At 49.2% G+C, this 60,948-nt stretch overlaps 2 protein-coding genes across 5 annotated transcripts in view; both read right to left on the bottom strand.

Moving 5' to 3' along the window:
* The window catches only part of LOC115915793 (receptor-type tyrosine-protein phosphatase kappa-like), a 29,946-nt gene extending 28,339 nt beyond the window's left edge, over positions 1-1,607 (bottom strand). Inside the window, 1 exon segment of the mRNA XM_030969471.1 lies at positions 1,498-1,607. Within this exon segment, the coding sequence (XP_030825331.1) occupies positions 1,498-1,558 (61 nt within the window). The 5' untranslated portion in view covers positions 1,559-1,607.
* Positions 1,608-7,777: 6,170 nt separating this feature from the next.
* RUSC2 (RUN and SH3 domain containing 2) lies at positions 7,778-44,174 on the bottom strand. Of its 4 annotated transcripts, none has more exons than XM_030969050.1 (12): positions 43,912-44,174; positions 22,766-24,736; positions 19,592-20,380; positions 18,899-19,099; positions 17,573-17,716; positions 16,590-16,666; positions 14,356-14,530; positions 13,570-13,675; positions 12,490-12,536; positions 10,471-11,446; positions 9,693-9,866; positions 7,778-9,376 (listed from the first exon to the last, which is right to left on the bottom strand). In XM_030969050.1, exons 2-12 carry the CDS (start codon positions 24,627-24,629, stop codon positions 9,196-9,198), a joined length of 4,734 nt encoding a protein of 1,577 aa, XP_030824910.1. In that variant the 5' UTR covers positions 24,630-24,736; positions 43,912-44,174; the 3' UTR covers positions 7,778-9,195. The 4 variants fall into 4 exon arrangements, with proteins under 4 accessions (XP_030824910.1, XP_030824908.1, XP_030824909.1 ...); XM_030969048.1 differs by having other exon boundaries at positions 22,664-24,736; XM_030969049.1 differs by lacking the exon at positions 43,912-44,174 and adding an exon at positions 40,523-40,567 and having other exon boundaries at positions 22,664-24,736.
* Positions 44,175-60,948: the final 16,774 nt, after the last annotated feature.

A 60,948-nucleotide genomic window follows, 5' to 3' on the forward strand; every position in this document is an offset into this window, starting at 1 on the left:
ACTGCCTCTGTCAGCCCACTCCACCCTAGCAGACCCTCCTGCCTCACTGGGGCCATCTTCCTTGCCCTGTCCCTCTGCAAGGGAAGGACTCTGATCCATTGGTTGGAGCTCAGCAGAGGTGCCAGGATGGGATGAGCCCACATGCTGAGGATGCAGGCAGGGCTGCTCACACTGCTGGGTGTGGCCAGCACATGTTTCTGTCTTGGTTCCTCTTCTCACAAGCACCAAGGTGCAAACTCAGCAATATCATCTGTGTCACAGGCAGCACCAGACTCCTCTGGGGAAGGCTGGGTGACGGAGATCTGCAGAGTGTGACAAGGGTCCACAGGCCTATGGGACTGTGTTACATCCCACTGTACATGACACAGATGGATCCTGGTCTTAGTGTGCACCTTGAAAACAAACGGGAAAGCCATGGTTGCACATGCTGGCCTGGGAGAACAGCTTCAGCAGGGATCTGGGCATTGGGAGGACACTCTGGACAGGAGAATATCCTCTGTTGCAGTTCTAGCCCTTGTTTATTGCGTGACAGTGTGCTGTGCTTACACTCTCTGCAACCAGACACATTTTCCCTGGAAACAGGCTCCCGTGACATGTCTCACATAGTACAGCCCCTGATGTCACTTCACATCAGCAATTAAAGTTTCTGATCCCATTCCCTGTACTCATCACAGCCACTAGATCAGCTGTTTTCTCTAGCCTGCATCCACCCACATACAACACCACAGCTGACCAGGATGACAGGATTAGATGCTAGTTTAATGATTTTTATCACCTAGCTCCAAGTTTAATGATTTTTATCACCTAGTTCCAAGAAAATTAGTTTAGACAAATACTCCAAGACAGATACAGGACAATGCAAGGTTACAGTTGCTGTACCCACTGCTCAATTGTCAGACAGTGCAGCCTCCTGGGAGCACAGACAACCTGTGAGCCTGCAAATTCCCACTGACTCTGCTGGCATCAAAGTGTGCAGCCAGAGAAGGAAGAGCCCAGCAGAAGCCTGGGGTGCCCTGATCCTTCCAGCACCAAGGAAGTGCATTAGAAAGCAATCCCAGAATGTGATAAGTCCTGTCCCCAGACACTGCTGGATGCCCAGGGGCTCAGCTCATGGCTCCCTAGGTCCTTGTCAGGCAGCAGCACCCATCTCCTCTGTGGTGAGGATATGGCACCCTGACACCGTGCCAGGACAGATGGACACCTTGTGTTTCCAGCTCCATGGAGGAACACACAGACACTGCAGAGGCTTTCCCAGCAGCCCAAGTTTGCTGCCCTCCATCCCCAAACAGAGCTCTGCCTGACCACAACCCAGGTGGTGGACTTGGGCCCCAGTGCGGACATCAGACTTCCCTGATACAGCTGCTGTATCCTGCATGCCATAAGGCTGCACATGGGCTCTGCAAAAGGAGCACAGTAAAGCCCTCTCTTGGGGGCAGAGGAGGGAGCACTGCTTACCTCTTCCCTGGGGTTTTCCATAATTGTTGGGATAGGGCTTACCATGATTTTGTGCTGCCAGCAGAGGTGTGAGGAGCAGGAGAAGCATCCATTGCAGGGCCATGTTTGCCTGTGCTCCAGGGCAGGACTGAGGTCTCAGCTACCCTGGCTGCCTCACTGCACACCCATCTGATTGTGAGTGGTGTGAGCACGGAAAGGAAACAGGAACGCAGAGAAATCACATATGGTGCATGAAGCTTCCTCACTGGATAGGGAAACTCTACCAGTATCAGCACTGGCTTCTTTCTCCTTCAGCTCCATGGCCCTTTTGCAATCTTGCTGTTTCTAATTTCTTGTCTAAAACCACAGGTCTTCTGTCTTCTGTCAGGACCAGCTATTAATGACCGCTGGGTTGCTTCCTCTCCCAGCACAGATCTCAGAATGACTTGTGAGGTGCTCTGGTTTGTGGCTGGGCTTTAGCAGGAAGATGTGCCTTCCATACTCACCCAGATATTCAAGCAGTGACTACACCAGGAGAATCCTCACCTTTTTACTGCTGTGATAAGGATTATGATAAAAGGGACTTCGAAGGGCACAGATGATCTTAGTTACCTGGCAGTGTATGCCATGGATGGAAAGCCAAGGTTTTGGCAGGAGTGGTTTCTGCTCAGGTTTGGACTGAGAGCAGATGTTTGGGCAGAAGTGGACATGAGACCTGGAGGCCTCAAGCTCAACTGCTGTGGCACATTGAGTTGTCAAAACTTGGTGGGAGCAGGAATGACCATGAAGGGTGGGAGGCCAGCCCAGGCAGCGGGACAGAAAAGGGACTGCTGATGAGGCTGTCTGTGCAGCTGGAGGCTGATGACACTGGACACAGCAGCAGACCCAACCATCAGAGGAGGTCCAGGGCAGGAGCTGATGTATTTGAGTTTCCCCAGCCACCTTGCTGGATGTGCCTGGCCTGCATCTCAACTGAAACACTGAACTATGAGAAAATCAAGCCCTCAATCTTCTCTGAGGTTTCACAGCCAGGCTGCATTGCCCTGTGATGGTTCTTCTCTGTTGTGATCCTCAGCAAGGACTGGTTCTCGCACACTTGGGGTCAGCCTCTGCTTTCTGCTGATTTGCACACCCTGCAACACCTTTATTCAGCAGCACTGAGCAGGCCAGTGCAGGGTGGCCCTCTCCAAATATATTCCCCCTCCGGGCATACCCAAAAATTTACCTTGAGCAAATAATGGTAGAATTCTTGTTTTCTTCTTTTTCTGCCAACATACGAGCTGCCTGGGGGCAGATACTCCTGCAGTCTTTTACATCTCAGGAATAGAGCAGGAGACTGCCCATCCACATTCTCTCCAAGGCTCAGAAAACCAGTCTCCTTTGTCTATGTTTCACCTTTTCTGCAAACAGAGGTGGCAGGGCCAGGAGTCCCCACCTCCATAAGCCTGCCTTTTTATTTCCTTTGCTCAAATATGGAGCTCACCCATAAGGAGTTCACTGTACTCAAACATATCTGCCCTGGAAAAGGTGTCCTGGGGCTGCAAGTGCACAGACAGGACCCTGGCGTGGCAGCAGGGCACAGCCTGGGAGGTACCTGGGAGGTAGGTGTGATCTGTCTCAGGTATCTGGGAGGTTTGGGAAGTGGCAGGAAGCAACTGCTGCTCTGCCTTAGCCACAGCAGCAACTCAGATGTTACCTCTCCCTGCCCCTTTGTGTGTCTGGGCCTTTCAAGAAAAAAATTAAAGAGCTGCAAAAGCAAACAGTAGGAATAGGTTCTTCATCTTAGAAGATCTTTGCAAAAGGAATAGGATAATTCCATAAATTAAAGAAGTCCTAGTCCCACTCTGCAACATTCCCAGTAGAACAATGGCTCTCAGCTCCTATGTTACCAGTATCTGGCATCTCTGAAAATCCTTCATGGCCCCACATGAAACCTCAAAAGCCATGGACAAAGCAAGTTGTCAGGAAACTTTCTAATTCTTCACACTCCCCCTTGCTCCACATCACAAAAATTCAGTCTTGAGTGTAAGCCAGGCTCTGGCAGGGAGGATGGACGGGTGCTGCAAATCAGTTCTGCTTTCTCTGAGGGGTCCAACATCTTCTGGTCACACCAGGCAAACTGAAAGCCACACAGACAGCTGCATCCAGCAGGTCTGGCTCAGCTGGAAGGATGGGCAGGCTGGATTTCAGCAGGTGTAGGCAAGGAGCTGTGTCCTGCTGCAATGCCAGGGTTCAGGCATGCTGCCAAGAGTGTGCCCTGTTTCACTACAAACTTTGCAGGGCTCTGGCACTGGAGCCATTTTTGCAGCAATTGTGTCACCCCAGGGTCGTCACTCTGCTGCGAAGACACGCTCTCCTGTCTGCCCTACAGACACTGTAGCAGATCTGGAGTTCTTGAAGTGTTTGCAAAAAGGGCTGCTGGCTGCTTCTACAGGCTGTTCTTTGCTCACTTTTTTGTTTGTCTTATCGAGAAGTTACTCTTATCTCTCTGGTACTATTTTTGTCTTCTAGATATGACTTCTTCTCTTTGAAGGAGCCTGTCTGTTTTGAATAACCTCTGGCCCTGGTCGTTATTCCTGCTGCTTCATCTCTACCTTTTGATCCCAGGAGCTCTGAAATCTCTGCCTTAACTCTTTGCAGGATTGCTGGACACTCCTGACTGTGACTGCGCTGCTTTATCTGTTTCCTCATTTCCACATAATTCCCCTTTTTGATGCTGATTAAGATATGCCTGAGCTTTTCAGTTTTTGGTAATTATGCAATATCATGGGAACAAAGCATGTTGTGGCTGTCACCAGCAGGCAGCCCTTTCCTGGGAACGTTTGGCCCATATTTCCTGCACAGAGCTCAGTTCCCCATCTTCATCTCAGTCTTGTGGTGCATGTGGAAAGCCACACACTAACACCTTCCTTCCCCCTGCCTGGTGTTGCAAACCAGTCATAAGAGGGCTTGAAGACCACCAGCAGTAGCACTACACCCTGCTCCTTTCTTTCATTTGGAATTTCTGTTCCCAAAGGTGTATCCATGGTGCAAAGAGGTCTGCATCTCTGCTCTGAAGCAGGGGCCCCATCACTGGGGCCATGCCTTGGAGAATCACAGAATCACAAAATCACAGAATGAGCTGAGCTGGAAAGGACCCACATGGATTATAGGGTCCAAATTTTTGCTGTGCACAGACTTCTGCAAGAGTCACACCACGTGCCTGAGAGCACTGTCCAAACTTCTTGAAAAGTCTGGGGAGACTGTTCCAGTGCCCAGCCACCCTCTGGGTGAAGAACCTTTTCCTAATACCCAACCTAAATCTCCCCTGACACAACAGCAGGCCGTTCCCTCAGGTCCTGTCACTGGTCACTACAGAGAAGAAACAGTGTCTGAAAGGTCTCGGCCTGCAGCTGGAAGTCAGTGCTTGCACCCATACATGATCCTCCCCTGCATGACGCTCTCCAGGAGTGGCATCTGGCTTGCCAGCGCTCCCCTGACATGGAACACACAGAGCTGCTGGTGCCAGACTGGCCCTCACCCCATGTGCATCCCAGCCAGGGAAAAGGGCGCTGGGCCGTGAAGGCCGCTCATGGGCAATGGCACTGCTGCGGTTCACTCAGAGGAGGCCTTGTGGCTTCCAGTGTACAGCTGGAGGCACTGAGGCAGAGAGGGAGTCACAGAAGGGCTCAGGGGAGGAAGTTGGTATGGCAGGAGCCAATTTCAGTGCCGAGCCCCGGGATGGGGCCGCAAAAGCAGCACTGTCCTTCCTCCGGCTGGACAAGGCCTCAGCCCTCCTAGCCTGCTGCCGCAAGTCTGGTCACACCGACCAGGGAGCTGGGAAGTGGCTCCTGGGATTTTGGGCTGGGACAGAGGCAGTGCAGGGAGCTGGCCTGTCCCCAGGCTAGGCTGCAGCTGGGCTGACCCAAAAGCTGGATGTTCAGCTGTTTTCAGCTCACACACAGCTCTCAGGGGTTAATATGAGCTTGTACTTAGTATTATGACCCCAAACTAGTGGCCACAAATATGACAGTCATCTGCATGCTCATCCCCAACCTGGCAGACCCTGCCCATCATGGTGCAGCTGCTGAATGGAGACTTGTGGGATTTCAAATGTTCAAGGATGGGGCTGGACTGGATGGGCCTTAGAGCAGCTTGGTCTGGTGAGTGGCATTCTTGTCTACAGTAGCAGGGGTGGAACTAGATGATCTTTAATGTCCCTTCAAACCCAAACCATAAATCCAAACCATTGTCTGATTCTATTAATTTTGTGTGTGTTTGTGTGTGTGTGTGTCACTGCCCTCTGCATACTTACCGTCTGAGCATGGGATCTGGCTGCCAGGAAGGACATAGGAAGGAAAGGCATTCCCTTCTCTCTTCAATATTTATCAGGCCTTTCCATTGCACACATGCATTCCAGAGTTCCTTCAGCACTGACACCCAGGGTCCATGGTCAGTGCCTTTGACCTGAGGATGAGCCAGGTCCTGATGACCTGGGCAGAGAAGGTCCAAGGGGACCTGTCAGGAACCCCTAGCACTTGACACCAGCAGGTCCCCCCCTCTCAGCTGGCACAAGCCCCAGATTGTCATGCACACCTGGGCTCCCATCTGGACTCCCTAAATCTGCCCCAGCCCTGCTGTTACCCCACGACTTTACTCCTGCCAGCACTGGATCCCACAGTCATGGAGGTCATCACCCCCAGCTTCCGTGCCATGCACAGTAGATTCCTGTACCATGAAACTGTACTCCTTTTTGTTTCCCACATGATGAATCTCTGCTCCCAGGGTTCACCCACAGAGCCCAGCACTTTGCTGAGACCTGCTTTGATATCTGAAAGGAAGCCAGGAGCAACTTTGCTGAGCAGCAGCTCAGTGCTACCTGCAAGGAGGAGGAGGACACTGCTGCTGCTCAGGTGCCATGAGACTGGCAGGACTGACTGCATCTTGGTGCTGGTCCAGAGCTGCCCTGGCCTGGCTCTACACCTCAAGACATATGAGGGCCTGGACCAGCAGTGTCCCCAGAGAGCAGGAGCCCCCATGATGAGTATCTATGGACACCCAGTGTCTCTTCTTCCTGCTTAGCATGACCCTGACAGAGCTCATAGGCCCATGTCCCCATCAGGATCCTACAGGTGACCCTCCAGGACCAAGCTACCAGCAGAGCCACCCAGACACAGCTCCAGTGCTGTCCCACACTGTCCCAATGTCCCACACACATTGCTGTGTACTTTCAGCAGGACTCATGGGCTTTGTGCCCTGCGGCCAGTTCCTCGTTGCCATAGGCTGATAGCCACCAACCTGGATCTGCTTGCCTTCAGCCAGGTGTACCCCAAAGAAGACCTCCAAGTTCCATAGCAGCCATCCCAAATCCAGCCTCTGACACTGTAACCACCCCTCTGTGCCTCCCCTGCATCCAAGGCTACCCCAGCAGCAAAAACCCAGGGAGCTGCTCAGCGTCAGTGCCCACAATGCAGGCAGCTGGAAATCCCCTTTCCTGCTGCAGGGCTGACTCAGCCCCCTGGGGGGGTATTTGCCAGCACATCGTCCCCTTCCTCCTTTGGGACAGCCAGTGCATGCAGGGAGAGCAGCCTGGCTCCATGGAACTTGTAAACAGCCCTGACCATTGTCCCCTCTGAGAGCTTAGTTAAAGCAGCTCATGTGCCGGCCCTGCCTGCTCTGTGCTGCTCCCAGCCAGAATAGGGGTTTATGCTGCTTCAGTTGTGGATTTTTTTTCAGCAGTTTTGATGCACTGCACATGTGCCCATCATTTGTCCACATGGATGTAACAAACTCCAGAATGGTGTTCTTCCAGCGAAGCCTGGAGACACAAGCAGAGTTCCTCCCTTTTTCTTTTGAGCTGCTGAGGGGTAAAGAGAAGTGGCTCTTGGGGTTCATAGTGGACTTGGAGGCCCAGTGTTTGTTTTGAGTCTTAAGTTTTTTAGAATCTCTGGAGTCCTTCCTGGTGAGTGACCCACAGCCATTGAAACTCATGGCCAGGTTGTCCCAGACTATGGGTCCTAGCCCACAACCTCTCCTTTACCTTCCCGTTCCCATGACCCAGGAGAAGCAGATTCCAGGCTGAGATGGTGTGATCTCCTGCCTGAAACCTGCTTGGATGGCTGCAAGCAATGCAAAAGGAACCCCAAACAGTGCTGCTTCCCCAAGACATCATCTGTAGTGCCCACTCCCCCACCCCTCAGGCCTGAACTGACAGGTCTGACTGCTGAGGGCAACCTATGTCCTCCTGAAGGTATGGTGTAGGCTGTGGTGATGCAGGAGGAAGCCTGCAGTGCAGTGTCCCAGCACAGGTAACCCACAGACCCTTCACAGGGATGTGCTGAAATGATAAGTCTGGGTAGCAGGGAGCTCAATCAGCACCTTTTTTATTAATATGCATCATAAATAAAGAAATAAATAAAGGCGAGACACCTCATTCTAACAGGGAGATACAAATTAAATATGGTGCAACATCCGCTAAGCGATGTACAAGCAGGAGGTAACCTAGCAAGACCAGGGCCCCTTGCCATGGTGAAGCCAGCCCAGGCACGATGCTGTGAACAGCGTCAAGCCGGCCATGGCACCAAATACTGGCATGGCCTTTCATTAACACTGTTCCCCACCTGACAGGCAGGTGAAGATCCCCACTACAGCAGGCGGCATGAACATGGCAAGGAAGGGGTTGACTGGCATTGCCTCTACCAAGGACCCCAGGACCTCCAGTATCCCCTTGTGTTTGTGCACAACACTTATCCCCCCCACCCCACGGCACTGCTCAGCAAGACCAGAAACCCTGTGCCAAAGGGAGCACCACCCCTCCCTCCCCAGGCTCCCCAGCTCCCTCTAGGAGCACCCCTAATCTACTTGCTGAGAGCACTGCCCCCAAATCCCTAGCCCAGACAGGGACCCTGCCCTCATTCCCTCCCCTCCAGTGCCCTCCGCTGAGCATCCCAGGGCTTCCCAGGCACCGGTTCCCTGCTCAGTGTGGAGGGCACACGGCCTTCCCCCAAAGCACCCATCTCTGCACAGGGTGGCACTACCCATCCTGGACCTACGTAACACTGAACAACCCTGTGCCTTCCTCACAGCCCCTCACACCCCTTTGCTCCACACTCACAGACATACCCCGTCCCCCTCCCCTGGCTGCAGCCACGCACAGCCCCAGCCCTGCAGTGTGGCACTGCCAGGACACTTGTGCCGGTACAACCCACCAGGAACCACTACAGCACACTAGGACAGGGATGCTCCAGTGTGAGGGAGCCTACCTTGCAGTGCCCCAATAAACACAACTCATCAACCCAGCCTCGCAGGGACCCTGCCAATGCAGGGTGCTCCCACCCCTTCAGCTGAGGATGTCGGGGATGATGGATGCTGCAGACTGCACTGCCACCCCCAGGCAGGGGACGGCCAGCATCCTGCACCTCCAGCACCCAACAGCGGGGCAGCGCAGCCCTGGCAGGGACTGCCTGGGTTCCTGTAATGTACAAGTCCATGGCCTGTGGGTGCTGCAGACAGTGAGGGGCGGAGGGGGGGGTCAGGCGGTCCCTGGTGTGGCTGCATGCATGGCGATGCCTGGCAATACGAGGTGCAGCTCGCAGAAGACCCCGGGGGGCTAAGTTGGCCTTTGGCAGCTGCACAAGGAGGAGCAAGAAGGAACCACCTACGGTTACTGTATTCTGTAATGGCAGGAAAGGTAAGAAACTAGCAAGAAGCTGTGTTTGTTCCTCTGGCAGGGTAGGCTACCCCAGAGGAGCCCAGGGAACTGTGCTTGGCCTCCTAAACGTGTCAATAGTCCTCGTCCTCAGGGTGGGTGACGTACATGATGGGCACCAGTCCCTTCTCAGAGCCAAGGCTGCACTGCAGCCAGTCACCATCCACCTTGGAGATGACCTGCAGAATATCCCCTTTGTTGAAGCTCAGTTGTCCTGCCTCAGTGGCAATGTGATGGCAAAGAGCTTTCACCTCACTGCAGGCAGAAGGAAAGTAGGGTTAGCTCACCTCAGGACACCCACCCCACCCAGGGACCACTACAGCCCAGGGGGAGAGGAAAATACCCCCTGCTTCCTCCCCATCCAGCTCCCAGCTGCCCCCACAGCTCCCCATCGCCTGCAGATTGCAGAGTTGTGGTGGATCCATGCACAAGCTGCATCACTGCCCCAAACCATTCTCTGGTCCATGACTGTAAAGGGGGCCATGCAAATTGCAACAGGCAGAGCTGTGCCACCCTCAACCTAACACATTCCAGCGCCTGGAGGATTGCCCACTTGGTGTCAATCACTCACCAGGTAGGCTGAGGAGACATCCCCTGGACTGGTCGTGCCACAGCAGGTGCCTCAGGTGGTTCTGGATGGGGAGGTTCTGGCTCCGGGGCTGCTTCACGCCACATGCTAGCCCCAACTGTCTGGGCCACCAGCTGGAAGACAGACTTGTCCAAGCTCAGCCAGCCAGAGGGCAACCTGGAAGGAGGAGACAGAAGCAGTCAGTGGCAGGAAAGTGCATTCAGGGAAACAGAGCAGGTGCTCTTGTGGCAAGGTCATGCCTTAGAGGTTTGGCTTCACGCACTAAGTGCACTGCTAGGCAGCGTCCCAGGTCTCCAGGCAGGGAGGGCTCAGATGTAACACCACAGCCTGGACTGGGAAGGACATTTCCAGTGGTCATTTTCAGGAGCAGTAAGGGTGTGTAGAGGGAGAGGCAGTGCACAGGGGTCTCAGCTACTGGAGGCAACTTCGCCCTTCCCCCACACCTGTTGTAAGCAACATGGTTCTATGTTCTGTTCTCAACAAGTGGTTTTGGGAGGGATGGGGTGATAATGGGGCCATGTAGCAGGGTTTAGATGCTAAGGCAGTGACAGAGCTCAGGCAGAAGAGGAAAGCCTATGAGACAGACTGAGCAAGGATATGAGAGGAATTAAGGCAGGCTGGCAGGACTGAGCAGGGTTACAGACCCTTGATGTACCACCATGGTGTAGCCCAGCGGTCAGCTCATGGCCTGACTTCCACCTGTACTGCCATACTCCAGGCTAACCAGCCCTTCTCAGCCCCAAACCACCCCTGCCCTTACCTGTTTGGTTGTCTGGGCTCTTTTTGTACCTTCCTGGACCCAAACAAGTGTCCCCACTTGATGGGCTGGCTGCCCTCTGATGCACTGGTGCTGCTGTCCTCTTGGGGGGTTGCTGCTGCTGCTCCCACTCTTTGCTGAGCCTCCTTCTCCTTGCTGTGCTTTAGCTCTGTAAGCACAGAGTCTGGGGGGCTGCCCATCCAGAAGGGCCAGCTCCGTTCCTTCACCTCTTCACCGACTACTACCTGCTGGGGCTTTTCCAAGGGCTCTTCCACGGCTTCAGGACTTGGCTTGCTGGCTGCCTTGGGCCTCTCCTCCAAGGTGCCCTCAGCAATGGGACAAGCCTCTGCACCCTCCACCACTCCTTCGCGGGGAGGTGGTGCCTTCTGGGTCTCCACTGACCGGGGTGCAGGATTCAAAGCCGCTTTCTTCTTCTCAGAGCGGATGAACTTTGAGCCTTCGGCCGAACTCTCAATGTAAATCTGAGAAGTCTGCATGAGCTGGTACCACCAGCCTGCCTGCTTGTCCTTCTTCCCCTCCCACGTGCTCTCTCGCATCTTGCTCTGCTCTTCCTCCCTGTCACCTTCTCCGCAGGAGGCCCCCACTCCCTTGACCCTCTTCTCACTCACAGCTTGCTGTGGGCTGTGCCCTGGTGAGATGTCACCATCTCTGGCACTCCCTTGGCATGTTTCAGGGGCGGTGCTGCAGCCATCAGGATCCTCACTGCTGCCCCGGGTCCGCATCAGCTGCAGCGTGGAGTGCACGGAAAGCAGCAGGTCCTGCTTCACACGCAGCAGCTCCTTCTGCTGCTGCTGCTCTTTGCCCATCTGCATCAGGTGGTGCTCGAAGAGGAGGTCTAGGTTGAAGGGCAGCAGGGAGAGAGGCTGGAGTAAGAGCAGGAGCTCCTCAAAAAGAGGTTGGCACACACTGTGAGACAGGCACAAGAAGCCCACTGGTTGATAGTGTGCCAGGATGATGTCTGTAGGAAAAGACATTAATTAGAGGAGATGCTCTTGCCACCATTGCCAAGCCACCATGAAGCTGCTGAAGCTATGAGGAAAGGAGATGCACACCAGTTTTTGGTCACAGTGTGAGGCTCAGGCCTGGGTCAGGGAGCACCAGATGCTCTGTGACCTCTCAGCAAAATGGCCCACACAGAGCTTTCCAGTTGTACCTACAGCTAGGACTTGCCTGGCAGACTATCAGCCCAGATGACCTCTGCCACCAAATGGAAGAAAGAGGGGAATAACCGGACAGCCCCAGCTTTTGCTTACACTTCCAGGTCTTAATTATGGTGTAATAGATGGCTGTCTTCTGCTTCAGAAAGCCAGGATAAGCACAGACCATATTCTATTCTATTCTATTCTATTCTATTCTATTCTATTCTATTCTATTCTATTCTATTCTATTCTATTCTATTCTATTCTATTCTATTCTATTCTATTCTATTCTATTCTATTCTATTCTATTCTGTTCTGTTCTGTTCTGTTCTGTTCTGTTCTGTTCCGTTCCGTTCCGTTCCGTTCCGTTCCGTTCCGTTCCGTTCCATTCCATTCCATTCCATTCCATTCCATTCTACTATAAAACAGATACATCCAGTAAAATCTGCTTTTTGTATGTCGGGTTTTCCTTTCCATTTCTTCCTATTTTCCATGCCTGAAAAGTTTCAGGTAAGTGTGCACATCTCCAGGCATACTAAACTCTCAGGCACTGGGCAGGGAACATAGAAATTTGGGGAGGCACAGATGTGATCACCTGCAGACAGACTGAGGGATCTGCACCAAAAGCCTTGGGTACTAGCTGTGGGTAGGAAGGAGAATGGAAGTCCAGGTTCAGGTGGAAGGAGCTGCATGATGCTTGGACTTCCACCTGGGATTTCCCTGCTACATTGGGTCCTTCACCTCAGGGCAGAGAAGAGCAGCCCAAGCTGAGAGAGCAACAAGAGAAACACATTTCCATCCCATGCTCTATTTGTGTGCAGAGTTTGGCTCCCACTGCAGCCCACAGCCTTCAGGCTCTTACCTTCATGGTTGTAAAGGTGGTTGAACCAGAACTCCAAGGACCGGATACTGCAGGAATGGAAAATTAGCAGGGTAAGAAAGAAACAGAAAATCTATTAAACCCATTCATCCTCACTGTTCTGCCACAAGAAGTGTGGCTGGAAAAGGGCATTTACAAAGCATGAGTTTGTGAACCTCAGGGAAAGGACAGTGGCTTGCTCCCATAAGCATGCCTTGATCAGAGACACTCAGCCTGTCACTGAACATCTACATGGCTTTACATGTGCAACTGTAACCACGAATAACTGTGTTTGCAGCAAGATTCCTCACTGTTCTACTCCTATGTCCTTGATAGAGCTTTGTTTTGCTGAGAAGAGGCTGCTGTGGAAGAGGCAAATGATCTACAAAACGAAGACCAGTGCTGATGGCTCCGCTCAAAATATGCCAGTGGAGGAGAATGGGGTCACCCTGTGTGGGCAGAGCAGGGCAGAGTTTGTTCCTGCCTGAGGGAATTCTACAACATCTGGAGATCTTGGGAACTCTGTTGCCACTGCCAGAGCTCTTGCTGACCACCAGAGAGGAGCAGGGACACATCATCCTAGCAGTGCTTATCCCTTCACCCACAAAAACATATTACAGCCTTCCTCTCTTAAACACAGCAGAGTGCGCACATTCCTTATGCAAACTAGAAGGGCCAGTCTGGAGTCCTGGACCAGGAAAATTTCTCCTTCAGAACCTCATGCCTTGGGATCCACTGCAGCTCCAGGAAACAGTGGTTTAAAGAGGAATTTCCAAGAGTAACTCATACATATATTATGTCTAACCTCGTATGAAGTTTGACAGAGTTTTCTCACCTGATGTTTTGGGGCTAAAACAGACTGACCCAGTTCTTCACTTGGCTACAGCCACTCATTCTCACTCCTGACCTGGAAAGAGTTCTCTGAGGCTTACAGCTTCTTCTTTCCCTAGCCTGCTTCTGGGAAGTGGCTTCCCAGATTCTTAAGTTTGTTTCATGGTCACCTATGCCTGCCTGCAGTCAAGGACCAACAGCTGCTGCCAGCCCTGGATAGGGACATGCAGTCACCCCAGGGGTCCTGCTTACTTGAGAAGGCCAAAGATGAATGCATTGAACCGCATGGTGTGGTTGGTGAGCTCTGTGTACTGGCTGATCTTGCTGTAGAGGCTGTGCAGCAACTTTGTGGAGGGCCCTGTGGAGAGAAGAAAATTGTTGAGATTAGCTGTGGTGAGCAAAGCCAAAACTGCACCACAGGATGGAGCATCAAGGCAAGACAGACACTGTCTGGGTGTCTGTGTCTGTGTGTGCACTGCCTCTCCACCATGCCAGTGTGAGCTCACTCCATACCAACACTTAGACTACATGTAGGAGATGGGCTGTGATCCATCCCAGACCGCCACTCCAAAACTCTGGGAGAGTTTCATTACCACAAGGACCTGCCTCCCACACTTCAGTGACAATCACAGCCACTGGCTCAAAATCAGTGTGTAAAGAGAATATTGCGGTGTGTGCTTATAATTTGGGGGGTCTGCAGTCATAGAGATAACTGCAGAGCTCAAGATTTGCCAGAGTCAGGCTATGAGGCTTCCCAGTATGATGCAGAAACCAATGTGAAATTAATTTTGTTGGGGTTTTTTCCTTCCTTTTTTAATTGGTTAAGCCTGTTATGGGAGAATTTGCAAATTTCAGGGGAAATGACAATAACTACTTGGGAAGAACAAGGAAGTGCCCCTCCCTTCTTGCAAGAGATGGTACATGTGCACCCTGTTCCAAGCAGGAAACTGGGTGTTTTGCACCCCTATCCTTAGAGCAAACCTTCCCCAGCACCTTCCAACCACAACTACCACAGGCACTGCCTCTCAGCATCCATACCTAGCTGGGTGGATGCCTCCACCACGCTCCAGGGGATGTTCCTCCTCTGGCCAATGATCATATCCAGGACGTAAGCCTTGAGCCCATCACTCAGAATGTCCCGGACAGCTGGGCACAGGTATTTCAGGATGAGATGCCCCACATTGGGGCTCACAGAGCTGTTCCCAAGTTTGGCCTAATGGAAAACAGGCAACAGGGAGAGTGTTGGTAACTGTTTTCAAGGTACAGATGCATGGAAACAGTTCAGCCCCACTACAGACACCCAGCAAGCAACATCCAGGCAGCTCCTTGAACATGCAGGGTCTTTGCTTTCACTCCTGATGCTTCATACACCAGTTCTGGATTGCTCTCTGCAAGCTCTTCCCCAGGCTGGGAAGAAGCAGTAGCTTGAAAAAATAATATCCCAGACTGGGAAGAGGATATCCCAATTAGAAAGAATGCCTCGTTCTCCAAAGAGGGATAACAAGGCTCTCCTGCTGGAGGAAGAAAAGAGCTGGGGATATTCCTGCTGCTGTAGATTTTCTTGTAGCTAGTTTTGGATTAGGAAGCACCAACCCACATAGAACCACTAGCACTGAGGGGTTACAGAACACTTAACTCAGTGACATGTCAAGCTCTAACTCCTAGAGATTACTATAAATAAACAGATAAGGGCAAAATGGATGGCCAGAGCTCAGACTGAGGTGAAGAGGAGGTATGTAAGAGCCCATGTAAGAGCCCAGCACCAGCAGAGCAGGGACACATTCTGCTGCTTACAGCCTTTGAGCTGCCAAGGGGTCTATCCAAATGGGTCAGGCAATGGTGCACAGGGCACAGATTTTACCAGCTGAGCTGGAATTATACTGACCAGTTGGCACAGGTTCACAAAAGCCCTGAACTGAAACTGAACTTGGCTCAGGAATAATCCTGTCAGATCCACTGAGCACGGCAGCAGCAGGGATGGATGCTGCCTTTTGACAGGTGAATGCTCAGCCCCTGGCACACTGATGTATAAAGAAACCGAGGTTAAAACCACAAAACCACAGCACTGTCTGATAAGAAAAGTAATGGGGGAATGTTGCAATTATTCCCCAAACCTACACTGCAAGTATTGGAAATTCACAGTGAAGCCCTAAAAAGCCATGGGAATCTCAACAGCTCCAGTTATGTTGCACAGCAATCTCTGCATCGGCAACAGCCGTAATTAGGACAAAATTACACTGGGTTCTGAGATAAGATTGAATGGTTTTGGAATTTGTCCCAGTCAGGTTTCTCGTGGGGATGGCATGCCAGAGGAATTGTCATGTCCAAATAGTGTCACATTGCTGCCCAGAGTCGCCTGACTGAAGCCAGGCATTCAGCACTGAGAGGAGGCAACACAAACGTGCTGGGTGTCACAGGACTGCAAACAATGCCTGGTACAAACACAAGCAAAATTGCTCTGCTTCTGTGTTATTCTAGAAACGGGGGATGAGGGAGCACAGGCCAAATACAGCCAGCTCCAGGGCAACCTAGATGCACTTCTGTGTTATTCCAGAAATTGGAAATGAGGGGAGCAAGGGCCTAACACAGCCTGCCCCTTAGATGTACTCTAAATACTCTAATGTATTCATGGTAAGGGCTACCATGGGTGTGACCAGCTGCCCCAGGTGAGCGAAGTCTGACGCACTTTTTTATCATCATTAAAATGATTCAATATCTCCTATTAAAATGTGAGATGCTGAGGGATGGGGAACACTGCACTGTACCCGGGCACCAGTGCCAGACCAGAGTCATGGGACATGTGAAGAAGGGAAACACATCTCTCCACTGTGTGAGAAAAAAGAGCTGGTGTGCTGCATCAGACCAGAAGGGCAGCGGTCCGGTGTGTCTTCTTATAAAGAGCCATAGTAAGTACATAAAGAAAGAGTTAAATCAGAACAAACGTACATAATACTTGCCCTTTATACTTTCACAGCCTACAACTATTTCCAACTCAGAGTCTAAGCTGGACATTATTCCTATGTGTTTAATAAACATAATTTCCCTATGTTTTTCTGATCTTCCTTTAAATACATCTATATACTCCATCATGCAGCAGGAATTGTCATAGATTTACTATCTGCTGCATGGTGTGACATCCCGTTTGTTTGATTTGTTCTTGGTACTCCTGCCTTCGTTAGATAACCTGTAGTTTTTGACTGGAAGAGAATGGAGAGGCAATCTTGCTCTGTACTCTCTGTGCCACCCAGAATGGAGTTGGATGCAAGACATACCTTCACCCCTGGATCCCTGCTCGTTCCAAAGTGAGCCACAATCAGGTCAACAGCAGTGTTGATAGCCTTCACAAGACCTAGTGGAAAACAACAGGTCAAAGAGCTGCCTGAGGGGCTGCTGGGATGGACTCTGACAAAACACTCCTGGAAGTAATCAGACAGGGGCACTGCAAGCCTACATCTACACACAAGCCCTCTCTGCCAAAAAACACGCAGAGACTCTCCTAAATCCTCACCAAAACTCTTCCGGCTGGCTCCAGCACTCACCTATCAGACTGCCAGTAGGACAACCTGTCAATATTCCCAAGGGTCACCTCCATGCCCCATGCCCTGAGGCAGCAGAGATGGGATCTGAGGCAATGTGTCTTTTGCTGCCTTGGTGCCACAGGCTGGAAGGGCAGAAGCCTTGCATTTGGCAGGTTCTGTCGTGACTTTCAGTAACAAGCCAGTGGTGTATAATCTGTCACCTGCACCAGGATAATGTGAGAACAGAACTGAAACAGAAGGGAAAGCTGCCACCTGGTAATCATGAGCACATAGCTGGCAAAGGCATGGGAACCTTTCTGCACATCCCTTGCCTCTGAAATGATAACAATTAGCTGTCAAGTCCTGCCAGCCCTGCCCCTAGCATGGATCCCACCACAGCAATATCTTGTCCTGCTCTGGAATCTTTTCTCCCACCTTTTTATATAATTGATACAATTTTATACTACTTATGTAGGACTGAACAGACTTTTAACCTAAATTACAAAATCTGAGCTTAGCACATTGCAACATCATACAGATACACACAGGTTTACCTTTGTACACAGAGCCTGGGGTGGCAGCATGCCCTGCCTTAGGGTCACACTCCTGTGCCTGTCTGCTCTCTCTGCCCATTCCTGTGCACCTAAGATCCTTTCTAATCACATTTCCTGGGAGAAGCAGCTCAAGCACACTCCATGGCACATTATACATGGTCCACCAGAGATGTATGCACTCACCCTTCTTCTGCAGCAAGTCGATGGAGATGGACTCTGTGTTGCCATCTGGGGAGAGGCAGAACTCAGCAGGAGGTTTCTCCGCTAGCGAGAAGTAGTCAGGGAAAAAGTCATTGTAGGTAAGCTGGAGTTGCCTCATAGACTGCCCTGCAGGGATAAGACAGAGGGGACAAGAATCAGCCCCAGTCCCACGCACCGAAGCAGCAGTTTTCATGCCACCTGTCCTCTGCTGGGACAGCAAGGCTACAGGCTTGTGGCCACCCCAGCAGTGGTTTGCAATGTGTGCCTGCACAACTGATACCCAAGGCCTACCCGAAATCACCTCCAGCTTGACTGGGGGCCCACAGGTTCTGGAAGATGCTGTGGGACGTTCACTCTCATGGGCTAGGGCTAAGGGAAATCTTGCTGCACCAGACTTCCCATGCTGCTGCAAGCAGGGTCAGAAGTCAGCACAGAGAAAATCATTACTTGTTGCACACAGGCATCCACAGACAACAACCTGCACGTTTGCTGCATGCTCTCTGGGATGGCCTCTGTTTTCAAAGGGTGACATACATGGGAGTTCTCCTGTGTGCTTGACTTCCATCTGTTTTACTCTGTGCTATGCATTTTCCCTTGAAGAAAGATGGAGAAACTGTCTGAGTTGGCAGAGTGAGGTATAAGGCTTTGAGGAATTCCCTCCATGGCTTGAGGCTAGCCCTGTAGAATGCTCTTCCTCCCACAAACAGACCACACTGTTCTCCCCACAGGAGTGTCAGAGGTTCAGTCAAAAGCAGCCTGCCCCTGGGTCAGCCCTTCCTGCACAGGTTTTGGAGGACAGGGAAGACCTTAAGGGCAAAGCCTGCAGAAGACAGAGTCCTGTGAATGTCTTTAGTGTTATCAGCTGCCTCAGGAAATCTACAGCTCAGCACCCAGCACATTGTCAGGGCTGGGGCACAGGATGGTCAGGCACCATGGGGCACAGATCTGAGATGTCCAAGGGCCCAAACTTCTGTGTGAGAAGAACTACAAGCTAACCACAGTCCAGGAACACTTATTGAGGTCTAAGCAGGCTCTTGGGCCATTCACTTTGCCCTTCAACCCAGCTCAGGGCTGGATCTGACTGCTCTCACCGCATGAAGAAGGAAGGCTCCACAAAGATTTGAACCAGTGAAGCGATTTTCACCTTCCTCTTGAACCTTTCAGCCTCACTGCAAAGAGATATATCATCCCTCCTGCTCTGAGCAGGCAGACCAGTGATGGATCCAAGCTTAACCTGAGCCTCAAGGAAACTGAGCCTGAGTCCCAAGGTCACCTCCCAAGACCCCCCGGGAGAAAGGTGGTGCGCACCGTTCAGCTTGCAGTGGAAATGGCTGGTGCTGAGAGCGCCAGGGAGCTCAAAGATGGGGTTGCCCCGGTTCAGCCGAGGCTCTTGCTGCCTCCTGTCCAGGCTGCCCGCTAAGCTGGGCAGCCCTGAAACGCGGTCCAGACCCAGGGGGTTCCTCCGCCTGTACTCCCGCCACTTCAGCGCTTGGGGGGAGAGGTGGTTCGCTGGGATGCCGCGGGCAGTGAGCACCAGACAGGATGACGAGAGCACACGGGAGGATGCGGAAGGGAAACGGGAAGGGAGAGTAAGAGAAAGATGGAGGACAGAGAAAGAGAGACAGCACATTACTCAGAGGTCCAGAAGCATTTCAGGACATTAGCACACGCACATGGAGACAGGCGGATGCCACTGCCTGGCAAAGCAAGGCAGGAGCTTGGGTGCCCTTGTGGATGCAGGCACAGAGGCAGCAGGTTTGGGGTGCAAGCACCTGGCATGGGGTGCTGTCAGACCAGCAGTCCACACTGCCCTCTCTGGAGACACAGCGTAGGAGTTGGGACTGGAGGGACATGCCCTTAGTGCAGGTCTTCCTGCAGCATCCAGATGCAATTTTATCCTGGTCTGTGGCTACAGGAAATGGTGGCACTATAGGGAGCAGACATAGCTACAGGGAGCTGTAGATGCTCCAGACTAGCAGGTCCTGGAGGATGGGTACCTACCATTGACAGGCCGTATTCCCATGCTGCTCAGGGGACCAGAGCTGCTGGTCTCACTGCCACTTCTCCAGTGTGAATCTGCATGGCCTCCTACTCTGCTCATGGACATACCACCCACCGAGAGGGGCGGGAGGGACCCACTGTGGAGTCGGTATTCAGAGAGTGGTGGGCTTGGCTCAAGCGGGGCCTCCTTCTTGGGAATCAGCTTGGGGTTCTCCTTTTGCCTCAGGGTGTCAGCTTTGGTGGCTTTGGAGGGCTGCATGGCACTGACAGCAGGAGATGACCTCGTGGGAAGCAGGTTAGCAGAGATGGGGCAGGACCTGCTTCTGGGGGGCTGGCTGTCTTCAGCTCTCTCAGAGGCGGGCGAGGAAGAGGAGTCCATGCTTTGGAAGAAAGGCACGTTGCATCGCACGGGGGAGTAGCTGCCCAGCGGGGACGGACGGGTTGTTTCGGGGCCAGGCTTCTTGATGCCCCCATCGCCACGCGAGGCAGCCCCGTCTGCTGAGCGCTGCTGGGTCACGAGCGTGCCATGGGCCTGGCTCCCTGCCACCGCCGCCTGCTCTGCCGAGGTGGCCAAGGCTGAGGACTGGGAAGTGGAGATCTGCTGGCTGGCAGGCCGGCTGCTGGACAAGCTGTACAGCTGGGAAAGGCTGGAGGCAAAATGGCTATGCAGGGCACGTGCCTTGGGTGGCTTGCTGAAGTGGTGCTGAAAAACAAAGGGCTGGATGGGCAGAGTCGTGGGACGCTGGTCCTTGCTGTAGCGTACCACAGGCTTGCTGTCTGTGCCACCACCTTCAGGGAGAGAAAGTGGAAGAAAGGGTGAGGAATGGGCAGAGCAACAATCATCCTCAGCCAAGCAGAATACAGGCAAAAGGGAATGTGCTCTCTGTTGCAGGAGGTAGAGGATGAGCTAGAGGCCAGTTACAGAGTGGTTTAAGTCTGAACTGGTTACACACATCAAGAGCTGGCAAGATAAAAGATAGGTGGCCCCAAGTGCAGAGTTCCAGATGTTTGGAAGAGCACAGCACTGCACCAGGACCTTGTCTGTCCTGGTAGGGTCACCAGCTTCACATCCTTTCCCAATCTCTTACCCCTAGACAGCACAAAGCCATGGGATCAGGTGCCTGCCCTTGAGCTGCCTCTGCCCAAGCAGTACCACAAAGACAAGGCCCAACACTTTGTAGTAGAGTCAGATTTCTCATCCCAAAGGACTGTCCCCTCCTACATGCACTGTGGACTTGCACAGCCCAGCACAAGCATTACATGCAATAGCATTGCAGCTCTGCATCCTGCATCACAATATACTGGTGCTGTTGCAAAGGCTGCCTGCTTCCCTTTCTCCCTCCCTATTCTTTTCACTGTAACTGCCCCCACTTTGGAACACAGAGCTTCCTTCATCCTTCATGCCTCCACCACACCTAAACAGGACATTCCTAACATTCCACCTCCAACCCTGGAAAGTGCCAGTCTGCTCCAGCAAATATTGTGCTAGGAGGTCCTGAGAGAGTGTGGTGGGCTGATCTATGTGCCTCCAGCTCCTGATGGAGCCACAAATATCCTGAGGGACACATCTGAAGTGAGACACACTGCACATTCAGTGCAAAACACACACAGCACTGGGTTCAAAATGCATAGTACTGGGCCTGACTGAGATCCCTGATCAGCCCTGGTGTACCCGCTGCCTGTGGGGTATTCCAGACTTTTCTCCCTGGAGCCAGCTTTTAGTAGGGCTTGCTTTCCCTCTAGCCCCTCTCAGAGCCTCTAGGCTTGCACGCTGCTCTGGGCTGGAGCACAGCAGATACGGCTCCATCTCCAGCTGCAGACAGGAGCTTCCTGCACAGCCCTGATGCCTGCCTTGCTGTCACTGTACAGAAGGAGGGACCCCATTGGTGTGGTGGGCAGCAACTGCTGGGACATGTTATCCTGAAAGCTCTTGTCTGCCCCCTCTTCCCTGAGCAGCGCCTGCTCCTTCCAAGCCTCCCTCTGAAGCTGAGGGCTGTTGCCATGCTGCCCTCCCCCAGCAGAGACCTGCCTTCACTGCCATCCCACACCAAGCACACATTCAAGGCTCATAAACACACAGGACAATAACTAAAAACCTTTTACTCCAAAGGCCAAAATCTCTACTGCCTCTGCCATGGCAATAAACCACATGTTCTCACCTCCTGCTAGGTATTTTCAGAACATTAAGTGGAGACAATCTGTTAAGGCACAACAATTTTTTGACATAATAGGGGCTATTTACTGCAGTGGTCTGGTTAGAGGCATTTTAGAAGGGTTTTTACCTGTGAAGCAGGTATAATATCTGCCTAGAGCAGAGACAGAAGTCTCCCACAGTGCTGGAGAAATGGCCATACTTCCAAAGGGAATGTCACACAGCTTCCTCAGGAGAACAAGTGACAGCAATATCAAGGTGGAATACAACTCACATTACAGGCTTCCCCACAGAGGTAACTGTGACAGTGGCTCCCCCTGGGAACCTTTGCTGCAATCCACAGCACTGTGGGGGACATGACCAGGATATTCCAGCCGAGACATGCAGACTAGACTCTGCAGGACTCACACTGTTAAGTCCTAGAAGAAACTGTGTGAGCTTCCAGGACCTGCATGGAAAGAGAATGCTGGCTGCGCCTCTTCCCCTTCCACCTCTGCCCTACATAACAGCAAAAAAGAAAGGCTGTGACTATGACACTGCTGAGCATTTTAACATCTCTGTCTCAGGAGCTAAGGGCAGGTGATTCTCATGGACAAGCACCCTGGAAGGAATACAACCCTTCAAGCTGCACAGACTCCCTCAGTATTAATGCCATGTCCTTGCTAACACAACGTGAGAGGTATGAACAAACCCTAAGGAGGCTTTGCAAATACAAGGACAAGACACTTGCCCTGACATGAGACTGAAAGGCTTCTGTGACAAAGCACAGCAAGGCTTTGTCCCAGGGACTGGCAGACCAGGAACCAAACTGCCCCGACACTGGTCTCTTATCACCATGCAGGTTTCCCTGCTGCTCCCCTCATATCCCAATGAGTTGCCTTCCTTTTTACTTCTCCCTTCTGCCTTGTTTGGCTCCTTACCGTCTGCTCGGGCTCTAACATCTTTTTGTCCGTGGCCACTGGCAGAGCCACCTGAGAAGCTGGCATCTGCCTCCGTCAGCAGGGAGAGAGAGGCTTGCTCACCTGCCCCATGCCCACTGGGGACCTTCTCACTGGAGACGGAGTCTTTGGTGGAACACAAAGCCTGGCTGTCCCCAAAAGCATGATTCAAACAGAAGCCCTCGCAGCTCCGGTTCAGGCCACGGATGAAGGGCATGGGTGGAAGACTCTGGCTGCGCCGAGCTCTTTCTTCAAGGAAGGTTGGGCAATCCCGCTGAGTCTCAGGGATAGGAGAGAACTCCAGGGAAGAGTCACCACTGGAGCGGTGCGGTGGGGAGGTGCCGTTCTTTTTCCGCCCTTTAGCCAGTTCAGCAAACGATGTCACCCTCTTGGGGGGAGAGCTCTGAATGGGTATGGCTGGACTTTCACTCAGCTTGACTGGGCAGCTCACCATGCGCTCCAGGGAGCCCAGCCTGCTGCCAGGACTCCTGTCCAGGTTCTGATCGTAGCTCCTGGAGCGCTGCCGGCTTGTGTTGAGGTTCGGTGGTGACACATTGACATAGACCTGACCCTCAATCATGTTCTGGCTGGATTCTCCCTTTGGCTCCTCTTCACTGCACTCTACATTGCCTTCCTGTCTCAGGTCGGGCCTTCTGAACAGATAGTATTCTGTGGGCTGGGCTGGGCTACCCTTGGTCTGGTCTTCTGAGCAGCTAGTTATGGAAGATCCCGCAGGGCTGGGGGATGACTGGGAAGACAAGTCACACGTGACTAACTTATAGTAATTCTGAGTAGCCACAACAAGTCGTGCTTGGCTCTGGAAGCAGGCAGTGAGGTCTGAGCTCTCCGATGTGCAAGGCTCACAGTGGAGGTGGTAGGAATTGCAGTTAGCATCAAGGACAGGTGAGGAGGAGTGTTGACACCCGCACACCTTCCCTGAACTTTCTGGGTTATGTGACTCGCAGGACATCTTGGATTCAGTGGGTGATGAGTGCAAATCCAGGTAAAAAGCTCCTGTGTCTGAGTGGCTGCAGAAGGAAGAGTCACAGGACAGGTTAGCTGAATTCAGGTTGGATTGAGGCTGACCATTCATTTTGTTGTAGAGAGCACTGAAGTTCACCAGGACCCCATCAGAACTGTTGCAAGAAGAGTCACTGATGTAGCCCATTTGCTGGTCAATCACTTCAGACTGACTTGATGAACTGTAGCAGCGACAGTGCTGGATCTCTGAGCTGGAACAACTGCATGTCCTGTGCAGGGCATCCTGATTCCTCAGTGGCTCACCCATGTTCTGGTTCCACTCCTGGTCACCACTGTCAAAGGAGAAGTTGGAGGAGCTGCCACGATGGCAGCTGCATTCATCCAGCTCCATGCGTTCCGAGGCCTGATGGCACCTGTTTGCATTGTTCCTCTTCTGGATGTCGTCACTGCCGAGTTTGTCCTCCTGCCCGTCCACCACACCAGACCGGCTGGCCATGTTCCAGGATTTCACAATGTGGTTGGAGTCGTGGAGGTGGAAAGGGGGCAAGGCCAGATCCTGCAGATTGAAGGGAGGCTTGCCATCAACGAGTGAGTTGTGAAGGTGGAAAGATTTTTGACCCAAGTCATCCCCAAAAATACTGAGGTCTTCACCCTCACTCAGCAGGAAAGGGTTGTGTCGCTTACTGACGCTAGGGACAATCAGATCCCTTGCTTTTCTTTCTTTGGGATCTGAGGCCTCTGCTGAGGTTTCAGAGGTCTGGAGAAAGCTGCTGTACACCAAGGAGTCAGTCTGCGAGAGGTCTCTGTCTGGAAGGGCAGAGGTCCGTGTAATGCTGAGCTCTGGCTGGCAGAAGGGGTTGGTCCTTTTGCTCACGGAGCAGCACTGTCTATCGGGGACCTGGCAATGCACCAGGGGGATGTGATGGACAATCAGCGTCTCACCAGTCAGTTTGGGTGGACTATCCATGGTGAGGAATACTCTTCAGGGCATCAGTGAAGCTGGTACCACCCATGAACAGGTAGGGCTGCACATGAGAGGCAGGGAGGACACTTCTCATGAGGGAATTCAGATACCTACAGAGAGACAAAATCACAAAGGAAGTCACCTCTCAGGAAAGGCAGTGGCTATTTAAAGCATCCTTGGTTTGACTGAAGATTTCATGTGTCGACAAGGATCAAACAGACTGGCTCCTTGTCAGCACAAGTCCCTGAGCACGAGGTTCTTCTTCTGGGAAACAAACCATCACAAAGTAAAACAAACATGTCACCCTCCATGCAGGCTCCTGGGACAACACCCGTGACTTCACCTGACCCCTCTCAAAGATATCTGAAGAGAGAAACTGATTTCAGTCAAGAGGCCAAAGGGCTGCACAGGATTTGGGCCAAACAAAGACCTCACTGCAGATGGCACTGTGTACTCACAGGAAAACTGTACAGGGTCTGAAGGGAAGCACTACACTGGTGAGAGCAGTCTATCTTCTTACACTGGATTGAACATCTTTGCTTCCTTTTAGGTACATTGAACTTTCCTTCAAGAACCAAACATGGCAAAGTCTTGCAACAGACACACACAAATGTCCAGGAAGAGACTGGAAAGAGGAGCAGACTGGAACACAAAAGTAGCAACAGTCATTCCTTTCCAAAATCCAGGAGACTCCATGAAGTCCTGAGCCCTTTTAATGGCGCCAGGGGGACATGCCAAAATATGCAACTGCTTAGGTACACAAGGATTTCCCCAGTGAAAAGGAGTGGATGACCTCAGTGGGACCATGGGGAGCCACTGGCATTGGTCAAATAGGTCCCATACAGCACACCGACTTTTGCTGACCTTTGGCTGATGGTGAAACCTCAGCTCAAACTGGTCTGTACTGTGCTCTGGCCGGGGATCATATCTCTCTGCCACAGTATCTGTGTCATTTACCTGCTTATTACCTGCTGCACTTCACAACAGTGTGACTGCCACAGTCCCAGGAGCCACACAGGCAGGGCACTGCACAGGCAGGGCACTAAGAGCCCCACTCTCCTTGTGTTCACAAAATGGCAGGTTCTTACAGAGCCAGAGGAATAACAAAATGGTTTGAGCTGAAGTGACCTTAAACAAAATCTTGTTCCAACCCTCGTAGGACCAGGCTGCTCAAAGCCCCATGCAACCTGGCCTTGAGCACTCCCAGGGATGGGCCAATTTCTGAGTAACCCGTTCCAGTGCCTCTCCACCCTCACAGTAAAGAATTTCTTCCTAGTATCTAATCTAAACATGCCATCTTTCAGTTTAAAGATTTTCCCTCTTGTCCCATAACTCTCTGCTCATGCCAAAAGTCTCTCTTCATCTTTCTTGTAGATGTTCACCAGCGTTTGACATGGGAGAGCAAAGGACAAACCCAGTTCTCCCACCTCACCTAACCCCAAGGTCCAGTCTACGAGCACCTCCAGCACAAGTCTGGAGGGGGTTTTCCTCTTGCCTTCCCTTCTACAGATCAGATAATTGAACACAGACAAGTGCATCAGCACGCAGCTAAGGCAGCAAGGAGAGGGAGAAACCACAAAAGAGAGCAGTAATCCAGGATGAGTCTGAGAGATTAAAAAATGAGCTAATGCTCTCACAGATCTGAAAACCTTGGCCCAAGCACCCTCGGTCAGCATTACACATCCCATAACTCATCCAGGCATCCCTAGTGATCACTGCACCCTGAAACGTGCATCCTGGGATCCTGGGATTGCTCTGGACTCCAGGGCCCCCACCACTGACCCCTAGGCTCCAGAAAGTGGTATTCACGGTGGCTTTTGCCTACCTTACCTCACCTCAGCCTTTGTTACTGTGGGTTGATAATGGATTTGGAGCAGACCTGCAAAGGCATGTGGGAGCACGGGAGGGAAAGTGAGAAATGTGGGTTAAATGAAGTTAGAACAAGAGCATGAGCAATGAGACAGCTACACAGAAACATCAGGAACTTCACTTCTTTCAAGGTGTAAGAATAGCAATTAGAAGATTATAAAAATGATCAAAAGAAATACTTTCCTCCCACGCACAGTAGTGCTTCTCACAGACACAGGATGATGCTGGCACGAAATAAAAACACAAAGAGGGACACAGAGCTAATGTTTGCAGTAAACATCCAATAATGCAAAAGCTAACGCTAACACCAGTGTCAGAAAACAGACAGGCCTTCTGGTAGATGGTACCAGATCTTACATGGCTGGAACACTCTCCTACATATCCACTTCTCCTGGGATGTTTCGTCCAGATTAGGCTCTGAGGAAGAGAGGACCACTTGGACCAGGTGGTGGATATCAATTGGACTATTAATTGTGCAACCCTAAACGCCCCCTCACCTGTAGTCTCCCTAAAACCTCTATTAGCCTTTACACCCTTTTCAGGGGTGTAAAAGCCTTTGGCTTACAAGCCAAAGTCTTACAAGCCTTTGGTTCCTTTCCCACAGCTGCTGCCACAGAGGCTGATGTCTAGTCAGCCCAGATCCTGGGGGGCAGATTTTCTTCATCAAGGATTCCTAGGACCCCATTGCTCAAGATCCACTGCGGATAACGCCAGCTCCTGACCCTGAGATCACACACCCACACACACACACACACCCACACACACACACACACACACCCTCACTCACTCATTCTCTTGCTGGAGGGGTGTTCCTGCCTCAATTTGGACCCTGTGCACCACTGATGGCACAGCAGGAGCTCTGAGTTTATCTGAGTTTATTTCTATTGCACTCAGGAGAAGTGGAGTGTCTTCTTATCCTGTCTTCCCACTCCCACCTCACAAACATTTCGGGTAAAAAGCTGGTCTCCCAGTGCCTATTCACTCATGTAGCCCACCCCATCTTTGTTCCTGCTCTTGTGTCTGATTGTAATGCTCAGATCACATCTCTCCACCAGGTTTTGCTGTATTTCAAGTGCTGCCACAATGCAACCACCTGAAAAGCATAATTTTGTAGATACAGACCATGATGGCAGCACACTTCATTACTGAAGCACCAGGTCTCTGCTGCCTCTGGGAAATAGCTGCTTGGAGCAGGCTCCCAGCAGCAGCACCCATCTGCTGACAGGCCCTGCTAAGCAGCACACAATTCACGTCAGCACAGAAGCTGCTGTGGGAGGACAGGCTTGCACAGACACACTTTGACATTTGACGGCAAAATGTCAGAGCTGACACGCAGCCATTTCCCATCTGTCTCTCCTGTGCTCTGGCTGTAACACAGGGCTCTGTCCACCTCTCTGGCTCTAGCAGCAGCACAGGCTCCCTGGTGGGCTGCAGTTCACTGCTCACCAGAGACCCTGCAGCAGACAGGTGCCCATCCTGCCCTCACCCACGACCTGCTCCCAGCGCCAGGCTCCGAGGTGCAGGATCACAGGTGATGTGCAGACAGCTCCGGCTGGGAGACATTCTGATGGCTTCTCTAGGGATAGGCACGACATTTTGTACCGTAGCTACTCCTCTTCTCTCCCCTCCAACCTCTCTTGGCTTCCTCTGGACTTAATGGTGCAGGGAAGTTGGCAATGGCACTGCGACCACAGGGACTGTTCAGTTCCCAACACCAGAGCATCCTCCCTGGCTGCGCCATTAGTTGACCCTTCCTTATTCTGGAAGACTGCAGAAGTATCCTTCCTCTTCCTACTCAGGGTCTGCTACACTGGGATTGATGTTGGGGAATAAAATGCAGCAAGCAGACCACTTTCAGATCTTGCTGGTTTTGATCAGTTCTTCGTAAAGCACTCACTTCACTTTTGCAACAGGAAATTTACAGATGTGGTTAGGCGGTTCATACCTGAACATTTTTTGCCAAATCAGTTAATTCTTATTGTTGTCATGAATCCTGCTCAATGCCACACACACAAGAGCAAACACAGCATCCAGCACTGATTCCTGCCTAGAACAGGGTGTAATAGCACTGCAAGGCAGAGAGACATGCAGGGAGCACTACGACTCTAGACACGCCTATACATCAGCCATTTTATTTTCAGATGTCAGAATTCTTGCCTTCTCCATACTGACACCATCTGCTGCAACATGGCAGATATGGGTTGTTCATTCAGGGAGCTCTTCCTTGAGGTGCTAACGGTTACCTGGAGAAGGTAAGGGCCACGTTGTGGATGCTTCATTCCAAACAGGATAATACAGAGCAGGGAAAATGGCTTTTTGTGAGACGCCTGCATTTGGTACAGAATTGCTCATGAATGACTGTACCCCCATGGAAATAAATACACACAACAAAAACTCCTTAGCTGCAGCAAAGCTCTAGGTAAAAAGCAGGTGAGTGCTGAGCAGGAAAAGATGGTTCAGCAGTGATCCGAGAGCTGCCTATCAGGTCATGTCTGAGCTTTAGAGAGGAGGTTGCATGCTGCAGGTAACAGGAGCATGCAGAATCCTTTGGGCTCTGGATCCCATGCCTTCTAAGTCCTTGCTGACCACTACACAGAGGCCCTCGAACCCCTCTCCTGTCACACCCCTAAGACTGAGGACACTGTGCTAATTCAAAAGTGGCTGGTGCAGCTTCACGGCTCCTCAGCATCAGGTACCAACTCCTGCCTCTGCAACACTGCTGAGAAGATGCAGAGGCCACCAGACCTGCTGCAATTGCCTCCAAGGACTGACGAGTTATGTGTAGTGGCTGCACACCTCCAGGCATACTCTGATATTTGTTATGGCTCTAGCCACAATTTTGGAGTTCTAGAGCTGAAATCTTAATACCCTGCTCTGCTCAGAGCTGTCCCCTGCACACACATGGGGTGACAGGGTTCAGCTCACAGTAACACAGGCTTCCTCATAAAATCTAATGCATTAGAGGAGGCAGGCAGAGATTTGAGAGATAAATGTGATTTTAATGTAAAAAGACTGCACATAGAACATGGAGAATGAGAAAGCAAGCACAGCATCATCAGAACTGTCAGCTGGAGGCAATGCTGGCTTTTTGGAGGATGGCTTTTCTGAACAGATTATTGTTTCTATGAACCTCAGTCACTTCATCCATGAAATTGAGGGTCCAAAGGAAACCTTTAAATGTGAGGGTTATTGCTGACTCCTTCTGTATGGCTTTGGTTTCACTGCCAGCATCACCTTTCTCAGGCAGACCAAAATTCATCATGTTATTCAAGGGTGAAATATGCAAAAACAGGGTTAAAAGCTAGGCATTCCGTTTCATAGAAGAAGCAGAAAAAATTCTTTTGTATTAGAGTTGCTTGTTCTGAGAGGGTTGTTCCATGTGAAGCCCTGACTCCTACAATGCATTTGCATTAACATGCCTGAAGAAACCTCACAGCCCTACAAAACAAGCACCAGTAGAAATGCTGAAAAAAAGCAACAGTTTGTGTGATCTTGCAGACAAAGGCACAATACAGACATCTCCTCTTTGCTCCACGGGGAGAGACATTTTCAGTTTACTCTCTGTATGTCTACCTCCAAGCAAAAGGGCTGCGAGATTGATCCAAACTGAAAACCACCCTTCAGACAGTGTGGGGGATCTCAGGGCTCACTGCATCCTGCACCAATGCTGCAGCTCATCCCTGCCCCAGCTCTGCCACTACAAAAGCTGCCAGAAAGTCCTGGATGGTTTTAAACAAGAATTTATTAGGAAGACTCCAGAAAACTGGAGGGCATTCAGGGAGCAGCATCAGAGAAGAGGATAAGTGGTTCAGGGTGAATGGCCTGAGGATGGATCTGAACCATGGGAATGTGTAAGCAGAGGGAGGAGGTGAGGAAGGCTGTAAGCTGTTGCAGGATGAGTCTATTTAGTGGAATTTGTTTGGACATCTGTTTTTTACTTGCCAGCTAATATATCGCTACCAAATTCACACCTTCATTAAGTGCTTTATTAAATCATCCAGTGAGTTTAATGAAAAAAAAAAGGTGCAAAAGGAAATGTTTATTGTTTCACTCATCCTAAACCTCCAGCTCTCCTTCCCTGCCTCAGGGGACAGGGAGCTTAGTCAGGGTGGTCTGCATGCTCCCAGCATGAATATTCCAGCACTTTATGTTTAAAGGGAGCTGCAGAAAAATAAATAATTCCTAAACTTCTGCCTCTGCCCAGGCTGATTCCTCTAGTGATGCTGTGCAGTTATTCCTGAAAAGACCACTTCCCTTTTCTTTCCACAAAGCCTTGCCTTGGCCAGGGCTTTTTCCAGTGGTTTCCAGGACAGCCTGACTAAGCCCATGATTAATGTATCATTACATCCCAGAACTATGTGGGATTATGATGTGTTCCAAATGGAAACCACAGCAAGTGACGGTCAGTCACAGCCCTTGTGCTGCAGCAGAAAGGAGCTGCATGGGCCAGGGTTTACCAGCACACACAAAACTGAACAATGGGTGTCGTGTGTGTATTGCTGATGATGGCACAAGCAGCGTGAGGCAGGTATTGCCTCCCAGCCAGAGGACAAGAAGCCCCAGCTGCTCTGTGCATTTAGAGTTACACAAGACATCAGAAACAGCTCAAGCAGCAGATCTATACCAGCTAATATAGGAGCCAGGACAGTGACCCAACCAGTTTCTCCCATTTCTGTGCTCCCTTGCTCTGTGACTCATCATCTGGCATGTGGCACTCGGCAAGAGCCATTTACAGGCCATGACTCAGAGCATCCACTGAGGTGCTCTGGGATGGAACCTGCTCCTCCTCCTCCTCCTCCCGGCCCCAGCCCCCAGCACATATGCTCCTAATTACTTTATGCAAATCCACAGAGAAGAAAAAGACTGATGTTTCTAGCTGTTCATATCACACAGAAATTGCTAATGAATTAAACTGCAGACACAGTAAATCCTTTCTTATCACAGACACTCTAGTAGCAGCAGCAGTAGCAGCAGGAGGGACTATGCTTGCATAGCATCTTTTTGCCTGAGCACTCTGCAAGCTTCCTGAAGATCTTACAACAGCAGAAATCACACAATTCCATTCTGAAGCGCATATCTGGCAGGGTGCTAGAGCCTGGATTTTGCAGGGTCACCAGAGCACTCAAGAACCCACAGAGAAAGAAAGAAAATCCTATAAGCATACTAAATTTCTGGACACAATCAGTATTCAAAGATGCTAAGTCCACCCCTCCCTACCTGCACAGCTTTGCTCAGGCCTTAGTGATCCTGACCTAAAGGGTGGCTTCCCTGCCCATGGCAAGGGGGGTGGAACTGGATGACCTTTAATGCCCCTTCCAACCCAAGCCATGGTGTGCTTCTGTGATTTGTGCAAAGCAGGGCTGCCAGCTGGTTGCCTTATCAATGTGCTCCTTCTACTGACCTGCCCAACTGAGGACCCCACGAACCAGCAGCTGCAGCTGAGTGGTGACAAAATCACAGCCATCAGCTGTGGGTGAACCTGAGTCAAAGCCAGCAGAAAGCTGGACTGAAGGTTTTCCCACCACCTTCTAGGAGCTGTGAGCTCAAAACTCTCCACCACAGCAGCCACAGGAGGCAGGGAATGTAGTGTTTGGCTGAGGGAGTCAGGCATTGAACTCAGCTGGCTTCAGGAGTCAAGGGCAGCTCCCTGACCTGTGCCTGCCCAGGGTGGCAAAACTGTTCCCTAAGTCTGCCACAGGGCTACATGCAATGGTGAATGGGCAGCTGTTCTTATTCAGGTGTCCACAGCAGGGTGAAGGCCCCTGACATGACATCAAGAAATGGAGAGGACACAACAGTCTCAATGGCACTGGAGATTTCTGGGCTTGCTGGGGATATGTAGCATCCCTATAATTAGAATCACAGATTCATAGAATATGCTGAGTTAGAAAGGGACCCATCAGGATTATCAAGTCCAACTCCTGGCCCTGCATAGAGCACCCCAAGAACCACACCACTGCAGGGAGAAAAGGCTTGAAAGTGGAAAAACAGTGAGGAGGAAAAACAGAGTTGTTGTCACTCAAGACAACCCAGCAGCTGAGGGATGCTAAGACTATTCACTGTGGGAAATTTCATGTATTGTGTTTGCTTTGTGTTGTTTTCTGTCTGTCTTGAGAAATGGAATTTCTGTAGAAAATGCATTGACAGAATGCTGTCAATGATGTAAACTTAATTCTTCACACACTTGGGTCTCCCCATTGGGAGAAAGAGAGGTAAGAAGCCTGGAGGTTACAGAAAGCACAGAACTGTGAAACACTGCACGTGGCACAGGCCCTTTGAGATGTGGAGGCCCAAGAACGGGCCCATGTGCTTTTGGAGCCTGCTTAAGATGGAGTAAGCTCAGCAGGGTATGTGTCCCCATCTGTTTTTGAAACCTTTCAGCCAGTGAGGTGATGGGATAAATCTACTCTTTGCACTGCAGCTGTGGATTGTGGTCACCTTGGTTATTTACATCTATCAGTTCACACAACCCTGCACCACGCTTTGGAAAAACCGCCCAAAGAGAAGTGACATATCACTTGCATTGGATTTTCTTCCCTAACCCTCACTGGAATCTGGCTTCAGGCAACATAGTGTTGGCCAGACCATGGCAAAGCAGATGACCTACTTATCCAAAGCTTATGGGAGGATAATTTCAGGAGCAGTCTTCATCTGCACAAAAAAAAGCACACAAGGCCAGCTCTACCTCAAGTAGTCCTCTATCTTCTACCACCTTCATGACTTGGGGAAAAAAGACAAGCCAAGTCCTAAAATGGACAAAGAAAGTCTATCTTCACTGTGAACAAGGTCTTGCTGCAGTACAGCTCCGCACATGCCCACAGACTCCAGCCACCCTGTGGCTGTATATCTTCCCTATTGCTTCCTTTCTGTGCAGATTAAAAACTGGCATTGCACTTCTGTCCAGACTATGTACTGCAGGAATCACGGCTGCAAAACAATCCCTGCAAGAACAAAAACTCTCCTTGCAAGACAAAAGCATTAGTGACCACTTGAAAAAGCCTGACAAATAAAGAACTCAGCCTTAAAATGCCTCTGCAAAAAGAGGGTGTAAAATTATGTTTACTGTCTCTTCAGCCCAGAGCGCCACATAGAAATCACTCTCAAGTGAAAAACAAACATTTCTGGGATGGCAGGTTACAGATGTACAACCTCATGCAGCTCAAGAGCAGAAACAGAACACACAGCAAAAGTGGCTACAGGGTAGTCAAGTAAAACCACAGCCAGGGCAAGCTCTTGGAATAACAAAAAATCACCCCACAAGTCACAGTAAATAAAACAGCTAGAAATGTCAAAAAGTGCCAGCAGGATTATTTTCAGACTGGAACACAGCTGCAATGGTTGGTTTGCTGCCACACCCCAGTGAACAGGAGAAGCAGTGCAGGTATGGCATTACCTAGGAGTGATGGACATTGGGTCTGCCAGGCAGCCTGAATGCCTGCATCTGCAAAGCTGCATTAAATGATGCAATCCTACACGGAATTTAATGCACACTGTGTGCAAACAAATCAGGAGCGCCAAAATCAGGCACAAACAGAATACATCCTAGCAGCAGCCTGATTCCACTCGATGTTCCTCTTCCACACTGCACATCTAAATGGTTTTTCAATCAGCAGCTGTGACCAACAGCAGGAGACTTTAACCCTTACTAGCCCTAGGCTGTTCTACCAAGACCAGAAGAAATGCCTGGATGCACAGGCAGACATTTTCCTGTGTCGCTTCTGCAGGAATACACAATGGTCTGGAGGCTGGCAACTCCCTGATTTGGGGATGATAGCACTGTAAAGCAAAAAAAGCTCAGTAGCCCAATAAAAGCAGCATCTGAGGAGTTAATACATAGAATTTATCCTGCCTTCTGAAGGACATTAAGACCCATATGATACAGATGTTGGTATTATATTATATTATATTATATTATATTATATTATATTATATTATATTATATTATATTATATTATATTATATTATATTATATTATATTATATTATATTATATTATATTATATTATATTATATTATATTATATTATATTATATTATATTATTATATTATATTATATTATATTATATTATATTATATTTACATGAATATATATAATAATACATAGAAATACATTATATATATATTAATACATGGATATATATGATAATAACACTGATACCCAAATGCTTTTAAACACAGGCTGGATTTTACAATCCCTTGAAGGCAGCTGGAGGACAAGATTGTTTAGCACTCATATTTGAAAATGGAAATTGCCTAATTACTGCTAAGATCATGCATTTCTTGACCCTATTTTTGGCCAGGTAGCTGAACAAACAGGTCCTCTGCAGTCATGTCTGAATCTCAATTCAGCAGAGTTCAGTGTGGGTAAAAATAAAAAAGGCAGAATTATTCCTGGAATGTTGAGACAAGCGTCTGATGTAGGAACAAATCCTTGGGCCATTGTGAGACTACCCAGTTACAAGCAGCCTCCTTCATTTGGGAGTAGTTTACATTGCACAGCAGGTTTCATAACCTGCCCATCGAAATTTGCAAGACTATACAATCATCCCTCAGTGTCCCTTTTGTTTTTTGGAATTCTTGCAAATTTTTAGAGCTTGTAACTTCCTGAACCAGTGCCTTCCACTCCGAATTACATGCCACACTAGTAGTCATCTGTCAGTTCTTTTGAACACAGGGATATTTAACTTCATTACTTGTCCTTGGTCTAGGGCAGGGAGAGGATCATATTTTCTACTCAATTTGCCAACCTTCAGTGCCAAGATTTCCATTCTGCTTAAGCACAAGAGTATTCCCAGATCCTTGGTCCGATTACCAACCTCTCTCCAAGTATCCTCCTGAAGTGTGGGTGTGTTTGTACGTTCATATGGCTGGCAGCAAGGCAGAACTCAAGAGATTCTGGATGAAACCACAACATCAGTTTATATAACAGAATATTTTCCATGCAGCAGAACTAACAAAAGGCAAGCCAGAATCTTAATAAAATACTTATGAAGCAGACCAGACACTCCTGACGATTACACATACTTTCCTTCTGAGAGGGAAACATATCCCTTGTAGGGGCTGGCAACCCAAACTGAGCTCAGTTTGTAAAGCTCTATTCAGGACAGTTTATTTTAGCATATCACTCCACAAGACAGCTCATGTGCTAATTAGGCTTGGAATGACTGGGCTCAACAGAGCATTAAGGGTAAACCAAATCTGATAACCCTGGATTAACCAAGGTCTTCTGCTGATCATGTTGGGCCACACAGACCTATTGACTAGGGGAAAAAAAAAAAGAGGGCAAACAAGGATGATCCTTGACTCTGTACTGGGAGAGCAGTCAGAGTTCCAGGAGACCCACCAAGTCTACTGAAAGGATGGCCAGGTTGGATGGGGCTTTGAGCAACCTGGTCTAGTGGGAGTGTCCCTGCCCATGGAGGGGCGTGGAATGAGATGGGAACTCCAGGGTCTTTCCAACCCAAACTGTCCTATGATCCTGTGAGTAGTCTGCCTTTAATCACTTCAAGGGTGTTTGAGAGAACTGAGGAGGCACTTTAAGACTGCAGGCTCACAGATCTTTGCAGATAGGACACGTTCACATTTGAATATTTTCCTTCTTGACACTGTTGCATCCTTTCTGGACCATTAGTCTCAGAGAAGACATAGCTGAGACAAACCTTTGCCTTAAGCAAAGTGTTAAGCCCTTGCACTGAGATGGGCCTTAACAAAACCACAAGGGTTTAAAGCTCCGCAACTTCTGAACACATTCTATAAATACACTGGGTAGTCTTATTCACAAGAATGCCAAGCCATTTGGGAATACTGCTGGGCTTTGAAGTTTGAAAGGAAGATTCACAGACTAATTAATCACAGAATGTGAAAAGTATTCATATTATCAGTTTCAAACAATCCTCCTTAATTTCCTGGAGTGCTTTCACATTACAATCATGGCACCTCATAAATCATATTTTCTTTCTCTAGATTGTTTAGTGTTTCATATCACAAACCCCACAGTTTCCCATTTACCATAAGCAACTTCCATTTTTTCAACCTCTCCTCTTAGGAACATTTTCCAGGAACTTTTTCAGTTTCCTAGGCAGTTTCTCAATTCCCTCCAGCTATGCATTCATGCTTCTGAGCTGGGGTGACTAATTTCACACAGTTTTCCAATTGGCAGTGGGATTAGAAGCAGTAAAATAATCTTCCATTCCATTTCTTATGTACATTAACATCCATATGTATATACCTGCCAGTTAACGCCCCTTATGACCAGGGTGACAACCAGTTACTTTTTGCACTTTAATAACATCAGTTTAATGAACTGGAATGCATTTAACCAGTTTAATAATTTGGAATCTGACAAAGTATTGTCAGACAAAGTATTTTGTGACTATCCTCTCTTACACACACTTATGTAACTTACCAGCAAGCTACAAAATTTCAAGATTTACAACAAGACTAGCCTGGGAGAAATCGGGGGATGTTTTTAAACACATCTATTCTCTGAGGAAAGCAGTTGGTTTTCCCTCTTCTCTGGAGAGTGGGTTTTGGAGCTTGCTCTCTCAGGCTGCATAAATTCTCAGCATGTCAACATGCTCTTTGAGGTCCCTCAAGAGGTAAAAGGGTCCTCAAAGTCTTACTAGGGTCTGGGCTGAGAGGTATTTCTCCAAAGTGAATTTTTCTCACGAAAGCAGTGAGGTCTAGTGGCCTGCACCCTTGAAAGAATGTTCCCTTTTCATTTTGATGGGCAAGCTGAGAGGTTGTTGTGGTTTTTCTTTTCAACCTCAACTCATGCCAATGGGAAAGCAGAAACAAGGCACTGGACCAAAATCCTGGCTGTTGAATGTGCGCTGGTACAGAGCAGAATCACTCCTCAGTGCCTCTGGGACAATTACAAATGCATCATTTCAGTTTGGGGCGTTTCTCTACCTTGGGGTACCAAATCATGTCACCAGCACAAAGCCTGGGAGAGGTCAGGGTTATGGAGATGGAAATATTCTGTGGAGTCTCTGAAATTTTTGCAAAATCACCAAGAAAACCAGAGATTACAGAAACCCCAGCGGATCCAAAATGACTCCCAGTGTCTCAACCAGATACGGCCAAGCATAAATTGAATGGCTGTGGCTGGAGCACTGCCACCTTTGTGCATCAACCACACCCATGCCACTGCCTGTCAGTGCCAGGACACACCTGTTTTCATGCAGTTTCCCTCCTGCTCCTCTCCTGTTGTGCTACGGACTGGGCATCCCTCCTCACCAGGGTCAGGGATGCTGGAGGTCACCCTGTGCTCCACGCTCCTCACCTCTCCTCTGACCAAGTGCTCCACCAAAACCAGCCGCTCTGAGGAGCATGTGGGAACAAACAAGCTGTCAGGCTTACTGTAATAAGCAGTCACCACCTTCAGAGTGCTTTATACAGTAATTATAAATAGAAAGGCCCTATGGAAATGAAAATGAGGGACATGACAAGGGGCTGAAAGTGGAGGAGACATCTGCGTAAGGACAATGCTCTCCTCAACAACATTCCAAGCACTGCAACCTGCAGTTGGAGGACAGTAGAGTAAGTTAGATGCCAAATCTCAGCAGTAGAGTAAGTTAGATACCACTGACTGTGGACAAGTGAGAACAGCATGTTGCCAGTAGGAAATGGCTAAGTGCAGATGCATGCTGAAATGCTCTAGCTGGTTTTCTGAAGGGAGCTACAACCACTGCTCAGGCTAAGACATACTTGGGCAAGAAACCCCTTGGAAGCCACAACAGCAACCCACAGGAGACCAAGTGGTGAAGGGGAGGTCGACCAGAGTAAGCCTAACCCCAGGCAGATGTGTCACTCCGGGTATCAATCATCAGAATGAATTGGGCCAAGCCAAGGAAGATACACTGTGTGGGTCAACAGCATCTTGGGACCAGAGATATGAAATATTTACTCCTCCCACTGGATCTTCTCCTTGTGTGGGCTTATCATTTTGCCACCTGAGTTACTGGAAAAGGTTTGAGGGTGGGACTACAGGGAAAAACACCATGTAAGCAAACGCTGTAATGAACCTGCCTGCTAAGAGCAGAAAATCGTGCTAGCACAATAATCAAGACAGGTCATTCTCCCTGCTAAGAAGGGCATCTGGGAGTACAGCTATGCCATCTGAGCTTACACAGGGGCTTACATATGACAATGAAGCCTGAGGCACACATCCCTACTCTTTGCCATGGGAACCCCAGAGAGGGACCAAAAGAAGTTACCATGCTAAACAACCCGGGTGAATTGGGCTGACAAGCAAAAGGAGGCAAAGCAGCCATGTGGCTGGTCCTGCACCAGTGCAGGCAGACCAGACAGAAAAGAACGAGCACACTGAAAGCATTTAGGGCATGTTCTTCCACCAGCAATGGCAGCTACTGTGAGTTCATAAAGAACAAGGTGAGGTTCTGGAGTCAAATGGATGAGATTAGTATAAATTGGGCAGGGAGCAAGGACTCTAGTCTGAGGTAACAGAGGGTCTCAGGAAAGTATCAGCTGAAAACCCGATATTTGCTAGGGTTTTCCATACAGGCTCTGATTGAATATGTTTTCCCTACAACTCCCAGAGCAGAAACTCCCTTCCTCCCAAAAGGAACTGGTATCGTTCATACACTGTGAGATATCTCTGACACTGTCCCCAGTAGCATAACCGGGCAGTGACACTTGTTCTCTGCTGCCAGAGAGCATTTTGTGCTGGAGCACAGAGTGGCAGCTTGGTGGCAAGGCCAGTTTCCTATCACTTGCCAAGGGTCAGTACAAAGCATTGCCAATATGACTCAAATATTGAATATTTATCACTCAAACGTACTGTCAGCCGCACAGCCTCAGCACTGCCCAAAAACCAACACATGGTCTCTCTTCCAGGAGTCCAAACTCAGAACTTGAGCCTGAGCAAGAAGTTGCTATCAGCCACACTATGGCCACTCACCAACACTACAGCTCTGCCTTCCCCCTCCATGGCATTGACAGCAGTTAACAAACACAGTGGGTTTTGGTTGGGTTTTCAATCCCACTACCTGTAAATCTAGCAACCAATAGCTTTGCCCAGTAAGAAGTACTTGCATATGTCTGAGGGGTAGAAAAAAAATACTGTCTACATGAGGCTGCAACACAACTGTGGTGAGGAGACAAAGAGTATGTGAGCAGCCTGCTTTTGTGCTCATCTTAACACATATGTCCTGGCTTTGACCCACTTTTTTCAGAAAATAAATATTAAAATCATTTTCATCAAGAGAGAAAACTGAAGCAGAATCAGAGACCAGAGGTATTTTGACAGCCCATTTCTTTCTTATCGGAGAGTAAGCAATTTTGAGGTGAGTGTAGGGTATGCAGGGAACCTGCTTGGCAGGTAATAACAATAATGGCAAATCCCTGCTAAGGTTTGCTGTCATTGATCACTGCTACAGACTTCACCCCCTGCCAGCCAAGCTCTCTCAGCTTTTTCAAGCCTTATCCTGCAGCCTCTTGCACAGCTGGAATGTGTTGGTGGGCCTCTGGCTCTTTTGGCCTATGGACTGGCCTAGCAGAAGCACTTTATCCACATCAGAACACCGCCCATGAAGCAACAGAGGTAGAAAACAAATGAGGTTTTCCACTGTCAGTCAGATTCCAATGGTTTCCACAAGCATGAGGACAAAATCTTGTCCAGTATGGGCCTTGATCCCACAGCTGACAGGAAGGTACCTCTAACTCCAATCCTCCACCTCTCAAGTACCAGCAGAGATCTCCACATCTCTTACTTTGGATTTACTTCTTTTGGGTTCAGCTATCAGAACCTTGCCTACTGAGATGAGTTTTCACCCAGCACCCATGATACAGAAGTTGCTTTGGATTGAACATCTCAAGCTGACCCAGTTTATATTAAACAGAATGGTAAAAAGCAAACAGAGCTGTAATGAAACGTTTTTAATTTTTAAAGAGCAGATCTCTGGCACATCAGAACAAACAGTTATAATGCCAACAAGAACAAACAGCTTGGAGAAGTACTGCAGAAAATATTTTGAATTTAAGTTTAAAAAAAAAATCTAGACTCACCCAGAAAGATGAGGAGATTAGAAGAGAAAGGCTCCTGATCAACCTGAATGAGTAACCACACCAAGAAGGATATTAGTGGTAAGAAAAACAGCACCTTCAGTGCTGTTTTGGCAAAACAAATATTGAAGCTGCAACAATGACAGGTTGGATAATACAGGGAGAAGAAGGTGCAGAAAAGGAAATTAGCTTTTGAACAGAAACAAATTCAAAAAAGATGAAAGCACTCAAGTCAGAAGGACAATATATTCTTGATCCCAGAACAATGAAAGAATTGCTCATTGCTCACAGCTGGCAACTGCTCCATTGATAAAAATATCCATTAGAAAAGACAGGAAAAAGGTGAAACCATGTGGCTGACAGATATTAAAGGTAAAAGTCTTTAGCTGTTCTGCAAAGGCAGGGAAAGTGACCCATGTTAGATTTATCAACCTGCCCTTACTATTACATAAGTCTTTCAGAAAACACTAGAAAAGAAAAATAAGACTGGGAAATAAATTAAAAACAGGGCAAAGCACAAGAAGGGGTTACAAAAGTCAGAATATTGTCTGGGTATCAGGAACCACACCAGAGTGAGATCTTTACTCACCAGGAACATCAGACTGTAAGAAAATTAAGATGTCTGGGACTAAAAATTTGTTATTTGTTTGCTCACACAGCCTCAGACACCTGACAAGCAGTAATGGAGCTGTGGGCAGGCCATTCCTGAGCTCACAGCATATCCTCCTGGGCCACCTGCACTTTCTGCAATGCAGGTCCAGGTCCCTCGTATCTAGAGATCTAGCTGCACTTTATCTCCATCATCTGCATCGATGCAGTGAGGAAGACACAACAACAGCCTTGCCCTGTGGATGATTTCAGTTCCAGTCATCAGAACCTCTTGCCCATCTTTCAAGTGTCTCAAGGCAGAGATTGTCTGTGCACTCTCACTGCTTAACAGATGTTCTTGTAGGAGTGACCTACTAGCCAGGCACAGCCTGTATGCCCTGGGGACACCCCTACCCCACACAGAGGAGGCTGCATCACCTTTTTTTAATTCCTTTAGGTAGGCATTGTACACACATATATACATATATATATATATATATATATATGAGTTTTCTTCCACATGCTGATGCAGGTATGTGTGTCCTGTACATTCTGTTGCACACCCTGCCCTCCAGCCCATGATGTGCTGCACACAGTCATGCTGTTGTTACCCATCACTCATCTCCCATAGGAACCTGCTCTGCTGCAGCACCACAAACCCAGTCTGGTGCACACCCGCAGGAGACATCCCGCTCCCTGCTCCCATCAGCCCGAAAGGGATGAATTCTGGGAGACACAGAGAGGTTTTCCCAGGTCCAAGAGCAAGACAGGGGTGAGAAGGAGCTGCAGGTCAGGAAGCCTTATGTTGCTTACAGGACATTGTCATCGATCTGCAAGAAGGCAACATGCCACTTTGAGATTTTGCTGGAAGCCCTCTCCTCCTCACCTGGATCACTCTGCACTGAAACTCTGGGTTTGCCTTTATCACTGGGTATAAAGGCTGGGGAGCCTTGTCACTCCACAGGGACAGAGAGTCACTCCACAGGGACAGAGAGGAAGCAACCAAATGAGAACCTGCAGCATCAAAATGGTTCCTCCGGAGAACTACTGCAGAAAAGGCTGTGCTGAGCATCACCCCCACCCCCACAAACCCTGCAGGGCTGCACACAGCACTGAGCATCTCGGGGAACACAGTGAGAGGCTGGAGAATGACAACAGAAACAACACATTTGCATTCCCTGACAATGACAACCCTGAATTTCCCCTCTGTGTGCTCTCCCACTGCTCTCTGACCCAAACCTCCTGCTCCTCCAGCCCTGCAATGTCTCTCATCTGCCTCCTCTTTCCACGGTTCCTCTGCAGCTCTGCTAAACATCTACCATTTTATCTGCATTTTTCCTGTTTTCCTGTTGTATTCTTTATAGGCCTAAAAAGCTTTGTCTGAATTATTCTTGGGTCACTGGCAAATGGGAAAAAATTTTCATAAATAGGTAAGACCTGTCAAGCTCACTCTTTAGCAACACTGGTATAAAAGGCTGCAGGTGTGTGGAGATAAAAATACAGATCTCGACTTCCCTTGTACTCTAGTACACCTTTATGACACCCATCAATACACACCTTGTATGATATGTTACTCTGTGACTGCCATTTACTTCAGATTCACCCAAAATCCTGCAACTGCAACCCCACATGCTCAGCATTTTCCATGACTTCAAAAGACTGGATCTGCTATTCGATTATCTCTTTTTGTTATGACATTCCCATTTGCACATTCCCCTACAGCCACATCATTTTAACACGTATACCAAAATCTCATTCTTTTATACTTTTGCTTTATTGTTGTCACTGTCATGCTGAACATCGCCCCTCCAGCATCTATATCCCTGTACCACATATATCCTTCTCTTTGTTCAAGCCCTTCTCCTATTTGCAGAGGCAATTTAATGGAAGGATTTGTGCAGAGGGTGGGGGAGGGAGGAAGAAGAAGGAAGGCAGGGAGGGAAAAGAGGGATTTGGCTATAACAAGACCATGTAATTAAGCTCCAGTAACTGGTACCCAGCCCGGACCCCTCATTTCAGTAATTAAAAGCAGTAATTCCTCCATTCCTAGATAACCTTTCTCATCTGATCTGTGAAAAGAGGCAGGGAGAATGCATCCATTTACACAGCCAGCACAGACACACCCTGGCAACACAAAGGGCTCCAGCCTGCACAGAGCCCATGTATTGCTCAGCAGAAGGACAGCGTTTTACATGCCATGATATTTACCTTAATGCCTCTTGAACAAACGATTTACCAGTATTTAGGGGAGGGAAAAAAGAAGAAGGAAAAAAAAAAGCCGAAAAAAGAAGGCAAAAGCCACAGTGACAGCAACCTTTCCTCTGTCTGAGCCCTTTGTCTCTGTCTTTTCATGGAAGCGCTGCCTGTCAAAACAGCTTTTGAGCTGCACAGCAGCATCACCGCCAGGGATGCTCGGGGAGCATGGCAGCGGCGGGACCACAACAATCCCAATCCGTGCGGGCTCGGCTGCCATGGCAGGCACAATGGAGAGCTGTGCAGAGGCACTGCCAGGGCGAAGCACGACTCGCCTCTGCACAGCCAGCCCTGGACATGACAGCTGCCGTTTCACAGCTACAATGGACAAACACACATTCTGCGCGGCAGCCACAGCCTCCTCGCTCGCTCCCATCCATGACAGCCACAGCCAGCTCCAAAGCAATGCAGCCTCTGAAGAGACAAAGTAACCCTAAAATCCTTAAGCTTCGTCGGCTGGCTGGCATCCTCTGCAAAAACAAACCGGCCACCGAGCGGCCTGAAAACCAACAGCACAGCTGACACCCACCCCGACAATTCGTCCATCTCACCTTTCCACAGATCCTTCGTCCCCCGTCTCCCGTGAGCGAACACACTCTGCTCCGGCACTCCTGAGCCCTCAGATTCCAGAAGGCTCCGTGCTCTCTCACCAGGACACTATGGGAAACACAGAGTCAAATTTTTTTTCTGATTTTTTTTCTTCACAGCTGCATCCCTGGCAATGCAGAGGGTCTGCGCAATCACATCTCCGATGCTCCTGCTGCTGCTGCTGCTGTGACGTTGCTGCGTGTGAAGGAGCAAGCATGCCCACAGCACCGCCACTTCAGCTTGCAGTCAGTCCCTGTGGAACCTCAGACAAGGCAGGGGATGGGAGGGAGCAGAAAAGGAGGGGATGATGGAGGATTGATTCTTACAGGAACAGGGAAATCAGGTAGGCAGCATTAGGAGAAATAAGAAGATCAAAGCCTGTGCCGTAAAATAGAGCTGCAGCATCCTATTTTGTGATGAGACTGGATTTCGGATGCTGTGCGCTTGCAGGCTGCCTGATCTCTTCACCCTGTCTTTGCAAAGGAAAGCAAAAGGGACTGGAGTGTTCCTGATGTTGATAATGGCAGCTAGAACCCTTGGAGATAAAATGGCAGTCTGCAAAGCAATGCAGAGGAGGAGGAGGAGGATGGGAAGACTACAAGAAGCTTCCTGAAGCTTCTTTAAATTTCTGTAGTGCCTTGCCCTGGACAGCTTCATCAACAGTACCTATACAGCATCCCTGAAATGCAGACACCTCCAGAGCAAGACACAACCACCACCACTCCCCACAGCGCTGAACCCACCTGGCAGGTGCAGGATTCTGCAGTCCCTGCTCTCACAGGGGACCTCAAATCAAGGTCCCACCAACTCTTAGCTGCAGTTTGTGATTATAAGCCCATGACCTGGGCTAGATCCCAGCATCTCGCAATTCAGAGCGGATCTTCCTACCTGAAACAAGGGCTCACCACCTGCAAAGCTCAGGCTCTCTTGCTGTCTGGAAGGGTTTTTCCATATCTGCCTTTCCAGAGGCAGCTGGTGAGAAGGGGTGATGGAACTTGCTCCACAGGCAGAGTAGTGCAGCTCCTGACAGGGCACAGTAGCTGTGCAAGGGATAAATGTGGCTGCTTTTGCTCTCCGACCCACTGGGGCATAACCACACACCCCAGAAACTCAGCTGTGCTCTGGCCTGTGCTGTCCCAGGACAGATGTTTCTAGCACTGGAGCAGCATCCATCTGGAGGGACCACTCACATTACTGCCCTTTCTCATCCAGCCCCATGCCTCCAGCCCTGTATAGGGCAGCCCAGAAATTGGAGCACCCACACTGGAAAAAGCAAAACCCGTGAGCCCCAACCTCCTAAAGTGAGGCTCTGTGGTAAGTGAGCAGATCAGAGCAAGACAGAGAAGGTGTAAAATTGTTACAGGGACACAGAATTCTAAGAAATTAAGAACTGCCACATGGCTTTTCTACTTTATGCAATGATGTACCGAAAGCAGCAAACAAGTAACACAAATACAACAACCCAGACAATATAAAACTTTACAGAAGCTTCTGCCTCTGGAGAGGTCAAATAAAAAAAGTTATGACATAAAAAGCTATGACAGAAAAGTGTTAGACTTATTACTGGAAGTGGATGCCAATTATCTCAGATACAAACTTTTAAAATGTCTCTTCAAGAAATATTTAAATCAGATTTTTATCGGAAAAACATGGGACTGGGGGGTGGTTCCTACCAAGGGCTTCAGAGCCAGGAGTCCAGGATTTCTCCCAGCTTAGAGACAAATCCATTGGGAAAAGAGAAAGGGCCTTGGACTGTAGGCTGTGCAGACTGTTTGCAATGCACTGGCGCCAGCATCACAGATGCAGCTCCACTACTCACCTCCAAACCACAGTGAATGGTCCCTCGACCAGCCCCAGAGGTCAGGCTCCACAGGCCAGGTCCTTTCCAAGAAGTCAATGTATTGGTCCTATCAGCAGCACTTTCTGCTCCCCAGCCCACTGCCCACCTTTCCTGGGATGCTTGGGACCCACTCCACCAGCTGGTCCTGTTCAAGAGGCAGGGATGAGCCCCCAGGAGGATGCAGGAGTGAGGGACCTACCTCCATGCCTGGCCATTACAGCAGGCAGAAAGCCAGTCCTGGCAGGCTCTGCTCCAGCCAAGCTGCTGTAAATGAGACTATTTACCGTGCTCCCATTAGCGTGCAGCCCCAGGACCCCCGTTTGGCCAGTCCCATTGTACTGTCAGTGTTAATTAAGGCAGCCTCAAGCAGACATCTCTGGCCCCTTCAGCTGGGACAGCCAGGGAGCAACAGCGAGGAAAGAGACGGAGACTTTCAGCTGTGGAGCTCTGTGCAGAACAAGGAGCATTTGTTACCCAGGAGACTCGTTCCCACAGCAAAGAGGAGAATGGAAACTATTTCGGTGCCCTCCCCAGTCCTCCACAAGCATTGCCAATGCTGACGCCAGGAGGTACAAATGCTGGCAGGCTGAGCGCTTGCCTTCATCCCTGCCCCTGCCACAGGACACTGGCATTAACCAATTCACTGACAGCAATGCCTGTCTGGGGTAGCAGACACACACACCAGAGCAGATGGAGTTGGGGGGTATTTTCTTTAAAATCAGACAGAGTAGCGAAGCAGACAAGGGGTTCCTGAAGAAACACTCCTGTTTACGGGTCTGTTCCCAACATAAACGTCTGTACCTTCCTCCCCAAAATACATTCTGCATGTTCCCCAGATCTCAAACTCACATGGCCTCGACCCTCTGCAGCACACGCCCCTCTGCCGCATCTCCCTCCCCAGTCTGCCTCCCTCAGCAACAGCGCTAGGAACTGACGGCCTGTCCCAAAGCTTTGCAGGCAGCAGGAGATCTCAGGTACTAATTAATAAGGAAGAACAAAGCCCTTTCTTGCAGACTGTCTTCTAGGAGATGACTTCTATTTGATCACAGAGATGAGTCAGTGCAAGAAGGGGAGCATGGCTGACTCCACAGTGTCATGCAAGGGGAAAGCAGGAATTCTGCAGGCTGCTGACTGTATTCCTTGGAGACTGAAGGTGAGAGGGATGGAGGAGTCAAGACATGCCTGCCCCTGCACTAACAGGGGTTTCCATCTTGCTTCACCTGGTCAGGGGCTTCTCACAGACTCCAGCACCCCGCAGTGTAGGCAGCTTGGCAGGAGAAAATTCCTTATTAAGCAATATCAGTCTCACTGTCCACAAGCATCCCAGGTGCTGGGCAGGATTTTTGCAACCTTGCCTCCTTACCCCATGTTTCAGGGCTGTTAGAACTGAATGCACAGCACAATCTCCCACCTGTGAATTCCAGTAAGGAGGCACATTCTCCTCCCAGTCCTGGGCTGCAGCAAAGCTTACCACTCTGGGGGAGCCAGAGGTGTTGCACTCACACTGGAAGTGAGCTGTACATGTACCTGGAGTTCTTGCTGACAACAGCTAGGTCACAAATAGATCAACTGGGTGTTAGAAAGCCCAACACATTTCTGTCATGAGCTTGGGCTTCTTCCTTCATACACTATGCAGGAATTGGCTGCTAAGGTCAGCACATGCCCATGTACAAGAAGAACCCATTCCATTTTTGCCACAACTGTGCAGTAAAATCACCCACCAGCTGACCCAGCCTCCCACCTATTGGCTGCAAAGCTGCTCCAGTGATGCATGAACTGGAAACAGCTCAGGCCCAGATTCCAATCAGCTGTCTGGGCTGTAGTTTTGACATCACTATGCTAGGACAGGTCTTTAATCACCTCTCAGCATCAGGTGTGGGGCACAACCTGCCCACCCCTGAAATTGCCAGGCAGCCCCAGCACTGCCTCCAGCTTACAGCTGTACCCCAGCAAAGGGAGCTGTAAAGGGTGGGCATTTTGACCTCATTACCTTCAGTGCGTCCATGCCTCTCGAGCAAACAGAAGGTGGTACAAGCAACAGGAAGCCCTCCATCACAGCAGAAAACCTGTGCCTTGCTATCTGCATGTGCAACAGCAGGAACATCCCTAGGATATATACATTCTGGCCACATTTGTAGCATAGCCACAGGGACATCTTCACTCTTTTCTATGTGCTGGACCACTCAGGAGCAAGGCAAATGCAGCTCAGTCTTTCCACCCTGCTTACCCATTGTTTGTGGCAGAAATCTAAATCCCATGGCAACCCCACCCAGCACCAACACCATCCAGGCTGACTGGGAAATGCCAGAGAGAGGGATGTTGGTCAGAGTTGAACTAAGAGCATGGGTCTGCTCAACTGGAGCAAGGGGGAACCAGAAAACAGGAGCCAACAGGAAAAGTAGATGATGAAACTTCATCATAAAGGAAAACTAAAATAATTCTCCATTCTTTCAAGGTCAAACAACATCTCTCTCTCTGACACACAGATCAATGCAGGCTGATTGTTACTGACATATGCTCGGCATCTTTTCTGTTCAGTGGGAACAGACACAGGAGCTTTTGAGTGAGAGGTCAAAAATCCAGGCAGACTGATAAAAACATATGTTAGCACAGTGGAAATGCCTGCCCTTAGCCCTCACAGTTCCCTGGGGGATCACCAACCAATCCACACTGAGACTGCTTTCCAAGGGGAACTGAGGACAGAGGCACAGGAGTCTGTGAGGTTTTGCCAGTTACAGACACGTTCTCAACACCCGAATTCACCATCCCACCATGATGACCCTGTGTCCCAGTGAGCCCTGCCCACTGCCCCCAACAGCAGTACTGATTCCTTCAGGGCTAGCCACCCAAGGCAGGAGCCACACCTCCAAATGGGGAAATGGTTTCAAAGGAGAAAGTTGTTGCTGGTTTTTTTTTCAAGTTGGACATTTCTTGTTGCTTGATGTCTTCTAACAGAATTAATTCCCCGAGTTCAATCCTCTGATGTTTAAGAACATTCTCTCAATTTCCAGCTTATCTTTATCCATGCACAGCTCACCCCTATTCACTCATGTTCCAAAAATGAGCTTTAACGTCAGCATTTATCCAGCCTGTGTTTAAAGTCATATCATTTGAGTTCTCTAATCACTTCACATTAGGTAGGCTTTCCATTTCTTTGATCATACCCATATTCCTTCTCTGGACCCGACCCAGTTTGCACACAGCCTTCAGAGAGTGACTGGAAATGTTCACAGTCTTCCAAGCAAGGTCTCCCATGCCTTAATATACTAAAATTTCCCCATGTCTGCTAGAAATGCTTTGTCCAATGTGTCCCATTGGATGACACGTGTCTTTTCCATGGCTGCATCATTTTAGATGCTGACAGTTATCTTGTACATCACCCCGAGACCCTGTGTTTTCCCCCCACTGTCACTTTCCCCCAGTGAGCTTTCAGACAGAGCTGAACTTTTTGCTCATTTCTCAGGCACACAGTCATTCAATTTTGAACTATCCAGTTCCCACCTGTATTGTTCCTTAAGGAATAATCCCAGCCCTTCCTGCTGAATAACACTGAACAGCCTCTGAATGATGCTTCCTTAGCTTTGTGTCTTTAGGAAATATCACTATTGAAGTCTTACTTTTTGCAGCACAGAGCATTATTTCAGGTATTGAACAGCTTCCATTTTGAGGCTGATCTCCACTAACAACTTCCCTTCGGAGCAGTAGTTCCTCTTTCAACATTCCTGTTATCTTCCTCTAGTCTGCTTACTGTCTCTTACTTCTCAAATGGTACTATGAATGGAAGAATTACACACAGATTAAAGGGAGGCAGGACAAGCACTTGAGAGATCCATTTCAGGTTATTAAACAAACGAAATACTAGCAAATGTCCAGGAACAAATAGACAAAACAGGGTACTTTGTGTCCTGCTCCCTCTCATTGCTGACCATGTGCAATCACTTCTAGAAAAATCAACTGGGCAAGGTGATTCCTCCATCCCAATCACCATCTGAATTCCCAACTTGCAGTACTGGGGTCAAATCCTTCCTAGCGCTGGCAATTGATGCCTCACTGCCCAGGAACAGAGGCCCTCACAAGCTCCATAAAAAGTCACAACTCCCAGATAGGGCTAGTGCTGGCATGGCTCCGCACAGGGCTGGGCTCAGTTCCACATACCTCCACACTACTGAGGCATCTATGGGAAAACTAAACCCTGCCCACAACCAGCTGCCTGTCTCCAGTCCTTTCCAGCTCAGGATTCCAGTATGTTTGCACCCCAAAGGAGGCTGGGGTAACAGGGAGATGTGAATCACTTGGAATTCTGTGGGAAAGGGAGAAATGACCCTACAACCCAACTCTTAATGTGCATCCTCTACTCCTAATACTTAATACTGCCCAAGCAAGAGCACAAAAAAGAAGCTGGATGTTTCTAGACACAGGGAAATCAGAACACAAAGAGCAGAGCAGCTCCTGGATCATGTCTGAAGGCTCAGCTTGAATCTGATAAGCCAGGCTCATAGAGCTGCACAGAAAATCTTGAATTAAAGCAAAGCCTGGACATAACTGATCTAGACTCAGGTTTCAGAGTGTTTGAAGTAGCAGCTCAGCTCTAAGAGCAAAGCTGTTTCTTCAAGCACTCACTCAGATATTGATGCTACTTACTGGGAATATAAACTCTCGCCAGTCAAAAACTTGGCAAAAGAAGCAGAAAGGGTATTATTAAAAAAAACTTAAAAAGCCTTTTAATCTGGCAAACAATCATTCTGAATCACTCTGAGCAGCCATGGTAACAGTGGATATTAAGGCGTTAATGGCTTCACTCCTATTAAAATTAGTTTCCAAAGCAGGATCAATGCTACCCCCAAAGCACCATTTACCTAAATAACTAGTTTCACAATAACTTAATAGTTCCCCACTGCCATGAGGAAAGCCTTAAGTTGCCACATAACATAATACACTGGGGCTGGTGAACTTAGCACCCACAGCACTGCTGCATTCTGACCTCAAATAAAAAATTATGTACTTCCAGCTAAGCAGATGAAAAACTGCAGGGCTGAGCTGGATGTGCAGGCCTGAAATGGTTCACTGTGTACACAGCACGCACTGCCCAAGGACGGTGACTGTTTATGGCTCCCATGATGTGCAGAAAAGTGACATTCCCTGCCCACTCCTGGGGCATGGCTGGGCTGACTCAAAGTGAGGGTGACTGCACTGCACATGAGGCTCAGCTCACAGCAACTGCAATGGAAGGGATGAAGCAGAGAAAGGGCAAGCAGAGGAGAAGGAAAACATTGCTGTTGGAGGCACAAGAGGCCACATCCAAGAATGGAAAAAACCCTCCTGCCCTCTTGCTCAAAGACTGAGTCATAAACATTTCAGTTTTCCAAGGCAACAGTAAGTATGAAAACTGTTCTGCATTTCCCGGCCCAAGGCAGGGAGGTTGGAACTAAGTGATCTTTGTAAGGTCCCTTCCGACCCAAACCATTCTATGATCATATGATTCACACAGAAAACCCTCATTAACATCACTCTGCATGTGCCAAACTCCTTCCCAGCCATCCCCGTTCCGAGCAACAACAAAAGTCAAACAGAGACATCCGTGAACTCACCACAAAGAACAGAAAGTTCCCAACAGACTTTCCAGCTCTCAAACATTCCCACTCCACTTTGCAACGAAGCCCAGGGAGTACATAACCACTTTATTAGAGACACATGATACCAGTTATGGTTGTTTGTACTGATTTTCCCTCTAAGTTTCTCCGGTTACCATCCAAACTGGACGCATAGTGCTGCTCTGCACTGTTACCTGCCCCAGCTGTTTTAGTGGCAGACAGAGCAGTGTCTTGGCAGTTGCAAAGCACTCTGTGATTGAAAGACACTTGAAGATTCACTCCATTCTCACGCATCAGCAGCAACAGAACAGCACAATATTGGCAGGCACAGGGTTCCAGTGCTATACAATTGACTGCCTGGGCTCCTGAGCATCCACATCCCGGCAGGCACCTAAAAAAGCTGCAAAGGGGAGAGGGAACAGGACCACTGAAAACTTCTCGAGGCCCTGTCCACCACTTGTACATTAACCTGCTGGCTCTCAGATGGAGCAGTTGTCTCTTATTCTTCACCTGTGCTGTCTACAGCACTGTTAGCTGAAGGGATAAGGGCTATGCACAAACAGCAAATTGGCATAAATTACAGCCAGTACCATAGCACTTCACAGCACGGACTGCACATCCCCACCTTTAATCACTGTGCATGACTTGCTCATTCAGAAGGGATCTGTGGTAACTGCAGATCACAGGCAGAGCTTGAGCAATAGTGGCATTTTGCTTTGAAGCAGGCAAACAGTATGTAGGGCTGTATGAATAGGCATGTCTTGCATGTGCAAGACTTGGAGTCATCCTTCCCCTCTGTCCACACTGGCACACAGCTTATGGGCATATCCTAAATGGACAAACTGCTGAGAGCTTGAAGACAACATGGAAAAAAGGACAGAAAGGAGTAAACTGCAAAGCAATTGGGTTAGTTCTCAGGGGAAAACCACGGGCTGCATTAAAGCATTCCAAAATGTATAAAAAGCTGCTGCCAAGGGTAACTGGACAAACTGCTCTTCACGTCCTCAACAACAAAAAGAGGATCCCTGAGAGCCACACAGGGGAGTTGAGGTATAACAGATAAAACTAACCATTATTCCACCAAAAAAGCATAACAGTCAGGAAGTAAATTAGTTTTCTTAAAATTTTCCATGGTCTTTTGTGTCTCAGAAGCTCTTTGCTTTACTTATTTAAAGGTATGCACACCTGTTAATCTTCACAGGCCCTTACTGTTAAAAAACAGAAACAATATATTTTTCCAACTTCACTGCAAAACAAATGCCCATGTTACAATCTTGGTCAATTCACAGCATTAAGAAATATCAATAGAAGGAAGAGATTGAATTGCTAAAATGAAGGATGTAGCAGGTAATGGTCCTGATCAATGGGAGCTTCCCACTGAGATTAAATAAAGAAACCCAAGGAATGGCATAGGAACAGCACAGCCCAGGTCCACTGTGCCTGCTCAGGGAGACATGATTATTACATGGCTTTTGGAGGTCTTACTGTTGTGTGACTTCTGTTTGACTCAGAGAAACAGGAAGCCTCTAATGCAGGATTAAAAGCTGAGAGCAGTTTATTCTGTGAGGCAGAATACCTGGAGAAACACAAACATGATCCTGGAAAGACACAGCAAATGAACAGGTGCAGCTGTGAGTAGAACAGCACCCTGTGCCAGCTGATCTGGCTGCTAATCCACCTGACTGTTAAAAACACACTCCAGATGTATCTTTTCCCTAAGCAGAATATGCTCTGTGTGAGCTTTCAGCCAGTGGATTCACCCCTTTTCATCCACCACAGCGAAGAGACCTTTTCCTCAAGAATTCAGTCCTGTTGGAGACGATCCTTGGTCACAGCTGAGAACCCTTCTAAATTTCTCTCTGGTTATTATTAACATCCTCCCATCTACCAGGGCAAGCTGTCATGGATCATCAGTCAGCTGTATTCAAGGTCTCCATGTCAGGTCAGCCCATGATTAAGCAACCTTGTGGCTGAATGTGCTTATCGGTGTACATTTAATTAACACAAAGAGTCTTAACTCGCACCTCCCAGCTGCTGTGCAAGTTGTGCAAGGTCTGCCTCCTCCAAAAGTCATGTTCAAACAACAGGCAGCCATACCATATGCAGACAGGCACACAGAGCCAGAAATGGGAAATTCGTTGGCTGTGGGCAATGATTTCACTCAGGTTGGAGAAGGATCCCCAGTGCAGGAAATGCTGTAGGGATAAAGGGGATCTGTGTGTGGGAGGAAATCCTGCTCTGTTCTTTAAAATAGAAAATAAAAGCTGGCAGAGGCAAAGCCCAGGCAGCAGTGGTGATGCAGGCCACAAAGGCAAAGCAGGTCACAGGAGATGGCTGACAAACGTGCCAAGCCTGGATTGTGTCGGGCAGACTGAAACAGGGCTCAGCCTCCTGTGAGGCAGATGAAAGAGCTGGGGCAGACCGCTCTACGCGTCCCCATGGAGACATCTCAGCACTTCAGGAACTCCTGGAATCCCTGGTGTGTGGCTCAGGCACCAAAGAGACTACAGCAGAATAGTCTAGAAGGCTATTCTAGATAGAAGAGCCATTAGAAAACTACCAAGAAACTATCCAGCAAAGAGGTGCTTAAGGAAAAGAAACAAGACGTCCCCACACACTCCAGACACATTCCAGTCAGAGGAACAAGAGCATGCCAGGGTGGAAAGAACCCCAAAAGAGCCCTCAGGAGCTCTGTAATATATGATGATACACAGAGCCTTAAATGAGGCCTAGTAATAAGCACCACCATGGTGACTCAGAGAGCTCTTTGTTGGCTGGACACGGGAGAGCAGCAGGAAGGAACAGAATAACTGAGGAGCAGGAAGCCCCTGATGAAGGACTGACTGCCCAGAGCACGTTCCTGGAGAAACAGAAACATGCTTTTCATCTCCATGACGTACTTCCATGTCCGGACAACTCTGAAGTCTGTGCTTTCAATGCGTGCTTAAGAAAGCGCTCCATCCTGTGCACACACCCAGCCTGTGGCCCTGGACACACAGCATGGAAAAGAGAAGACCAGCCAAAAGGTGAGAGGGCAAGAATGATGGAGCACTGGAGATACAACAGTACAAGCCAGAAGCCAAGCATCTGCTCTGCTCTCTCACTTGTTCTCAATGCAACAGCCAGGGAAAATGCTTGGTCATGATGTTCCAACAGGACTTGCTCTCCATCCCTGGGAACATCTGCCAGAATTAGTAATCCCATATCAGAGGAGGTGAAGCATAGAGTGTCCAACAGCACTTGTAACCTTTTTAGCAATTTTTGCATGCCTGCTGCTTTCACAGCAACCTTCTCTTTCAGCTTAAAATAAATGCAGCCCTTCTGAAAGTGCCCAAAGACAACAGAACCACAGAATCATTGAGGTTGGAAAAGATCTTTAAGATCATCAAGTCCAGCTGTAATAACCACCCAGCCCTTCCCCTACAAAGTCAGAAAGTGGAACTGATGTATCTGGGGATGCAAACATGGGGCAATGAGCTATAAAGAGGGATTAATGCTATCATCCTGAACTCCAGCATCTAAAAGAGATGCATCTCTGTCCATGATACCGCTGCTGACAACTCAGAGCAAACAGGTGAGCCCCAGCTTTGCCCCTGTGTTTGCATCCAGAGGACATCTCACCTCTTCTCCTGTGTGTGAGGCTTCATGTATTAAGCTGTGTAATTAAGCAATGGGTGCTCTACTCCCACAGGGGCTTCTACATTCCATATGAGACCAGGCCAGAGTGGAGCCACATCACCCATCTATCTGCAAGAGTCATTAGCTCTTTCTTCAGACAGGGCTTCTTTGAGCATAAACCCCTCAAAAAGCCTTTTTGTGAGCTCTGGGCTTAACACATTGAGCACAAGGACTAAGGGAGGTCTGCTGCCTTCCAGGGAGGTCTCCTGCCTTCCAGCACCCACCATGATGCTGCTGCAGCTTGGCAGTAGCAGAATTGCATAACCAGAGAAGAACCTGACCAACAACAAGCAAAACGCAGCCTGAGGGGAACAAACCACGGCTCCAGCTTCATAGTGGGATGGTGCATCCTGCACTGGCTGCACAGCTCAAGATGCGTAGCTCCCCAGGTATTTCTGCTGTGTTGTCCAGATCTCAGTTATAGACACCAACTACACCATGAAAAGGGAAAAAAATTGGGATAATGTTCATGTTTATATGTCACAGACATTCTCTTTGTTAAAAATCCTTTCCTTAGGATTTTTCCTTCTGAGACTCTGTAGCCTCAGAGATAGACATAAACAATAAATTACTGTGGAATGCAACAGGTCCGTCTGGATTGGCCCATCTTAGATGTTTAGAAATAATGGCCAATCCAAAACTGAGCTCGCTCAGACACAGTCTGAGAGAGCGGAGTTTGTTATCATTCTTTCTATTCTATTCTTAGCTTAGCAAGCTTCTGAAAAGCTCTCCTGCTTTTTCTTTTTAGTATAGTTTTAATAGATGTATATATCACAAAATAATAAATCAAGCCTTCTGATAACAGAGTCAAAGATCTCGTCTCTTCCTTCATCCCAAGAACCCTTGTGACCACCGTCACATTTATATGGATGCCAAGAATGTCCAGAGCTACAGCCATAATGCAACAGACATTTAATACCCTTTCCACAGTTAAACTAATCTCCAGCTACCAGTCCTCAGGATAAACCTAACCCAGAACCAGAACGCCTCCATATCCCATTCTACACCCCAAGACTTTCTAATGAGGCAACAAGCTCTGGCCACCAGCAGGGACCTGGCAGCAGGCTAGATTAAAACCAGATTAAATTTCCTGTACGTCTCGTTAGACCCAGTGATAATGCTCAGAACACACAGGGAAAGCCCAGTGGCAAATAACCCAATTAGAAGAGCAAGTCTCACACCTTCTTGGTGACCAGTACATCTGCTGAAGCTGAGGGCCACAGTCCTTTGTAGTCAGCAGGACAGCAAGAGGACGAAAATATGGGAAGCTGTTCTGGGCCCCCTCCTGCTGCCCCCCACCAAGGGTCCAATGCTGCTCTCTATGGAAGATTCCCAACACTTTGGCTGAAATGACGCCAGCACTTGGGCAGGGCTTGGTGTTATTTTTAACACTTGCTCACATAACTCTTTGGATGAATCCTGGGAAGAGCTTGTCACCAAAATAGTACACTGTGGGCACTATTTATACACCCACTGGCAGCATCGCAGGATAAGCTAGAGCACCCCTTTATCCTCCTCACAGGGATACAGCGGGCCCTAAAACATGGTTTGCTGTTTGGTGTAGTCCTCAGAAGTGAGCCATCACCTGCAGGAGGCCTGGTATCCCTGTCTGTCCTGCTGAGGAGACAGACTCTTGTCCATATGGGAGGGAAGCCCAGGTACATTAGGCTCGGGGAAGATGGATGGCTGAGTGCACATCCCAGCTGCTATGGACTAAAAAGGGAACAGTTGTGCCTAAACACAGAAAATGCTGATGCCTTCCTATTTTATCTCTCCTTGGCTGCTGCAGGGAAATCCAGCAGGGACTGGGTTTCTTGGTTATCATCTCTTTTCCTGAGAGGGGAGCAGCAAAGGTGTGCAGTGGTGGGGGCAGGTGCCCTAAACGTCAGCAAGGTTCACTGGAAAGGAGGCACCAGACTAACAAGACTGACTGCCCTTCATCCCTAAGGACAGCAGCAGCTTCAGGCCTTTCCATATAAAAACAGTGCGCCCTGAAGCACTAAAGGAAAAAAAAACCAAAAGCAAACCACCCTTTTTAGACTATGCAAGGGAAAAGAGGCTCTTCCCCTGTCTGATTTTCTGGGTTAAAAATAACTTCTCTAAAGCCATTCCCGAGCCTATTGGAACTTCCTTGATTTCTGTCTTCAGCGAGTTTCTCCTCCCACCCCCTTTCTCCCAAGACACATCAGACTGCTCTCTACTCTCACATCTCCTGGAGAAGCAGGTGACATGACCTGAAGAACATGCACAGGATGCTGCATGAGAACAGATAAGACAGAGAAAATAAGACTCCATCTTGAAGCAGAAAAGTTTGATTTTTCCAGTATGTAGGTTAAAAAAAAATTGTATATACACATCTCCTTTCCTTGCAAGAGAGGCTACAGCCTGAGCAGCATACTGGCTGTCTATCAGAGCTACAGAACAATGCAAAATAAACCCACTAATTGACACATGCTGTAAAGGCAGGGGCAGGACTGGTCACATTATTTGGTCATTAATGGTCACATTACTTTTAGCAGAACAAACAGAATTGGGATCAGCTCCTACCTTGCCAGATACAACCACCCCAGGACGTGGGCTCAGCTCAGCGCAGCTGGAAGCCGAGTGCAGCAGCACTGGCATGAGAGCCACAGGAGGAACACAGCACGCAGAGCCAGCGATAATCCAAAGCGAAACCAGCTCGTCCCCGTGCCGGCTCGGGGATCAGCGAGCCGTGCTGCGGGGAGTCTCGGCCGGCTGCTCCCCTGGGGATGCAGGACGGCAGGCAACAGCCAAGATGACAAGGCACTTCTTCCAGACAGGAGCTGGCTGAGGAATTCCTGCTGCTGCCAGGCACCTGCCCCCCGTCAGGCACAGCGGTGCCAGGGTCTCACTCAGGGAGCATGTGGGCAGGAGAGAGGAGCGAGGGCCAGATTGCTAATGAAAGCCCCAGAGTAAATACAGATGCGCACAGGAGAGGGCTATGGCAGAAATGCAGCTCGTGTTACACAGAGCCATTTACAGCAGGCGCAGAAAGCGGGGAGAGCGTGGCAGGGCTGTGCGGGGGATGCACTGCCTGCCTGCTCGGACACGGGGTGGGAGGGATGGATGGATCCACTGCCTGCCTGCTCGGACACGGGGTGAGACGGAGGGATGGATGGATCCACTGCCTGCCAGGGGAAGCATGGGGTGAAGTGACCACGAGCGAGGGGAGACCTCCCCAATTCCGCATTCTCCATCAGATCCTAAGCTCCATATGCAGTAGGTGCTAGCAGTAATCCAAACCGATCCCACTCCCCATCCTGCACATCCCCAGCCCCACGCCTTCCCTGGGGCAGAGTGCCACGGCAGCCCACCACGCCAGAGAGAAAGGCTCGTTGGAGCACTGCTCCATTCACCTGCCCTGACCCACTCCTGCTGTCCAGGCCCTCTCCCCAGGCTCCAGGTCCCCACATCTTTGACACTTACCCACCTCTCCCCAGTTAAACGTCTTTGGTATCTCCTGCCAGGATTCTTCTTTCCCTGCCATCTCAGGGTAATTTACAAGCTGTACTGCAGCTGGATTTACAGCAAATATGGAACATGGGGAATAGGGACTAAGTTGGCATCAGACTATTCTGAATTGGAAGGGACCCACAAGGACCATCAAGTCCAACCCTTAAGTGAATGTCCCATTCAGGGGTCAAACCCACAACCTTGGCATTATAAGCACCATGCTCTAACCAGTTGAGCTCATCTCAAGATTAACAAGCAAGGTGTCAAAGGGTTCAGGGTCTTTTTCTCCACTGTGCCTTCAAATAGAATCAGCAGCAGAGGAGAGATTCTCAGGCTTCATGCACTGCCCATTAAACAAGCCTTGGAAGATCTTAGGGAGAGGCTGGGAAGGAGCTGTTTCAGGACATTTCACAGCCCAGCAGGCACTGCCTATAAGCCCTGTGCCAGGCAGACATATAGCCCACACCAGTGACTCTGGGTGAAACCAGCAATGAAGAACAAGGAGTTCCTGTAGTTCTCGAGCAACCATGGTCTGTAAGGATGTGGGAGATCTCCAGATCAGCGGCGTAAAACCTCAAGAAGACCACTTTCCTGCTCAGTGCCTCAGTTTCCCCCCTTGAAAAACAAGGACCATAACACTTACCAAGCTGCTGTGGATGCTGCAAAGTTAACTTCGTCATGGGATGCTGGAGCCCGGGAACAGGAATGAGCATTCTGTGGGACTCTCTTCCCACCCACACAGCAGAGATCCCTTGTGGCTTCCCTCAACATACAAGCTACTGCTTGCTGCTTTCTTCACCCTCAGCACAGCAGGTACCCTGCAAAGACAGGGATCCCCATTACCCCCAAAAGCAGGAGCATCAACCCCTCTACCAGCTGCGCCCAGGCCATTTGCCAGGCAGGAATGCAGTGCACCAGCCCAGCCTCAGCCGAGCTGTCAAAGCAGCGGAAGGGCTGAGGCTGCGCTGCTCTGGAATTCCAGAAACGCACAAACACCCTGTCAGCCTGCACCAGGAATGACTCCTCCCTGCCCCGGACCAGGCTGAATCACTGGAAATACCAAAACAACGATGAGGTCACGTTCCCCGAACAAAGAACTGGAGCCAGATATAGCTGCATGGAGCAGAGTGCTAAAAGGGGACTCGCTGTAGGGGCTGGGGGCTCTGGCAGACAGGCACCATGGGCATTTGTCTCGTTTAAAAACAGCTTGGGGCTGCCAGGAGACTTTTTTTCTTCTCTGTAGGGAACAGGGAATTGGCTTTAAAGCTCTATCCTTCCTGCTGAAAGAGGCACAAACATCCTAATGTTTATGAGTTCAAGGAACAAGGCAGAAGTAAAATTATGACTGGATTCTGAGTCCAGTGTTCCCAAAATCTCATTGTGATACAATGATCAGGCTTAAACAGTGAAGAATCCACTTGCAGCAAACTGAATGGCAGACAAAATACAGTATGTCCATTACTGCTTTTTGCTTTTGCTCCAGCCTCAGCCAGCTTCCACCAAAAAAAACCAAACCAAACAAAAAAAAAAAAAAAAAAAAAACAAAAAAAAAACACCCAAAAAACCTCCAAAAAACCACCACCACCACCACCAAAAACCCACAAAAACAACCAAACGACAACAACGAAACTAAAAACAAACCAAACACACCAAAATGCCAAAAACATTGATTTGGTAAGTTTTCAACAGGATGAGCAGCAAGTAAGAGGGGCTACTGTCAATGCTTCAAAAATGAGAACTTCATTATGAGCAATTAATGTATATACACATCTCCTTTCCTAGCAAGAGAGGCTACAGCCTGAGCAGCATACTGGCTGTCTATCAGAGCTACAGAACAATGCAAAATAAACCCACTAGCAAGCCTTTTCAAGGCTTTTCAAGGCCTTGTATTTCCAAACTTTCACAGATCTCTGTGGAGAGAGACTGGAGGCATTTTGCTATTTAGACTGTGAAGGAAATTGCAACATAAGACTTGGAAAGGATAAAGGAATTCACAATAGAATTTGCAATAGCCTGTTCTTTTCCCTTTCCGTAGGACAAGACATTTGGATGGGTAACAAACACCACCTACAGTTATGTGAATAAGAGGCTCTAAGAACCCAGGCTTTGCTCCATCAGGGCACAAACCATATCTTAATCACAAGCCAAGAGTGAAAAAAGACAGGACCGGACAGCTAATGCCAAGCATGTCACCTGCCTGGCAGGGCAGTGCTCACTGGGCTGGCACACCCTGCAACAACCACAGCAGTGCCTGGCACACCGAGCTAGCCAGTGGGCCGTGCCTGCATCAATCCCCTTCTCTTCAAAGTCCATCCAGATTTGCTAATAAAAGTGATAAGAAAATCTATGGTGAGTTGTGGTGACTCCTGCAGGAGACTCATGAGAGCAGAAGTGCTCAGAACAAAATCAGTTCATTT

This window comes from Camarhynchus parvulus, chromosome Z, assembly GCF_901933205.1.
Source record: "Camarhynchus parvulus chromosome Z, STF_HiC, whole genome shotgun sequence".
Classification (NCBI taxonomy): Eukaryota; Metazoa; Chordata; class Aves; order Passeriformes; family Thraupidae; genus Camarhynchus; species Camarhynchus parvulus.

Excerpts from the sequence above, each read along its gene's own strand:
- RUSC2 (XM_030969048.1), bottom strand. The coding sequence starts at position 24,629 with ATGGATAGTCCACCCAAACTGACTGGTGAGACGCTGATTGTCCATCAC. Across the intron at positions 20,381-22,663 it reads TGTTAGAGCCCGAGCAGACG|GTGGTGGCACAGACAGCAAG; the intron begins GTAAGGAGCCAA and ends CTCTCCCTGAAG. Across the intron at positions 14,531-16,589 it reads GCAGGGATCCAGGGGTGAAG|GCCAAACTTGGGAACAGCTC; the intron begins GTATGTCTTGCA and ends GTTTTCCATTAG.